Raw genomic sequence first — 72,089 nt, forward strand, 5'->3', positions numbered from 1 at the left:
TTTTTGCTGCGCCATCACACCCTGCACCACACTGCACCACCACAGTTACTTCATCATTCACCATCACAGCAATGCCCTGGAGCTTAGCTCTACCTGTGGAGAGCTGAACCAACTCTGCTGCATGAACAACAGCTCCAGAGGACCTGCTCCGCAGCGGCGGCTCTATATAGCCGCATACCACAGGTGGCGTCACGAACATTAAATGCAAAAACTATAAAATCCCCTTTTATTGACCGCCCTGGGTCACGGACCGGGTCACTGCTACTGTGACATCTCCCCTAGCAACGACCGGCCCGGCTACCGAGTACCCCATGACCTAGGGGGCGCGTCACATGCACACATACAATATGCAGACATGCACACACATACAATATGCAGACATGCACACACATACATTCCGCAGACTTGCACACACATACAGTACGCAGACATGCGTACGCACACGGTACACAGACATGTATGCACAGTTTGCAGAGATACATACACACAATATGCAGACATTCACACACATACATTCCGCAGACATGCACACACATACGGTATGGAGACATGCGCACACACACAGTACGCAGACATGCACACACATATGGTACGCAGACATGCACACACATATACGCAAACATACGCAGATAGATATTTGAAGACAAATTCAGAAAAACACATATAAACAGACATAAATATATACACTGCCATACACACTGACATACACAACATACATGCACACACACACACACACACAGACACATTAGACTTTTTTTAATATGGTGACTCCGGCAACAAGCCTCGCTCACCTACGCCGGCTTGTGTCACGTCCAGCTCTTCTGGCATGTGGCTGTGGAGTGCACGCTGCTTTATTGCTGTCACTTAAATAGACATGGCCACTCTCAGTGCACTGTGTGGCTGTGTCTGCTAGTAATGACGTGGCCGGATTGGCACTGCACCTTTAATTTTGCTGGTGCATTGCAATGGCTGCGTCATTAGTAGTAGAAAAAGTCGCACAGTGCACTGGGCGCGGCCATCTCTGTTTAAGTGGCAGCAATCAAGCAGCGTCGGCGGCCCTGCACAACTGCTGGGGAGCAGCCTGGGCCCTAATGGCGAGTGGGCCCCTCCCCCTTTGTCCAGGGCCCCGGCACTTGCCCAGGTGCTGACATCGGCCCTGAACACACACACAATGCCCCTCTGCTAAATATACACACAGACACTAACTGTTCCTCGCAAAATATATGTATACATACACACACACACACACACACACACACAGTTCCTCTGCAAAATATGCACATACACACACACACTCAGCCCTCTGGAAAATACACAAAGGCACACACACTGCCCCTCTGAATAAAGCAGCTGCGGCTCTTACTAATTCCCCGCGCTGTGCCTGCTCCTCTGCGGCCCCGGTACAGGCAGCAGTGTGATGAAGTCAGTAGATGGATAACGTCATCACACTGCTGCACGTCGGACCCGGAACTGACCTGCGCTCTTCTGCCCCAGTCCTGGCGCAGCACTGTTCAAATGTATTTGCATCCAGAAGACGCAAATGCATTTGAACATGGGAGCGGAAAGGCACGCGGGTGGTGGTGGCAGCGGGCCTGGCATGCGTGCCCACAGAGAGAGCTCCGAGTGCCACCTCTGGCCCGCATGCCATAGGTTCACCACCGCTGGAATAGGGCATAGTAAATTGAAAGAGGCAATTGATAATGCACTTAATTAATCCGTAAAAGTCGTTCTACCTATCTGTGAAGGTTGACACCCTATAAGTCATAGTAAATGGCAACCCTTGCTCACTGACAGCTGTCCCAAGAAAGCCCTAATAAGGTATATCCTATTATGGTATGGCCATATACAGTGTGATAGTAAGGGAACACATTTAGGGCATACTAAAAATCAATATTTTATCAAGTCGTTTATATGAAGAAAAACTAGGACAGACCAAAGCAGTTTATCACTCAAATAGGGAAGATAAATATTTTCGTATTGACAGTATGTGTCTATTGTACTTAGCCATCCGTACACTGAGCCTCAACGTGTTTCCCCTCCAGGTAAAGCTTCTTCAGGAGACCCATGGAGAATTAAATAGTAGATATCCATTGAGTGCCAAGCTGATTAATATAATGTATTTATTTTATATAGCATCAACATATTCCGCAGCACTTTACAATTCAGACAATTTACAGACATTATCGGCATTGTTCTCATTGGGGCTCACAATCTACATTCCCTATCAGTATTTCTTTGGAGTGTAGGAGGAAACCGGAGAACCTGCAGGAAACCCACGCAAACACGGAGAGAACATACAAACTGTAACATCCCTGGCGCCATCTTACCTATCAATCCAGGCTGCACACTTTGCTCCAGTACCTGCTGTGTCTCCTGTCTGATTGATTAGGGCGGCGGTGTGGCTACTGCCTGATTCTTATAGTTACTGTGTGCGCACTCCTAATGCCTCCCCAGCCTATTGCTGTGAGTCACTGGATACTTAAACCCCCTCCACCCAGTGGGGGGTGCCTGAGCAACACTTTCATTCAGTGTGTTCTGTGCAACTGAGTTGCAAAGTCCTGTCCTGTATCCTGTCTGTTTCCACCACCCTGGGGGCTGTATACCCAGGTCTGTTACCTGTATCTGTGACTTCTTGCCTGTTCCGCCACCCTGGGGGCTGTATACCCAGGCCTGTTACCTGTATCTGTGACTTCTAGTCTGTTTCCGCCACCCTGGGGGATGAGTTCCCAGGCACATTCCCTCATCTCGTTCCTGGTTCAGTTCCTGTCTGAACAGTGTCCTAGCCAGTTACCTGTTTGTCTCTATGTCCGAACCTTCCCTTTTCCTGCAGTGTCTGAACCTGCACGAAACTCCAACTCGTTGTCTCTGTACTTCTGTTTGTCAGTTTTGTGTCCACTCGCTACTTCATTGTAAGCACCTTGTGTGTATCTGTTTCTGCTTGTCCCGTTTCCCTGCCTCCGTATCTACCCCCTGTGTTCTAACTATCTTCCTGTATTTTCCAGTCTGTTCCATGTGAACAGAGCCCTGTCCTGTCTGCCTGCACCTTCTGCTCTGCTCTGCTTGTTCACCGCACCTGCGGTTCCGCTCTGCTCTGCTTGTTCATCACACCTGCAGTTCTGTTCTGCTCTGCTTGTTCACTGCCCCTGCGGTTCCGCTCCGCTCTGCTTGTTCACCACACCTGCAGTTTTGCTCCGCTCTGCATGTTCACCGCACCTGCGGTTTTGCTCCGCTCTGCTTGTTCACCGCACCTGCAGTTTCACTCTGCTGTGTTTGTTCACCGCACCGGCGGTTCTGCACTGCTTGTTCACCGCACTGGCAGTTTCGCTCTGCTCTGCTTGTTCACCGCATTGGCGGTTTTGCTCCGCTCTGCTTGTTCACCGCATCTGCGGTTTCGCTCTGCTCTGCTGTCCACTGCACCTGCGTTTTCGCTCTGCTCTGCCCCACTTGTCCTCCGCGCCTGTGGTTCTGCTCTGCTAGTCCACTGCACCTGCAGCTCCGTTCCTGTGTCCCAGTATTTACTGGTCCCTATCCTGCCTGCGTTCTTACCTGACAGTACCCACCTGTCTGCATGCCAGCCATGCCTGCCAGTGCCCACCTGTCTGCATCCCAGCCGTGCCTCCCAGTGCCCACCTGTCTGCCTACCAGCCGTGCCTGCCAATACCCACCTGTCTTCATACCAGCCGCGCCTGCCAGTACCCACCAGTCTGTATGCCAGCCTAACCTGCCTGTTCCTGCATTCCCCGGTGTGGGTCAACAGCTGTGACCGGGGTCTGACCTGGAGTAGCACTTGGTCCCTCTACTCGGTTCCTCCCTGCTTCACGGAGTTGACTGAGTCGCCATGTGACCTTGATCAGACCGAGTTGATACTTAGTTACGCCCCTCCAGGCACTCCTTGGTTCATGGTCCAGTGGGATCACTAATCAAGCTCACGCCAGTCAGTCTGGGCGCGAGCGTAACACAAACTCCTTGCAGATATTGTTCTTGGTGGAACTTGAACCCAGGAACCCAGTTCTGCAAGGCTGCAGTGCTAACCAAAGCCGATTGTGTGGACTGGACACTCAATGGATATCTACTCTTTCTTTTCTCCATGAGACTCCTGAAGAAGCTTTAACAGGAAGGGAAACACGTGGAACAGTGTGTGGATCGCTAAGCACATGTTACGATAATGGCGTAGCACTTTTGGAATCCAGTGGCCAAAGAAGTACGAGCAGGAACAGCAAGCAGTAATAGATGTTCTTGGAATAACAAGGGGTTATAGGAAAACAATCCAGAGATAAATGAAAGCTGTCTGGGTAAGAACGTTCAGGAGCTTGAGACTGGAACTAGACTAGCAGCAAGACGCAATACTCAAGTAATAAGTAAGAGATCCATGAGGCTTTAAGTAGGCCCAGACAGGAAACAAGGTTCAGAATCTACCATCTTAGTTAAGGGCAATTGTAGAACCCATCAGCAGCCTCCAGTCGTAAGGATTTAAATTGCAGCACAATTATTAAGGTGAACAACAGCAGCCACTAGTGGTCAAACTATAGGAGGACAGCATGAATCCTGATAGTACAATAGATACATACTGTCAGTATGAAAGAATTTATCTTCGCTATTTGAGTGATATTGTAGCAGAAGACAGAAAAACATCAGAAGAACTCTTGCAGGATGTGCTATTAGTGAGAAAAGGCTGCTATTTTCTGGTCAGGCAAAATCAAGTGGGACCAAGCTGTGCTAGAAGATTTGAAGGGGGAGAAAATCCAGATACCAGACCTGATCAGGTGATCCACAGGAAGGTTTTCCTGGATATACAAGCCATGTGCGCCAAACCGCAGACAGATTTGGCACCAAGCTGAAGAGCAGAGCAGACGTGCTTTAAAGGTGCCACAGAGCCCAGCATGACAAGCCTCAGATGGAGTGCCAGACCGTGCCTGAAAAGGTCTGGACCTGTCACAGAAATGCCCTTAGTTCTGCGCATGTTGGCCAGAGCCTGGACCCACGCTCTTCACTGATTAAGTTCCCAGGATCCGACGTCGCCTGTCAGGAGCCAATGTCTAGACCTCCTTTCCCCAAGCCTGAGAGACTACCGTCGATGGACAAGCCAAGAAAAGCAGAGAGAAGACTGCGATAGTAGAGGTGCGCCAGCAGTAGCGGAGGAACAGCGCAAGTGAGCAGGGCCGTCACTTCCAACTTTGACTTATGGTACCATTGGGATTAGGACTTTAGGTTGGGAAGATGAGCGGTTTGTGCATGGGAGGCTCAATGGGACCCGATTGACTATATCCAGAAGAAACTTGCGGCCTAGCGGGAAGAACCGGTGACCCCCACTAGGGCCATATAGATAGAAAGAAGACTTACGTGGTGACTCCCACGACCGGGTGCACCACATTACAAAAAATAACTTTACTGTTACTTACTGAAAGATTTCTTTTGTTAATTCAAGTTACTGTTGATTTCTATTGTTACTACTAAACCCTTTTAAAATAATTGTTATACATATTAAGTGGTTATATCAATCCCTGACTGTTCCCGCCTCTTGGTCTCTATGCGTTGCATTCCGGCACCTGTGTTACATTATACTCCTTTGATTTGTCCTCATTTTTTTTCTTATAAAAATCTTGATCGAATGTTGATTTTTAGTCTGCCCTAAATGCCTTCCTTTGTATCACATTGCACATACAATAATTGGATATACCTTTTCATGGATTTCTAGTTTTTTGTGTTGTATTGTCCTAGGGGCCAATATTGCATATCTAATAATGATTTACTGTTTTTATGGGGATGTGATATATTAGAATTGAAATGATGATCCTCTTGACACCATAATTTATGCTGAATGAAAAAATAATAACAACACTAATAACTAACAAAAATATACATTTGTTATTTGTTACCATAACTGATTGATCAGTAAAACAAAGTTAACAAAATTTTGCCAGAAAGTGAACGTCATAAAATAAAACCTCAGGATTACAGTGGAATTACTGTTTTTTCTTCTTGTTGTTTTTATTTAAATTCCATCTCACTTTCTCCCATTTTTCAGTATTTAACATGAAAAGAGTCATTCAAATCTACATTTTTTATAGTGCTATGCTGATTATGCTGATGGGAAAAGAAAAAAGTTATAATTCTTGGAAGATGGAAAGAATAAAAGAAGAGAAAAAAATATGTGACAAAATTCAAAAGCATATAAGGATTTACATACAACTGGATTATTTGTTAAACTTCTGTAGCGCATTTCCTAAATCCTCTTGTTCTCTGCTCAGGTCATTAGGATGGTCACTTAAGACTTTTTCTAATCTGGATGGGATTGATCTGAAGAAACATTGTTGAAAATCCGGTCCCATAAAAACATAAATGATTGGATTGATGCAACTGTTAAGACAAGCCAGGCTGGTAATAATATTATTTACAATGACAAATGGAATAATATCTTTAACATAAATGGCTGTTATTGGCCAGATGTAATATGGAAACCAGCAGATAAAGAAACACAATATAACAGCGGTGATGATCCTGGAGGATCTCTGAGATCTCTGGGATCTCTTATTTTTTCTAAGTTTGTAAAAAATGGTGACATAACTGGTGAAGATGATGAAAAACGGGATCACACACATTATAACTAACCTGATCAGCTGAATAGTTTCTTTCATCTCACGGAATTCAGGATGTGTATAAGTGATCTCTAGACACCATTCACTTCGATCATCCAAATAGAATGCATATAAGAAGAACACTAAACCAGTTACAATTAAGCTCAATCCCCAAATGATCGCTGCAGTGATTCTCACCAGTTTAGGAGTTCTATGAACTTTTGCCCAAAATGGCCACATGACGGATACCCAGCGGTCAATACTCATGGCCGTCAGGAGAAGAACACTGGAGGTCATGTTTAGATAAAACAAGAAAATGTTACAAAAGCAGAATGAAATATATACATAAAATGAGGAAAGTTCAGTCCACTGTACAATTCGCAGAGGCAGAGACGCACAGCACAGGAAGTCCGCGATGGCCAGGTGGAGGAACCACACGGCACTGATTGTATTCTTCATCCTGAATCCGGAAATCCAGATGACTAATCCATTACCAATAATTCCGAGAACCAAAATGCTGCTCAATAAAGTAATCATCATCTTCTGTAAAATGTTCATATAATGATGAAACATTGTGTCATGTTCATCAGGTGACCTGAGAAGATGCCATTGGATAAACATTAGGCAAATATATTTGTAGTTCCATAAATTTCTGTTTTGTATGCAACTGGGATACATGGAAGACAGGGGCTGACATCAAATTGTACAGAGTACAATTAAAACTTATCTCTCTCACCCACAAAGCTCTCCACAGTTTTGCACCACCATACATCTCCTCCCTCATCTCCGTCCACTACCCTACTCATGCTCTTCATTCTGCAACTGATCTAAGACTAACATCCTCCATATTCCGAACCTCCCACTTCCCTCTCCAAGACTTCTCTTGTGCTGCACCAGTTTTCTGGAATGCAATACCGTGGACAATCTGACAATCTGATTGAAATCTAACCCCCACATTTTTAAGAGTCCTTTAGACAGGACTATCACATCACACACTAATCTAACTCTTTCCTGTTCTTTCTTTCTAAATTTTCCTCAGACTCTGGTCCCTTCTACTCACCTGTCTCCACATCCTCCATGCACCCAATAGCTATTGGTAACTGTACCCAGACAGCTCCTGCCTGATAGCTGGATCTTGAAGCTTATTTGAAATGCTCCATTTATTATAATAATGGCTGAACCATACAGTCATGGCTGAAAGTGTTGGCATCCTTGAAATTGTTGCAGAAAATGAAGTATTTTTCCCAGAAAATTATTGCAATTACACATGTTTTGTTATACACATGTTTATTTCCTTTGTGTGTATTGGAACAACACAAAAAAAAGAGAAAAAAAGGCGATTAGACATAATTTCACAGAAAGCCCCAAAATGGGCCGGACAAAATTGTTGCCACCTTTCCAAAATTGTCGCTAAACAACTTTGTTTCAAGCATGTGATGCTCATTCAAATCCACCTGTGGCAAGTAACATGTGTGGGCAGCATGAAAATCACACCTGAAACCAGATAAAAAAGGAAGAGGTTGACTCAATCTTTGCATTGTGTGTCTGTGTGTGCCACACTAAGCATGGAGAACAGAAAGAGAAGATGAGAACTGTCTGAGGGCTTGAGAACCAAAATTGTTGAACAATATCAACAATCTCAAGGTTATAAGTCCATCTCCAGAGATCTGGATGTTCCTTTGTCCATGGTGTGCAACATAATCAAGAAGTTTACACCCCATGGCACTGTAGCTAATCTTCTTGGATGTGGACGGCAGAGAAAAATTGATGAAAGGTTGAAATGCAGGATAGTCTGGATGGTGGATAAGCATGAAAACAAAAAGGAAAATAGGGGTAAGGAGAGTCAGCTCACCGGTAAATTAGTGTTCCTTAGAAGGTCATCGCATGGAACCACCCTGGTACGGATCGAGCACAAGCACAGCAGGAAAAGAAGAAGATTTATTATTAAGATTATATTTATTGTTAATAAAAATTCATTTCTCTTTATTGAGTAAAATTTAAACGATAATCCAGTGGATACAGTCAAAAGCAACTACCATGCACCCTCCATGGCAATCCAGATCTTTGGACGCTTTTTTCTTGTTGAAATTTTCAGTGGAGGCATATATCCGGAAAATGGGAATGTTCATCTGAGGAATGAATGCTTGATGAACCAGTTGATAAGTTCAAGCTAGCATTAGAAAAGCTGACTCTCCTTCCCTGTTTATTTTTGTAAAACCTATTAGAGTTTCCAGTTTTTAGAATGGACTTATTGGATCTATATGTATTCTATGTATAAACTCTATCCATTTTATAGTCCATGGTATCCCTTTCAAATTTCGATTTTTTAATCTCTGAAATATGATCCTTTAGTTTTTGAAGATTTTTTGTCATTTTATCATTCAGTTTATCGAAATTCTCTGAGTTGATGTGATATTTCAAAGAGATCTGGATCTTATTAATGCCTTTTTTTTATTGCAGACATTTCTTGCAGTGCATATCTCACTATCAATGCCATCAGCTTAAGGGAACAAGTGGTGAGTATTTGGTTCCATTCACATTGGAAGAACTCTGCGTATATCGCAGTCCTCTTGGAACTATCTCTTTTGAGATATATGATTGCAGAGAAGTGGAATCCCACCACAACTTTACTTCTTTTATTATCTTTTTTTCTAATTCTTTCATAAGGGATTCTAGGTTGTCCTTCATGGGTGCAATGGTAGTGCTGGTCATAGGAACATGTCTCTCATTAAAAATAGAGGCAAATTTTTCTAGCCTCTTTGTATCCAAGTTTAAATCCAAAAAGCTAGTAGGAAGATCTGTATCCCTTTTCATATCGAAATATTCAAATATGTTTAAATAAAATTGCTACAGTGCAACCAGGAGCACGACAAAAAACCCAATGACACATGAAAACAAAAAGGAAAATAGGGGTAAGTAGCCTCAATCAAGTCCCAAAGATATTCAAGCTGTCCTTCAGACTCAAGGTGCATAAGTGTCAGTGCAAACTATCATTCATTTTTTTATTAAATTAAATGTTATAGCAGGGGACCCAGGAGGACCTTACTGGTGACACAGAGACATAAAAATGCTAGACTGCAATATGCCAAAATGTATGTGAGGAAGCCAAAACCCTTCTGGGAAAGTGACCTGTGGACTGATGAGGCCAAGATAGAGGTTTTGGTAAATCACATCATTCTACTGTTTACTGAAAACGGAATGATGCATACAAAGAAACAAACACAATACCTACACTCAAATATGGTGGAGGTTCAAAGATATTTAGGGGTTGTTTTTCTGCCTCTGGCACTGGGGGCTTGATTGTGTGCAATGCTGTAGTATCAGCGTCTCTGCCCTCTGACAGGCAGAGACGCCGTCCCTCTTACCGCCACGCTCCCGGCCCGGCGTCTTCCAGCTCTCCTGCTGCTGCTGGCATGCGCAGCTTCCTGGGCACTGTGCTTAGGGCACGCTCGCGCGCTCCCTCCCTCTTAAAGGGGCAGTGCGCGCCATCCTAAGGAGTCCCCGGCCAATGGCCGGACGACCTCTCATATAAAAGGCACCTCCTCCAAACTGGAGGTGCCCGTGCAAGGTTGTAGCTTTGTGTCCTAAACTCTGCTTCAGCCTTCAGGTCAAGCTGCTAGCCTGAATACCAGTCCAGTCCGCCTGCCTGAATACCAGTCCAGTCCGCCAGCCTGACTACCTGTCCCATCCGCCAGCCTAACTACCAGTCCAGTCCACCAGCCTGATTACCAGTCCTGTCCGCCAGCCTGACTACCTGTCTCCGCCTGCCAAGTGTACCCTCCTGCCCGATGGTCTGACTACGATCCTAACCCGCCAGTCTGTCTATGGGCCTGGCTTGCCTGCCTACCCGGAGACCGTACCAGTTACCTGCCGTGCCTATCTGTCAGCCTACCTGGAGGATCCTACCAGTTACCTGCCATGCCTATCAGTCAGCCTATCTGGAGGCTCCTGTCAGTTACCTGCCGTGCCTACCCAGAGGCTCCTGCCAGTTACCTGTGTGAGTCACCTGCTCTCATACAAAGACAGACCCAGAGAAGCACCTTGTCCCTCTGCTCGGTCCTTCCCTGGTTCACGGAGTCGATTGAGCCGCCGTGTGACCTTGGTCAGTCTGAGTTGATACCTAGTTACGCCACTCTGGTCCCTCCTTGCACCGCAGCACAGAGGTACCACCACCTGGATCTGCAACAGTTTGCATGGGTCATGGAACCCGGTGGCCCCCAGGCTCCTTTGCTTGCTGACCTGAACCAGGAGGTTTCTCGTCAGAGATCCCAACAGGAAACCATCCTGACCTACCTGCAGTCTGCCAACTCTCGCCTGGACACGCTGCCTGTCCCAGCTGTGCCGGCCTCGTGCTGAGCGACACCTGCTCCGGCATCGCTGCTGCCTACCAATACCACGGCATCCAGCATAGGACCATGGCTTTCTGCGCCTCCTCATTTTGGAGGTGACCCCGTCTTATGTCGGGGTTTTCTGAACCAGTGCACGCTGCACTTTGAACTTCTGGCACATCAGTTTCTCTCCGACCGGGCCAAGGTGGCGTTCATCATGTCTCACCTCACCGGGGAAGCATTGGCATGGCTAAACCCTCTATGGGAGAGAGGGGATTCCCTCGTGTCCGATCTTCTTGCTCTCCTCACTACTTTCCAGAGGGTTTTCGATGAGCCTGGACAAAGGATTTCTACTGCCTCCTCATTTCTCTGTCTCTGCCAAGGGAGTCTCACCATGTGCCAGTATGCCATACAGTTCCATACCCTCACTTCTGAGCTTGCCTGGGACAATGAGGCCCTGGTGTCCACCTTCTGGGAGGGTCTTTCCGGTCAGATTAAGGATGACTAAGGATTAATTAGCCGGCCGGGACATTCCTACCACCCTGGATGACCTGGTGTCACTAGCTACCGGATTGACATCCGTTTTCTAGAACGTGCTAAGGAGACTACCCTGGAGAGAAGATTTCCTCGTCTTGCTCCTGTTTTCCATAAACCTGCTTCCCAACCAGCAACTCCCTGGGCACTCTCACCTGAACCTATGCAGATCAACCAGACCAAGATGGTCAAATCTCGCCAAGATACACGCTGAGCCGAGGGGAGCTGTTTCTACTGTGGTAGTAAGGAGCACCTGATCCATTCCTGCCCAGTGAAGCCGGGAAACTCCAGTGTCTAGGACCGCACGGAGAAGTCATCCTAGGCTAGAGTAAATCCTCTCCATTCTTGACTTTACCTGTCTCTATCTCCTGTGGAGAGAACCGCTTCTTTGAAACCGCACATCTGGATTCCGGAGCCACTGGGAATCTCATTTCCCAGTCCCTTGTAGAGAAGTATCAGATTCCTACCAAAGCTCTGGCTGAAACATTGGCAGTCACTTCCGTGGATGGAAGACTCCTTCCAGTGACCATCTTGCTCGTCACAGAGCCCGTAACCCTGCAGGAGAGGTTCTCCTTCCATGTGCTTTCCGGACTCTCTCACTCCCTTTTGCTAGGTCTACCCTGGCTACAGAGAGATGAACCCATTCTGAATTGGCAATCCGGTAAGGTGCTCCTTTGGGGGCAGGATTGCCACGAGACCTGCCTGGTCCCAGTCTGCCCGGTTCGACCTCTGTCTACTCCGGCTAATTTACCAGGTCTACCGGCACCTTACTGGTCCTATGCAGATGTCTTCGATATGAAGGAAGCAGAGACACTGCCACCTCTTAGGCCATATGATTGCCCTATCGACCTGGTACCCGGTGCCACTCCACCCCGTGGGCGTATTTACCCGTTGTCGTTGGCCGAGATCCGGGCCATGTCTGAGTACATCGAAGAAAATCTGGCTAGAAGATTCATCCGAAAATCTACCTCCCCGGCTGGAGCCGGAATTTTCTTCGTAAAAAAGATTCACTATGCCCCTGTATTGATTATAGAGGACTCAACCAGATTACTTTCAAAAACAAATACCCCCTGCAGCTCATCTCTGAGCTGTTCGACTGCCTTAAAGGCACGAAGATCTTCTCCAAGCTTGATCTTCGTGGGGCGTTTAACTTGGTCAGGATCCGGCAAGGAGACGAGTGGAAGACTGCATTCAATACCCGGGACGGCCACTATGAATACCGTGTGATGCCCTTCGGTCTCTGTAATGCACCAGCCGTCTTCAAAGAATTAGTTAACAACATCTTCTGTGACCTCTTAGAGTCTTGCGCGGTGGTGTACCTGGACGACATCTTGGTCTTCTCTCCGGATCTTCCCACACACCGGAAGGATGTTCGTCAGGTCCTGCTTAGGCTCAGGCAGAATCGCCTATATGCAAAATTTGAGAAATGCCTCTTCGAGCAGACCTCTCTTCTGTTACTGGGCTATATTATCTCTAAGACTGGTCTACGGATGGACCCCGAGAAGGTCTCTGCCGTCTTAAAGTGGCCCCGTCCGGAGGGTTTGAAGGCGATTCAACGATTCCTGGGCTTCGCCAACTATTACCGTCTCTTCATCCCACATTTCTCTTACCGGATTTCTCCCACCTCTGCGCTCACCAGAAAGGGAGCAAATCCTGAGGAATGGCCGTCCGAAGTGGAGAAGGCCTTCCTCTCCTTAAAACAAGCCTTCTCTTCGGCCCCAGTGCTGCACCATACGGATAGCAACAAACAGTTCTTTCTGGAGGTTGATGCTCCTCTTCTGGAGCCGGAGCGGTACTCACCCAGAAATCTCCGTCCGGGAGAATGTTGACCTGTGGCTTCTTCTCCAAGCTCTTCTCCTCATCCGAGCGCAACTACTCCATAGGAGACCAAGAACTGCTAGCCATCAAATTGGCGCTGGTGGGGTGGCGTTACCTGCTTGAAGGGGCTCTGCACCCGGTGGTCATCTATGCTGACCACAAAAACCTGGCATAGCTACAGAATGCCCAAAGACTCAATCTGCATCAGGCCTGGTGGTCTTTGTTCTTCGCCCGCTTCAACTTTACCCTACATTACTGCCCGGCGGACAAGAACGTTAAAGCCGACGCCTTGTCCCTATCCTTCCTGTCTTCTGATCAAGAGGAGGAGCCTATGCATATCATCGATCCCTCCAAAGTGATGAATGTGGCCCCCTTGGACCTGTCTCATCTCCCACCCGGGAAGACGTTTGTAGCGGTTCCGGATTGTAAGAAGGTACTTCACTGGGGTCATTCATCTAAACTAGCCGGCCATGCTGTCCAGAAGAAGACCTTCCTGCTCATTACCCGGAATTACTGGTGGCCTACCCTTCGTAAGGATGTGGTAGACTTCGTCACGCCCTGTTCGTCCTGTGCCCGCAACAAGGTTCCCAGACATCTTCCAGCCGGCTGCCTCGTGCCTCTTCCTGTACCTGCTGCCCCGTGGCAACACATTGCTATGGACTTTATTACTGATCTCCCTGTTTCTGCCAGTTGTACGATCATTTGGGTGGTCACTGACAGCTTTTCTAAAATGGCCCACTTCATCCCTCTGCCTGGTCTCACGTCTGCATCTCTGCTGGCTAAGGATTTCATCCATCACATCTTTCGTCTCCACGGCCTACCCCTCCACATTGTGTCTGATCGCGGGGTCCAGTTCACTTTGTGTTTCTGGAGAGCAACGTGTAAACGTCTGGATGTCATCCTTGATTTCTCCTCAACTTACCATCCGCAGTCCAATGGCTAAGTGGAACATATCAACCAGATCCTTACCAGCTTCCTCCGGCACTTCGTAAACGCTCACCACACCGATTGGGTAGAGCTCCTACCATGGGCCTAGTTCTCCCAAAAAAACCATGAGAGCGAATCTTCTTCCAAGTCCCCGTTCTTTGTGGTCTACGGTCAACATCCCCGGATTCCGTTTCCCGTCTCCGCTTCAATGGACAACCCTGCCGCGGAGTCTCTGGTCAGCGAATTTTCCACCATTTGGGAAGACACTAGGTCCGCACTTCTTCAATCCTCCAAGCGGATGAAGAAACATGCTGAAAAGAGACGTCTGGATCCGCCTCAATTCCATCCGGGGGACAAGGTTTGGCTCTCCTCCAGACATGTTCGCCTCTAAATACCCTCCTATAAGTTGGGTCCACGGTTCATTGGCCTATTCGAAGTCGTCAAGCAAATCATCCCAGTAGCCTACAAGTTAAAACTCCCGGCCACATTACGGATTCCCAAATAGTGTTGAGACTCCCCCGTAGTGTTCGTCGAACACTGTCGAACACCGTTAAAACCAATGGCAGGCAAACAAAAACACTTAGAAACACATAGAAAACACCTTCAAAGGTGTCCAAAAGCTGACAAACTGCTCAGAAGACACAACTAACACATGGAAAAGTGACAAGTACATATAGTCATGCGAAAAGAAAAGAGGTGGAGGAGTAAAAGGAGGGGGAGACACAGATATAGGCATGTCATGCCCTTCTAAAACCAAAAAAGTGCGAAGCCGACACGGCCAGTCCGTTCCTGCCCGTGCGACCTCCGTGTTGCCGGGTTTGTGCCAGAGCTGCGGTGGACCCTGACGGCCAGCCCCCCACTCCCAATACTGGTGCCTGTCCGCTGGTGGGTCGAGCGAGCCCCCCTGCGGTGGAGGCAGGTCTAAGCTTTTTAATTTAAATTGTCTCTCTAATTTGAATGAATACACTTTAAACCCTTTTACAAAGATCTATTGGAGGGCAAGTCTCATGCCAGCAGCCGCGTAATTCCAGCTCCAGCAGCGTCCACTAAAGCTGCTGCAGTTAAAAAGATTTTATAAGGATTGAGCTCGGCAGTCCACTGCAAGGCGTCCTACTGCCAGTTCCAGCCCCTATGCCTTGGGGTGCCTCCCCGATGCTCTTCACTGAGTGTCCCGGGGGCCCGAACCATTTCCTTTGAAAAAATTAAGTGTCCAAACTACAGGTGGTGTAGCTTGCTTAACAGTTGGATAATCCGCTAACTAGCAGACACTGCTACTAGGCACAAAGTATTTCCTGGGCTAGATGCAGTTAAAAATTTGTAATTAGATACTCTCGTTGGATGCTGAGAAAGCACTCCATAGAGTCTCCTGGCACGCCATATATTATTCCCTTAAGAAGCTTGGGGTAGGGGTCTAGGGGCCTTTTTTATAGGCAAAATCACGGCCCTTTATCGCAATACGTCACCTAGGCTGAAGATAAATGGAACATTTTCATCACCTTTCATAATCAACAATGGGACAAGGCAGGGATGTCCTCTGTCCCCTCTCTTATACATCCTAGTGACAGAGTACCTGCTCTCATCAATTCGCCATAACCCCAATATTAGGTGGATTGAGGTGGGAGGCACCGAGTACAAGTGCTCTGCATTTGCTGATGATGTCCTAGTATATATCACTCAATCACATATATCCATCCCTGCTGTTATGGCTGAAATAGATCACTTTGTTACATGGTCACATTTTAAAATCAATGCAGCAAAGTCTGAGGCCCTCGATGTCTCCCTCCCCAAATCCATACAGGATTCCATCCAGTCCAACTTTCCCTTTGCCTGGCCCTCACAGGGTATCAAATACTTAGGAATTCCTATTCATAGAGACCTCTCCCATCTATGTTATCTTAATTGTGGGCCCTTTATTGAAGAACTCCATACAGACCACGGTTGGCAAGTTAGAACTGTAAGATTCACTACGTGAACCACTGGTGTTTTGTGGAAAAGCACATGTACACTGTGTTCCAAATTATTATGCAAAAAGAGTTTAGGAGTGATAAGGTAAGAATTTTTTTGTTTTCAGTTAAACTCAATGATGGTGATGTGTGTCAGGGCTCTTTATATCACTGTAAGCAATTGCAGACACCTGTGCTAATTAGTTTGGCAGGTGTGTCCAATGAAAGGCAAGACTACTTAAGAAAGCTGTCCCACATTATTAAGCAGCCTGCATTTTCTGCCAAAATGGGAAAGAAAAAGGATGTATCGGCTGCTGAGAAGCAACAAATTGTGGAGTGTTTAGGTCAAGGCATGACTACAATCAACATTGCCAAGACACTTCATCCTGATCATCGCACAATCAAGAAGTATGTAGCTGATTCACAGTACACACGTGTGCGTGCTGATAAGGGAAAATTGAGGACTCTTTCCTACAGGCAATTACGTCAGGTTAAAAGAGCAGCGGCAAAAAAGCCTTGTCATAGAATCAGACAAGTTTTTGAAGCTGCTGGTGCCTCCAACGTCCCCCGAACAACAAGATGCAGAGTCCTTCAGAGGTTTGCAGCTGTGCGTAAGCCATCCTGTCGACCTCCTCTATCCGCTGCACACAAGCAGAAACGGCTCCAGTGGGCCAAACAATACATGAAGACTGACTTCAAAACTGTTTTGTTCACCGATGAGTGCCGTGCAACGCTCGATGGTCCAGATGGATGGAGTGGAGGATGGCTGGTTGTTGGACACCCTACGCAAACACGGCTACGGCGCCAACAAGGAGGAGGTGGAGTAATGTTTTGGGCTGGAATCATGGGGAGAGAGATTGTCGGCCCCTTTAGGATCCCTGAAGGGGTAAAGATGAACTCCATAATGTATGTGGAGTTTCTCAAACAGCACTTCCTGCCATGGTTCAAGAAGAAGAACCATGTATTCCGCAGCAAGATCATTTTCATGCATGATAATGCACCATCTCATGCTGCACATAACACATCTGCATCTCTGGCTGATATGGTCATGAAAGGGGACAAACTTATGGTGTGACCCCCATGCTTCCCTGACCTCAACCCCATTCAGAACCTCTGGAGCATCATCAAAAGGAGTGTCTATGATGGCGGGAGTCAGTTCACATCTAAGCAACAGCTCTGGGAGGGTATTCTGTCATCATGCAAAACAATTGAAGCAGAAACCATCCAAAACCTGACAAATTCAATGGACGAGAGAGTTGAGAAGCTCCTTTCGAACAAGGGGTCCTATGTGCAAATGTAGCATCACATAGAAAAAAGTTTTGAGTTGAAAACTGTTTGACTTCAGTTTCTAATAACCTGCTAATGCTTATAATTTCAAAAATGACCATTGTTTGTTCTTTATTATAATGAAAAGGTTGATCGAAGAGTGTGGGGGATCTAAGAGTGTGGCAACCCAGTAGTCAGGTTTACTTCAAATTCTGACATTCTGAGGGTCATGTTGCAGGTAGTGCAGCAAGAAGGCACTCATGTGTCTTGCGTATCTAGGAGCCCCAAAATTATTTTCCGGGGTAGATGCAGCTAAAAATTATTATTAATTTGAAAACTGGTGGAGCTTAGTATAGATGACCTAATAGAATCAGTACTGCAAACGGCTACAAAGCCCAAATTATCTTCCAGCCAAGATACAGATAAACATGATTAGTAATTTTAAATCTGGTGGAGTTTAGTATAGATGGCCTAATAGAATCAGTACTGCACACTGCTACAAGGCCCAAATTATTTTCCAGCCAAGATACAGATAAACATGATTAGTAATTTGAAAGCTTAAAACGGTTGGTGAGGTGATTTTAACAAATCATCAAGCTTTTACTCTCCCCAGGATGACACAGGGGTAGAAAAGTCATTTCGGATCCATGATTTGTTCATCTTTATGAACGTGAGTCTGTCTACATTATCAGTGGAGAGCCGCGTGCGCTTATCTGTCAGCACACCACCAGCAGCGCTGAACACACGTTCAGGCAGAACGCTGGCTGTGGGGCATGACAAGATCTCCAAGGCGTTAGTGGCGAGCTCCAGCCATTTATCCAGATTGGAAGCCCAAAAAGAGCAAGGGTCCAGTGACACAGTCATGGCTTCAATGTTTGCTTGGAGATACTCCTGTACCATCGTCTCTAGGCGTTGACTATGTGTCAGACTTCTTGTCTCCTGTGGCCTTGCAAAGGATGGGCTAAAAAAGTGTTGAAATGATTCCGCAAAATTAATGATACCTGCAGATACTGTGTTTCTGTTATGTTTTGAGAGCTGAACACTCGACGGTCCCACGGTTGGCAAGTTGGAACTGTGAGATTCACTACGTGCACCACTAGTGTTTTGGGGAAAAGCACATGTAAGATTCTGCAACAGTCTCTGCTGATGCTCCTGCATGCGTGCATCACTTTCTATGGCAGGAATAATTTCTGCAAATTTACTTTTGTACCGGGGATCTAACAGTGTGGTTACCCAGTAGTCAGGATTATTTCTAATTCTCACAATTCGAGGGTCATGTTGCAGGTAGTGCAGCAAGAAGGCACTCATGTTTCTTGCGCATCCAGGAGCACCAAGTCCCTGTTGTGTTTGTGGCGAGGTAATAATCATGCTTCCTTCCTCTGCCCTCTCCCCCCAATCTCGCACAACAGATATGTGATCAAGGTCTCCCTCATCTGATGAGTCTTCCATCAGTTCGTCCTCCACTTCTTCCTGGGCTCCTGCACCTTCCTCACTAGTTTGGCTGCTACCATGCGCCCTGGTAAAACCATCTCCCCCACCCTCACATGCCTGCCGCCTTGGTGCTGCCGACCGTCTGGACCTTGCAGACGTTAGCCCTTCCGCATACAACTCCTCCTCCTCTACTTCCTCCACCTCCTCTTGTGCCACCACCTGACTCCGAATTCTGTTTAACATGTGCTCCAGCATGTAAATCACCGGAATAGTCATGCTGATAATGGCATCGTCAGCACTAAACATCTTCGTCGCCATTTCAAAACTGTGCAGAAGGGTGCATAGGGCCCTGATCTGAGACCACTCCTCCAGCGTGATTTGCCCCACCTCTGCATCTCGTTGGCCCAGGATATACGTCACAACGTATTGCACCAGGGCTTGTCGGTGCTGCCACAGTCGCTGAAACATGTGCAGAGTTGAATTCTACCGGGGAGGCACATTGCATTTTAGCCGGTGAAGTGGCAGGCCGAACGACTTCTGTAGAGATGTAAGTCACTGAGCTGCGGGATGCGAACGGCGGAAGTGAGCACACAGCGACCGTGCCCTCTGCAGAAGGCCATCTAGTCCGGGATAGTGGGCTAAAAATTGCTGGACAACCAGGTTCAACACGTGAGCCATACAAGGCACGTGTGTGACATTGCCCCGGCGAAGGGCCGCACCCAGGTTTGCAGCATTGTCGCACACGGCCTTCCCTGGTTGCAGGTCCAGTGGAGACAACCATTCATAAAACTGGTTCTCCAGAGCTGACCACAACTCCTCAGCTGTGTGACTCACATTTCCCAGACATTTCAAAGTAAAAACCGCCTGATGACGTTGAGCCCTGCTGCCAGCATAGTATGGAGGTGTGCAGGATCCCTTCTGCGCAGTTAGAAAGCTTGTGGCATGACCAGACAGGCTTTGGGTGCAGGTGGAGGACCGAGAGGAGGTTGAGGAGGCAGAAGCAGTGAAGGAGCTTTGAGATAAAGAGGATTGACGCACAACTTGTGGGGACGGCAAGACTTGGACAGCAGCCCCTTGTCCTGCTGTCACCATAGTTACCCGGTGCCCTGTCAGCGACATATAACGCCCCTGTCCATGCCTCTACGTCCAAGTGTCTGTGGTGAAATGCACCCTGTCACACACAGAGTTTCTCAAAGAAGCGGTGATGTTGTGTGCGACATGCTGGTGGAGTGCAGGCACACCTTTCTTTGAGAAGTAGTGCCGACTGGGCATCTGGTACTGGGGCACTGTGACGGACATAAGGTCTCGAAAATCCTCTGTGTCCACCAGGTGGAAAGGAAGCATTTCTGTAGCCAAGAGCTTGCAGATGGAGAAATTCAACCTCTTAGCTTTCTCATGGCTAGGAGGAAATGGTCTTTTACTTGTCCACATCTGAGGGACCGAGGGCTGGCTGTTGTGCTTAGACGGGGTTGATAAGGGTGTCCCTGGCAAACTGCCGGTCTGTGAGGAAGAAGCAGGCGGACATGTTAGGTTGCCTTGATCCAAAGGTGGTGCTATCGATGTCGGACAGCGCTGAACACCAGCTGGTGTTTCCACCTCCAAAGAAAATGATGACCTGCCAATCACGCTGGCTTTTGCGGGTAAAGAGGTGGCAGGTCTGCATCCCAAAACAGGTGTGACTGCTGTCCCCCCAGTCACAGAGGATGAAGAGGCCGTGGATGCACAAGATGTGGAAGACGGTGGTTGGCCCGGCCGGCTACGCCGCATTGTAGCACAGTGGAGCTTCCAACTACAACTTATGCTTCTTATCCATGTGCCTGTTCATGCATGAAGTACTCAAACTATGTATTTTTTGGCCTCTACTTAGCTTTTGCTGACAAATGTTACAGATAACACGAGTTGGGTCATCTTTATCGATCTGAAAAAATGCCCAGGCTATGCAAGGCTTAGTACCCATGCGACCTGAAGAGCCACCACGACTTGTGGTCAGATGTAGAGTTGTGTTTGATAATTCAGCTGTTGACGTGCTTCCAGTACTACGTCTCTGTCCAGGAAGGCGCAACCTGACCTCGTCATCACTAGCATCCTCCTCCACCTCCTCTTCCGACCTCATCTCTTGGCTGACTGTGGGTTGACAGTAAGTGGGATCTCCAACCTCGTCATCATCACCCTGTGTGTTATCACACCCGTCGTCCTCAGAGCCAACCTCTTCCTGCCTTGACAAAAAACTAAATTTGTCGCTCCAATCAGGTATTTGAGTCTCATCATCGTCTTCCTCATTGTCTCCACCAACAGGAGTTACAGTTTGGGAACGAGGGTCTACATTATGGTCAGAACCTCCTGCGTCTGGTCCTGGATCCGACTCATAAAGATTCTGGGCATCAGTGCAGATCATTTCCTCGTCTGGATTCACAGAAGCTCTGGAGCCGACCTCTGATTCCCAGGCTATAGTATGAGTAAACAGCTCTGCAGACTCAACCATCTGTTCTACCCCATACTAAGATGGGCAGCTGGAGACTTGGGAGCTGTGAGGAAGCAAGTGCGATTGGGGTGACACCTCTGAGGACTGGAGTATTTGTGATGTTGAATTTGATGTGGAGAAGAGCCCACTTAAAGGAGCACTTGATATCTGTTGAAGCACCTGCTGTTTTTGAGCCTCATCTGGAATTTGTAGCGATTGGCATGGCCGTAAGAAAGGGATTTTATCACATTGTCCGCTAAAAGAAGTAGACATCTTAGTTTTGCTGGAAGATGGTCTTTCTTCTGCATATGTTACTGTTGCTTTAACACCTACCCCATGGACACAACCTTTTTTTCCTTCTCAACACGCCTATTCCCCTTTCCACCAGCAGCAGGCCTTTTTCCACTCATTTTGGTGGTTAACTAATTCACAACTCTGGAGTTGTTTGCACAAAAAACAATGGATGGGAACCGAGCAGAGCTGAGTGGCCAAACTGTGGTATTAGCCCAAAAGTATTGGCTGGGTTAGATGCAGATAAAAATTATTTTGAATTTGCAACCTGCTGGAGGTTAGTATAGATGAAATAATAGAACAAGTCCCACACACTGCTAGAAGCCGAAATAGCTTTTCAGAGCTAGATGCAGAAAAAAATTATATTGAATTTGCAACCTGATGGAGGTTAGTATAGATGGACTAATAGAACAAGTCAAACACACTGCTAGAAGCCGAAATAGTTTTTCAGAGCTAGATGCAGAAAAAAATTATATTGAATTTGCAACCTGTTGGAGGTTAGTATAGATAGACTAATAGAACAAGTCCCACACACTGCTACAAGCCGAAATATTTTTTCAGAGCTAGATGCAGAAAAAAATTAGATTGAATTTGCAACCTGGTGCAGATTAGTATAGATGGACTAATAGAACAAATCCCACACACTGCTACAAGCCGCAATATTTTTTCAGAGCTAGATACAGAAAAAAATTAAATTGAATTTGCAACCTGGTGGAGGTTAGTATAGATGGACTAATAGTACAAGTCCCACACACTGCTACAAGCCGAAGCCCAAATATTTTTTCAGAGCTAGATGCAGATAAAAATTATTTGGAATTTGCAACCTGATGGAGGTTAGTATAGATGGACTAATAGAACAAGTCCCACACACTGCTAGAAGCCGAAATAATTTTTCAGAGCTAGATGCAGAATAAAATGATATTGAATTTGCAACCTGATGGAGGTTAGTATAGATGGACTAATAGAATGATGCTATGCCCAAAAGGTTTTACTTCACTAGGTGCAGTAAAAACATTTGTATTCTATGCACAGGTGGTGTAGCTTGCAACACAGATAGGCTACTTCACTGACTAACACACTCTGCAAGAGGACAAAAAGGATTTGCTTTGCTAGATTTAGCCAAATGCTGTGAAAAAAACTTGCACAGCACTGGCACAGACTTGCCTTGCAAAAAGTGATAGGAACTGATGTAACCTAGCCCTGAAAAGGACTGCAATTACAATTAGTCTTTACTCCCAACCTATCTATTTAAGAGCACAGACCTGCCTCATAAAAGTCGTAGGAAATTATGTAACCTAGTCCTTAAAAGGACTGCAATCACAACTATTCCCTACTCCCAAGCTATCTGTAGATTTGTGCGAAAATTGGCTTGAAATTAACAAAATATAGCACACAGCAACAGCGGTGCCGTCTAACACGCAGCTGCAGCAGTGAGAAAATGGTGGCGACGGGGAAAATGGCTGGGTCTTATAGGGCAAGGACATGTGACATACACTGCCAATGACACATGCCCTTGCTTGTGTGAAAAAAAGCAGTTCGCTCCGTGTGTGCGCTGTTGATAGGCTGACAGATTGCACCTCCACACTGTAAATGCGGGAAAGAGAAAAAAAAATGGAGATCTTCATTATTTCTGCAGAGATCCATCCCCTGCCCCTCCACCCGCCCCGCTGTACACTCAAACTGCGTATTAACATTAATTTTCAGCATTACTGAGAAAAAATCCAGTTATGATTTTGGTGCACGAACAGTTATCGAACATAACCTCAAACAGCCGAATTTTTTTCAAATCGTTCGTGTTCGCCGAACGGCTCTAACACCGCCCACAACAGCTCGAATTTGAGATTGGCGAACAGTTCGAGTCGAACATCGCTCATCTCTATTCCCAACTGCTTCCACGTATCTCTCCTCAAACCATTTGTGCTTAATTCTTTTTCCGATAATCCAGGTTCCTTCCCAGCTCTGGTCTCCGCTGAGGACGTCTATGAGGTAGAGAACATTCTGGCCACCAAGAGGGTAAGAGGAAAAACCTTTTTTCTGGTGGATTGGAAGGGGTTTGGCCCAGAGGAGAGAACTTGGAAACCCAGGGAGAAAATCCACGCCCCACTTCTTAAAAAAATTCTTTCTGACCTAAAAAAGAGGGGGCATAAAGGATGGAGTACTGTAGTATTGGCATCTCTGCCCCCTGACAGGCAGAGACGCCATCCCTCTTACCACCGCGCTCCCGGCCCGGTGTCTTTCGGCTCTCCTGCTGCTGCTGCCGGTGCGCAGCTGCTTCCCGGGCACTGTGCTTTGGGCGCGCGCTCCCTCCCTCTTAAAGGGGCCACGCGCACCGTCCTAATGAGTCCCTGGCCAATGGCCTGAGGACCTTTCATATAAAAGGCACCTCCTCCAAAATGGAGGTGCCCGTGCAAGGTTGTAGCTTTGTGTCCTAAACTCTGCTTCAGCCCTCAGGTCCCGCTGCTAGCCTGACTACCAGTCCAATCCACCAGCCTGACTACCAGTCCAGTCCACCAGCCAGACTACCAGTCCAGTCCGCCAGCCTGACTACCTGTCAAGTCCGCCAGCCTGACTACCAGTCCAGTCCGCCAGCCTGACTACCAGTCCAGTCTACAGCCTGACTGCCAGTCCAGTCCGCCAGCCTGATTACCATTCCTGTCCGTCAGCCTGACTACCTGTCTCCGCCTGCCAAGTGTACCCTCCTGCCCGACGATCTGCCTACGGTCCTAACCTGCCAGTCTGTCTATGGGCCTGGCTTGCCTGCCTACCCGGAGAACGTACCAGTTACCTGCTGTGCCGATCTGTCAGCCTACCTGGAGGCTCCTAACAGTTACCTGCCATGCCTATCGGTCAGCCTACCTGGAGGCTCCTGTCAGTTACCTGCCGTGTCTACCCAGAGGCTCCTGCCAGTTACCCGTGGGAGTCACCTGCTCTCATACAAGGACAGGCCCAGAGTAGCACCTGGTCCCTCTGCTTGGTCCTTCCCTGGTTCACAGAGTCGATTGAGCCGTGTGCGACCTTGGTCAGTCTGAGTTGATACCTAGTTACGCCCCTCTGGTCCCTCCTTGCACCGCAGCACAGAGGTTCCACCACCCGGATCCGTAACAAACGCATTATGAAATCTGAAGATTACCAAAGAATTTTGGGTTGCAATAGTATCCAGTGTCAGAAAGCTGGGTTTGCGTCCTGAGTCATGGGTCTTCAAGCAGGACAATGGCCTCAAATATACTTCAAGAAGCCCCCAGAAATGCATGGAAACAAAGTAGTGGAGAGTACTGAAGTGGCCAGAAATCAGTCTGGATCTAAAGCCCATTGCACACTTGTGGAGAAATCTAAAAATTGCTGTGGGGAGAAAGCGCCTTCAAATATGAGAGACCAGGAGCAGTTTGCAAAAGAAGAGTGCTCCAAAATTCCAGTTGAGAGGTGTAAGAAGCTTGTTGATTGATATGGGCATCAATTGATTACAGTTATTTATTTCACAGAGTGGCAAACAAATATTAACCGAGGGTTCCAACAATTTTTTCCTGCCCGTTTTTGGGGTATTGTGTGAAATTACATCCAATTTACTCTTTTTTTCTCTGTTTTTTTGTCTTGTTCCAATACACACAAAGGAAATAAACATGCGTATAACATGTAAAAACATGGGGAATTGCAATAATTTTCTGGAATAATTTTAAGGTGCCAAGACTTTCAGCCATGACTGTACATAACAAGCACTTTTTACCTATTGTTTCTGCCCTATTTCCTTGTAGATTGTAAACTTGCCAGCAGGATCCTCACTCTTCCTGTAACTGCTGAACTAGGTATTATTTTGTAATGTCTTTATTGCCTGTGCATGTCTCCACTTAATTGTAAAGTTCTGTGGAATATGTTGGCGCTATAAAATTATTATCATTTTCATTAAAGTGTGGTGCTAGATGTCACACCATCATATTCCCTCCATTCTAGAACAGGAGGTCACAGGATTCATTGTTCCTTTCCACCTAATTTGCCCCGAAAAACCGGAAGAACCTTTTGAAATGCCTGTTAGAAAATGTGGGAAGTGTTATAAGACTAATCTGCAACACATAAGACAATATATCAATGAGAAAAGAGTGATATCTAAGAGCTCATACCTACAGATGTCTCCATTGCTAACTTTTCCAAAAATGTAAGAATTCTAAAATAAAAATGTAAAAAAATATTGCAACATGTCAGCAAAACCAAAAACAGGCTGTAAACACCTGGATGCCAGACACAGAGACATATAGCAAAAACATCTCCCAACAGAGCATTGTGAAACCATCCCCAGGCACTTCTGCTTTTAGTCGCTTCTCTCCAGTAGCTAAAACACTAAGTTCAGAAATGTAATTATCCTCTATTAACCCCTAGTAGTATATTTTCTTTAGTAAAACAGTCCCTTTAAAGAGGTTGTCCACTACTATAGCCAATGCTCCAATGTATTTAAACCGTAGAAATATATATTTTTTGTAAATAACTTCTGTTGTGATTGTCGCCTATGAGCGGCGCTATTGCTGACCGCTCACCAGGCATCACGTGACCCGGCTACAGCCAGCTCTGACATCAGCTAATGTCACATCAAGTTCTGGCTGCAGCCGGGCGTGACCCAGTGACGCGCTCCCCGGTGAATGATGGTCTGTGGGCGGGGTTTTACTGCGCGTCATGGCCCAGCATCCACAGCGTGCCTTCCTAATGAATGCAGAGGAAATCAGAATAAACCTTTCCCGTTTTAGGTCAATTATGATTACCATAATTTTTATTATTTGCCAAATGCCAGAATAATGAGAGAGAGACAATGTTTTAAGGCATTTTTATTACTAACTGCAAAGTCAAAAGTTTACATACACTAAGATTACTATGCCTTTAAACAATTCTGGACTGCCCATATGATGATGTCATGTGTTTGGAATCTTCAAATAGTTTTTTTGGCAACATCTGAGTTAATTAGAGATGGCTGTGGATGTATTTTAATGCACACCTGAAACACACTGCTTCTTTGTGTAGCATCATGGGAAAGTCTAAAGAAATTAACCAAGATATCAGGAAGAGAATTGTGGACTTGCACAAGCCTGGCTCATCCTTGGGTACAATTTCTCGATACCTGAAGGGACCTCATTCATCAACATGATTTGGTCCGATATGTGCATATCAACCCAAGGACAAAAGCAAACGACCTTGTGAAGATGATGGCGGAAGCTGGTAAGATTGTTTCAATAACCACAGTGAAACGAGTACTGTATCAATATAAGCTAAAAGGCCACTCTGCCAGGAAGAAGCCATTACTCCAAAAGAAGCATAAAAAAGCCAGATTAATGTTTGCAAATGCACACATGAACAAAGACCTTAATTTTTGGAGACAAGTCCTGTGGTCTGATGAAACTAAAATGGAACTTTTTGGGCATAATGACCATCGTTACATTTGGAGGATAAAGGGAGAAGCTTGGAAGCCTAAGAACACCATCCCAACTGTGGCAGCATCATGTTGTGGGGTTGTTTTGCTTCAGGAGGGACTGGTGCACTTCACAAAATAGATGGCATCATGAGAAAAGATTATGTGGCAGTACTGAAGCAACATCTCAAGACATCAACCAGGAAGTTAAAGCTTGAGCGGAAATGGGCCTTCCAAATGAACAATGACCTGAAGCATACTGCCAAAATGATAACAAAGTCAATGTTTTAGAGTGGCCATCACAAAGCCCTGATCTCATTCCTACTGAAAATTTATGGGCAAAGCTGAAAAGCCAAATGCGAGCAAGGCGACCTGCAAACCTGAATAAGTTACACCAGTTTTGTCAGGACGAATGGGCCCAAATTCCGACCAACTATTGGGAGAAGCTTGTGGAAGGATATCCCAAATGTTTGACCTAAGTTATTCAGTTTAAGGGCAATGGTACCAAATACTAATGAAATGTATGTAAACTTTTGACTTTGCAGTAGGCAATAAAAAATTTTCTCTCTCTCATTATTCTGTCATTTGGCAAATATTAAAAATTATGGTTATCCTAATTGATCTAAACAGGAAAGGTTTATTCTGATTTCATGTCAGATATTGAGAAAAACATGCAGATGTGTCTTTTTATATAGTGAATGTAAACTTCTGGTTTCAACTGTATTTACAAAAAACTTATTTCCACCATTTAATACATTGGGGCATTCTCTATAGTAGTGGACAACCTCTTTAAATAAGAACATCATAAGCACCTTTTAGTAAGAATATGTCCAAATGTGACAATTGTTCGACAAAAACAAACAACTAACAAAAAAAACAAAATAAAATCAATTTTGTGGCTCTGTGACTTCCCAATAAATGAATGCTGTAAGAAGGTCTTTATCTCTTGTCACATCTGTGTCATGTTGCTCTACTGGAGTCACAATGCAGAGCGGAATCCTCTGTATCACAGACACCACTGACGACTGATGGATGACACTGATGTGTAGAGGAGTTTGATGAGTTAACCAGAGTTTCCATAATTTTTACAGGAATAATAATGCTGAATGTAGAACTGATTTATCCAAATGAATATTGATGTAATCGGGGTGGAGGCTCGAATGTAAATATGAATGGAGTCTGCATTGATATCTCATGAAAAATAAAGAATTAGAGATATAAACTTACCAGTCCCAAGTAATATTATATGTGGTCACATTATCATCAGTAGTGTCCATTCTGAGTTTTTTTATAAAAGAAAAAAAAACATATTAATAGTAAATAATAATAATAAAGATTGTTCTATCTATCTATCTATCAATATACAGTGGGGAAAGTAAGTATTTCATACACTACCGATTTTGCAAGTTTTCCCACTTACAATGTCTGGAGAGGTCTGTAATTTTTATCGTGGTACGCTTTAACTGTGAGAGACAGAATCTAAAAATAAAAAACAGAAAATCACATTGTATGATTTTTAAATAATTAAATTGCATTTTATTGCTTGAAATAAGTATTTGATCACCTACCAACCAGCAAGAATTCTGGCTCTCACAGACCTGTTAGTTTTTCTTTAAGAAGCCCTATTACTCTGTATTCATTACCTATATTAATTGCACCTGCTTGAACTCATTACCTGTATAAAAGACACCTATCCACACACTCAATCAATCACACTCCAACCTTTCCACCATCACCAAAGAGCTGTCTAAGGACACCAGGGACAAAATTGTGAACATTCACAAGGCTGGAATGGGCTACAGGACAATAGGCAAACAGCTTGATGTGAAGGCAACAACTGTTGGCTCAATTATTAAAAAATAGAAGAAACACAAGATGATTGTTAATCTTCATCGGTCTGGGGCCCCATGCAACATCTCACCTCGTTGGGTAAGGTTGATTCTGAGAAAGGTCAATAATCAGCCCAGAACTGCACAGGAGGACCTGAAGCGAGCTGAGACCACAGTCTCAATCATTACCGTTAGTAACACACTACGCCGTTGTGGATGAAAATCCCGCAGGGCACATAAGGTAACTCTGCTCACTCCAGCACATGTCCAGGCCCATTTAAAGTTTGCCAATGACCATCTGGATGATCCAGAGGAGGCATGGGAAAAAGTCATGTGGCCAGATGAGACCAAAATAGAACTTTTTGATGTCAACTCCACTCGTCATGTTCGGAGGAACAAAAAGGATGAGTGCAACCCCAAGAGTGCAACCCCATCCAAACTGTAAAGCTTTCCGCACCACAATGGCATATGGCTAGGGCTAGGGATGGGAGGAGATGAGCACTAGTCGATCTCCACTAAATTGTATAAAAAACAAGGGTAGACAAACAGGGGTGGATTGCTAAGCCTTAGACGACTCCAAATGTGCACACGGCCTCAAGCTCCAGAGAGGACGAAGTACTGTTCTTGCTAAAGCTTCACAAGTAGCACCTCCGTCTCAGACACACCAGGTTATTACACACCCAGGCCAGGGAGCTAGTTAACCAGAGGGAGGTAGCTGCTAGATCCTAGAGACAGCCTCTCATCTAAGAAGATGTCTGTAATGCCAAACGTACAGATCTCCTGCAACCAACTGCATGGCGACAGTCTGTCACCTCTGATACACCCGTGACACTCAGTCTTTGAAATCTATGAAGCAGCAAAAAGAAGTGACCTGACCATTGCTCAGTTGGCTGTGAAGTCTCCACTATTTTATACAGCTGTGGCCAAAAGTTTTGAGACTGACACAAATTTTGTTTTTCACAATTTGCTGCTTCAATGTTTTTAGCTTTTTTAGTCGGTTGTTTCTCTAGGTACTAAAGTACAATTATAAACATTTCAAAAGTTTTTCTTCTTTTATTGACAAACACATCAAGTATATGCAAAGATTCAATATTTATAGTTTGACCCTTATTTTTCAAGAGTTCTGTCTTGGATATCTGTTTCTGGGAAAAATCCTGACTTATGATCTGACGTGTCACAAACAAGCCGTGAGGCAGGGAGGCCAAGGAGTCCAAGGTCAAAGCCAAAAGAGTATGTCAGAGACAAAGGGATAAAGCAAATAGTCAAGAGCAAGTCTTACGTCAGGCACCAAGAGTCAGAGAACGTCAAGGCAAAGGGGCAGTCCGAGCGAACAAATATCAGAATCAATGAATACTGAGCAAAAAGCGCACACACACCACCATGCAAAAGGTATGAATGGCAATAGTCCAAGCATAGCCAGATAAATAGCCAGGCAATCACCCAACCGAATTGGGCTGCAGGGAAATCCAATACACAAAACTGACACCTCAACACACCTCTGCATACTATAGTTTGGCGAGCTGTCACTCACAATGCTGACAGCCTGGCATGCCCCTGTAATTCATAGGATGGCTGAGCAGTCACTCACTGCATCCCTAGGACACAGTGAGTGGTGGGATCATGACAGATGACCCATTTTGTATAAACAGTGCTTGGACCTAATCACAATTTCTTTGTTTTTGTTTGTTATCCTGATTTTGAGGATTAACCACTGGTTCTTAATAGTATTGAGATCTGGGGAGTTTCCTGGCTATAGACTCAAAATGTCAATGTTTTGTTCATCAAGCCATAGAACTCATGGTTGCTCTCTGGACTTCAGTGGACTGGGGCAAGGTTATTTTCTGTGATGAAGCTCTTTCAGACTGCTTGGGACATCTGGAAGGATGAATATCTGGAGAAGAGGGGGTGAGCATTCTAATAAGTCTTGTGTAGTGATGGGCGAGCACTAAAATGCTCAGGTGCGCGATGCTCGGGTTGAGCAAATTGGAATTCTCGGGTGCCCGACCCGAGCAATGAGCCCAATGTAAGTCTATAGGAAACTCGAGAATTCTTCAGGCAGCTCCCCCTGGCGATCTGCAGAGGGCCTAAAAATTGCCCAAATCGATGGGAACAGTGCTCAAATGACATGGGAACAGCATGGGGAAGACTCCTGGAAGCATTTCTGACTCCCAGGTCACTGCTGTCAACAATGTTGTTAGAGGTTTTACGCCACTTTTACGGACTCACAATAAAACATCCAAAAACAAAACCAAATTGGATTTTTCTGGGAAATATGTTAAGGAACATCCTTTCCAGGGTAATGACTTGTATATAAGGCTAAATAAATAACCAAAAGCAAAAATGCTCCCCCACACCGTGGGCTATGTTCACACATTGCGTTTTTGATGCGTTTTTGAACTTTTGTATTGCTTTCAACCGTGACAAATGCATTCACCAGGAAATGTAATTTTAACATTTTACAACCTTATCTGGCCATGTGGTGTGTGACACATCATCAGACACATCCTGATACATTTAAGATGATGGGACTCTGACAGTCACAAAGACTATTTTTATAGGGCCATCAGGCAGCCCTTACTATTCTTAAAGGGCCAGCAGTTGGCCCTCACTATTGTTAGAGAGCCATCAGCCGCCACTCCATTGCCCCTTGGAAGAGACGGAGAGGTCGGAGAGCCTCCTAAAAACAATGTTCGCATTATTAGGAAGTGGGTCTCCAATAGTGTTTGCCTATGCAGTGAATGCAAAAGCTGCCAAAAATTTGGAGGCACTCAAATGCCTCTTGGAAAAGACATAGAGGTCGCAGAGCCTCCTAAAACAATGTTCTCACTATTAGGAAGTGGGTCTCCCATAGTGTTTGCCTATGCAGTGAATTCAAAAGCTGCCAAAAATTTGGAGGAACTCCAATGCCCCTAGCAAGACACGTAGAGGAGGTGATATGGTAGATATGTTGGTGAATGATATGATGATGGAGGATGAGGAGAAGGAGGAGGACAAGAGCAAATAGACAAAATCAGGAATCGTATACCCATGTCTGGGTTTGAAAACAGAGGTGCATGGGAATAGAATTAGACCTCCCAAAAAAAGACGCTGTTTTTGAGTTTAGGTTATGCTGCTATTATTGGGTGGTGTTGAGAAGTCTGGCCCAATCCAGCCCTTGTTCATTTTTATAAGAGTCAGCCTGTCAGCATTTTCAGTAGACAGGCGGATGCGCCTATGGGTTATAATTCCACCGGTGGCACTAAAAACCCACTCTGATAAAACGCTAGTGGCAGTGCAGGCCAGGACCTCCAAGGCGTAGAGAGCCAGTTCAATCCACGTGTCCAGCTTGGATACCCAATAATTATAAGGCACAGAGTAATCATGGAGGACGTTGGTATTCCTTGGTTGTCCAACGAACTGTGACCTATGCAGCCAGCGTTTACAGATGGAAATTTTTTTAATAGTTCCGCAACAAGGGCCTTCTGGTACTGCCCAATTTTAGTAGACCTGTCTGCCTCGGGACTAAGAGATATAAAGTTCTCCTTGTAGCATGGGTCTAGAAGTGTCACCAAACAGTAATGACTGTCATCCAAAATTTGGACAACAAGAATGTCATGGGAAAGGCAGCGTAGCATAAACTCAGCCATGAATGCCAGACTGCTAACAGGCAAGACTTCCGTTTCCTCACCAAGAGGACGAATGACCATGCTCTCCTCCTCCGCCTCCCTGTCCTCAGGCCATCCACGCTGAACAGACAGTATGACACTTTTGCAGGTTGTACCATCTATAGCGCATGAAACTAGCTCCTCCTACTCTTCCTCATTGTCACCCAATCCACGTTGGGATGAGATGAGGCTGGGCTGTGTGTAATCACCCTGTATGGTTCCTTGCTCCATCTCATCGTGCTCCGCCTGCAATGCATCCTCTTTGATTGTAGGCAGAGAGCGATTCAGAAGACAGAGAAGCAGGATGGTGAAACTAATTATGGCGTCATCACTGCTCACCATCTTGGTGGAGTCCTCAAAGTTTTGGAGGATGGTACATATACCTGACATCCATGCCCACTCCTGAGGTCTTATGTGTGGAGTCTGAACTGAATACTGACTGCCTTGTTGATGCTGGTACTCAATAACTGCCCTCTTCTGCTCACAAATCCTTCCCAACATCTGCAATGTACAATTCCAACACGTGGGAACATCACACAGCAATTGTTGAGCTGAAACAGGGCAAGGGCGACGGAAGCTGTAGCTGACTTTCTAAAATGGGCACTCAGGTGGCATACTTTGACAAGCAGATCCATCAGCTCCGGGTAGGTTTTGAGAAACCGCTGAACCACGAGGTTAAGCACATGAGCCAGGCATGGTACGTGTGTGAGCTCGTCTCACCTCAGAGCTACCACCAGGTTCCAGCAATTGTCACAAACGACTATGCCTGGCTGTAGGTTCTGCGGTGTCAGAAACAGATCTGCCTGCTCTTACAGAGCTGTCCACATCTGCTGAAGATGGATGCTGAAGAGGAGGTGCTGTATCTGTATAATGTGATGTTAACCCTGATTGACCCAGGGCACGCAATCCTCGGCGACGGGAGGACGTGTTCCGTCCCGAGGTCCGACTGGGTGCCGGCTTCCACTATGTTAACCCAATGTGCCATCAGTGAGATGTACTGTCCCTGCCAAAAAACACTTGTCCACGTGTCCGTGGTTAGGTGGACTTTCCCAGTAACTGCGTTGTTGAGGGCATGGCTAATTTTGTGAAAAATGTGCTTGCCTAATGCAGAGACGGCACACCGAGAGAAAAAGTGGCGGCTGGGGACTGAGTACCGAGGGATGGCCGCCGCCATCAGGTTGCGGAAAGCTTCCCTCTCCATGAGCCTAAAAGGCAACATTTCGAGCGCAAGCAGTCGCGAAATGTGTGAATTTAACAATGTGACTTGGGGGTGTTGGCTGCGTATTTGCGCTTGCGTTCCAAGGACTGGGGTAGGGACAACTGAATGCTGCACTGGGACAAGGATGTGGACGTGCTTGCTGATGGTGCTAGTTGAAAATGTGTAACGACAGGAGCAGGGCAGGAGGCGTCTTTGCATGCGCCATGAAAAGAGGATTAGCTTGCATGCACAACAGCTGAAGAAGCAGTGGTGCCACCCCCAGACACTGTTTCTGGACCCTGGGGTTCGGCCCACTTAATCGGGTCCTTTGCTGCCATGTGCCTGATCATGCTGGTGGTGGTCAGGCTGGTAGTTTTGCTACCCCTGCTGATGCTGGCCTGGCAGGTGGTACAAATGGCAGAGTCTTTTAAAAGCAGCCAGACTCGGGAAGACCTAACAGTCGTACTGGCAACTTCCGTCGTGTTGATTTTATGAGGAACGCCTTCTGACTGCGGCCACTACACGGCTTCTTCCTGCCTGTTGTGGTGCTGCGCCTCCCTTCCCCTGTGTGCTGCTGTCCTCACTCTGTATGTCCTCCTGCCAGGTTGGGTCAGTTACTATATCATCCACCACCTCATCTTCCACTTCTGCACCCTGGTCCTCCTTCTGACTTTCTGGCAATTATGTCTCATCATCGTCCACCTCTTGTGACAGTTTTCCACCGTCACCTTCGTGTGACCGTGGCTGCTTAAATATTTGGGCATCGCTACATGAAATCTCCTCTTGCCCTGCTTCAAGTGGACCAGGCGAGAGGCCCGAACCTATAAATGGAAAAGTGTACAGCTCTTTCTAGTGTCCAATTGTGGGATCAGTTGTCTCAGGGCACTCGGCATGGTGGGAGAAAGTAGGATCATGATGAGGAATATGCAGTCCAAACTCATGGCTACTGAGACTTGACAGTGTGGAAGACAGGGTGGGGGTGGTGGCTAAGTGATTGGAAGCATTTACTGCTATCCAACCAATAACCTTTTCACACTGCTCTGTGTTCAATAGTTGTGTTCTGCGGTCCCCTATTAATTGGGACTGGAAGGTCGAGCGACAAGATGTGGGTGTTTGTTGTGGCACAATTTCAGCTAGCCCACGGCCTCGGCCTCTGCATGCACCATCATCAACATCACATCTACTTACTTGTCCCTTGCCACTCACCTTGCCCATTTTAAATGGAGGGCAATATTTTCCACGTTCACTGCAAATGGCTGGATTTGAACCGCAGTGATATGTGATCCGCGTGATGGAAAACCACAGTTTTAAACAGCTGGCCTGTAGGTAACTATTTTTAACAGCGAACTGGTGTCAATAACTTCACTAACGCACTGCAGCAAAATTTCAATGGAGGCCAGAAATGGCTGAGTTTTCAGTGCAGTTATATGTGATCCGTGTGACAGACAAACCACAGTTTAAAAAGCTGGCCTTTGGGTAACTATTTTTAACAGCGACGTCATGTGAATAACTTCACTGACACACTGCAACAAAATTTCAATGTAGGCCAGAAATGGCAGAATTTTCAGCACACTGATATGTGATCCGTGTGACGGACAAACCACAGTTTTAAATAGCTGTCCTGTGGGTAACTACTTTTAACAGTGAAATGGTGTCAATAACTTCGCTAACACACTGCAACAAAATTTCAATGGAGGTTAGAAATGGCAGAATTTTCAGCGCACTTATATGTGATCCGTGTGACGGACAAACCACAGTTTTAAATAGCTGGCCTGTAGGTAACTATTTTTAACAGTGACCTCATGTCAATAATAGTGATGAGCGAGCATACTCGCAAGTACTCGGTACTCGCCGGAGCATCTCAGTACTAGAGATGCTCAGAGCTCGCCGAGTACTTGCAAGATGCTCGGGTCCTCTCCCTGCATGTTTGGCACTCTCCAGAGCACCAATCAACATGCAGGGATTGCCTGCCACTCATTGTAATGCCGCAGCCATGGTGGTTGTGGCATTACAGTGATTGGCTGGCCGCACAGCGTCATCAGGTCTTTATCAGACCCGGCGCCGTTGTGCTCATCACAGTCACTCCGGAATCAGGCAGAGTAGGGAGAGGTGCTGCTGAGCTAGGGAGAGATTTGGTTGTGTTTCAGGTATTGTAGGGAGAAAACATTAAACATATCCATCTTAACAAACAGTCCTTCTGAGGACTAATCCATCTGCAGAGATATCAGGCAGGCAGTGTGTATAGGCAGGCAGTGTATATAGCAGACTGCAGTGCATATTGCACAAGAGGCTCCATTCCAGTTCTGCCTTCTGCTGTTGTTAGATATTTCTAGACAAAGGCCCAGTTCTCAGGGGCCAGGAATACATTTTTTTGCATCTTAATCCCCATAATTTGCTTAAAAAGCAATCCAGAGAACACCGTTTTTCTGCGCCATTTTCTTGTTGGCACTGCAGAATACAGCCAGGTCCTTTCCATATTACAGCGCAAAAATCCAGCTATTTAAAACTGAATTTACTTGGTCACACGGATCACATATACGTTTTCAGAAAATACTGACATTTCTAACCTCCATTAAAAATTTGTTTCAGTGTGTCAGTGAAGCAATTGACACCAGTTTGCTGTTCAAAATAGTTACCTACAGCCAGGTATGTAAAACTGTGGTTTCTCCATCACATGGAAAACAAAAAAGTTTGCTCCAAATTCAGTCATTTGTAGTAAGTGTGGAAGATATTGTCCTCCATTTAAAATGGGCAAGGCACATGGCAAGGGATGGGGAACTGGACGTGATGGTGATGGTGCATGCAGAGGCTGAGGACAAGGCCGTGGGCAAGTTGAAATTGTGCCACAACAAACACCCACATCTTCTTGCCCGACCTTCCTGTCCCAATTCCTAGGGGACCGCAGCATACTACTATTGTACCCAGAGCAGTGTCAAAAGGTTGTTGGTTGAATAGCGGATAATGCTTCCAGTCACTTAGCCACCACCACCACCCTGTCTTCCACACGGTCAAGTCTCAGTAGCCATCAGTCTGGACCGCATATTCCTCACTCTGATCCTCCTTCCTCCCACCATGCCGAGAGCCCGGAGACAAATGATCCCACACTTGGACATTCTGAAGAGCTGTTCACTTTTCCATTTATAGATTCGGGCCTCTCGCCCGGTCCACTTGAAGCGGGGCAAGAGCAGACCGCATGTGGCGATGCCCAAATACTTGAGCAGCCACGGTCACACGAAGGCGATGGTGGGAAAGTGTCACAAGAGGTGGAGGATGATGAGACACAATTGCCAGAAAGTCAGGAGGAGGACCAAGGTGCAGAAGTGGAAGATGAGGTGGTGGATGATATTGTAACTGACCCAATCTGGCAGGAGGACATGCCAAGCGAGGACAGAAGCACAAAGGGGGAGGGAGTTAGAGCACCCCAACAGGCAGGAAGAAGCAGTGTAGTGGCCGCAGACAAAAGGCAGGCAACCTTTCCCCATAACACCAATACGTGGGAAGTTGCCAGTACAACTGTTAGGTCTTCCCAAGTCTGGTTGTTTTTTAAAGACTCTGTCGATAACCACAAAAAGGCTATTTGCACCCCCTGCCAGGCCAGCATCAGCAGGGGTGGCAAAACTAGCAGCCTGACAACCACCAGCATGATGAGGCACATGGCAGCAAAGCACCTGACTTTGTGGACCGAACCCCAGGGTCCAGGAACAGTGTCTGCAGGTGGCACCATTGCTTCTTCCGCTGTAGAGCTTGCAAGCCAATCCCCTGTCCATGGTGTATGCGAAGATGCCTCCTGCCATGCACCTGTCGTTGCACACTATCAAATAGCAGCATCAGGAAGCACGTCCACGTCCTTGTTCCAGCGCAGCCTTCAGTTGTCCATACCCCTGTCCTTGGAACGCAAGCGCAAATACGCAGGCAACGCCCCACAGGCCACACTACTAAATTCTCACATTTCGCAACTGCTTGCGCTCGAAATGTTGTCTTTTAGGCTCGTGGAGATGGAAGCAGTCCGCAACCTGATGGCGGCCGTCCCCCAGGACTCAGTCCCCAGCCACCACTATTTCTCCCGGTGTGCCATCCCCACATTACACAAGCATGTGTCCCAAAACATTAGCCCTGCCCTCAACAACGCAGTCACCAGGAAAGTCCACCTAACCACGGACACGTGGACAAGTGCTTGTGGGCAGGGATGGTACATCTCGCTGACAGCACACAGTGTTAACATAGTGGAAGCCGGGACCCAGTCGGACCTTGGGACGGAACACATCCTCCCGACTCCAAGGATTGCGGGCCCTATGTCAATCAGGTTTTCCCCCATGGTCTGCAGCTCTTGCACCTCATCCTGCTCAGCCTCCTCCTCCTCTTCAGCCTCCATCTCAGAAATGACCACATCAGTCACAAGCTGGAAGCACTGCAGTACTGCCTTGGCCAAGCAGCAACAGGCTGTGCTGAAGCTAATATGCTTAGGTGAAAAACTGCAGAATGCTGAAGAGTTGTGAACAGCTCTGAAAGAGCAGGCAGATCTGTGGCTCACACCGCTGAACCTACAGCCAGGAATGGTCATGTGTGACAATGGCCGGAACCTGGTGGCGGGTCTGAGGCGAGACGAGCTCACACACGTATGATTCCTGGCCCATGTGCTTTACCTCATGGTTCAACGGTTTCTCAAATCCTACCTGGAGCTGCCGGATCTGCTTGTTACAGTACGCCGCCTGTGTGCCCATTTTAGAAAGTCACCTACAGCTGCCAGCGCCCTTGCCCTGTTTCAGCAGCGTCTGCAGCTTCCGGCTCACAGACTGGTGTGTGATATCCCCACGCGTTGGAACTTTACACTGCATATGTTGGGAAGGATTTGTGAGTAGAAGAGGGCAGTTGATGAGTACTAGCATCAACAAGGCCATCGGTATTCAGTTCAGATTCCACACATAACACCTTAGGCGTGGACATGGATGTCAGACATATGTACCATCCTCCAAAACTTTGAGGACTCCACCAAGATGGTGAGCGGCGATGATGCCATAATTAGTGTCACCATCCCGCTTCTCTGTCTTCTGAAATGCTCTCTGCTCACAATCAAAGAGGATGCATTGCAGGCGGAGCACAATGAGATGGAGCAAGGAACCATACAGGGTGATTACACACAGCCCAGCCTCATCTCATCTCAATGTGGATTGGGGGACAATGAGGAAGAGGAGGAGGAGGAAGAACAGGAGCTAGTTTCATGCGCTATAGATGGTACTACCTGCACAGCTGTCATACTGTCTATTCAGCGTGGATGGCCAGAGGACAGAGAGGAGGAGGAGGAGGACGAGAGCATGGTCAGTCATCCTCTTGATGAGGACACGGAGGTCTTGCCTGTTAGTAGTTTGGCACGCATGGCTGAGTTTATGTTACGCTGCCTTTCCCATGACCCTCGTGTTTTCTAAATTTTGGAAGACAGTCAATACTGGTTGGTGACACTTCTAGACCCACGCTACAAGGAGAGCTTGATATCTTTTATTCCTGCGGCGGACAGGACTGCAAACATGGGGCTGTACCAGAAGGCCCTTGTTGCTGAACTATTAAAAAATTCCCATCTGAAAACGCTGGCGGCAGAGGTCACACTTCGTTGGACAACCAAGGAGTACAGACGAGAGAGACACAACTGCAATCCAGCAGAGACAGTGGAACACTGTCAAAGTTCTGGGAGAATTTTCTCAGCCCCTCCCATTGCACAAGCCCTGAGGCGTGGGGTACTTTCACAAGGAGTGCAAAGTTTGGGAAGATGCTGAGGAAGTATCTTGCCAACTGTACCAACGCCCTCCCTGATTCCTCTGTGCCTTATAATTATTGGGCATCCAAGCTGGATGCGTGCAATCAACTGGCTCTCTATGTCTTGGAGGTCCTGGCCTGCCCTGCCGCCAGCGTTTTATCAGAGCGGGGTTTTAGTGCCGCTGGTGGAAATATAACTGACAAGTGCATCTGCATGTCAACTGAAAATGCTGACACGCTGACTCTTATAAAAATGAACAATGACTGGATTGGGCCAGACTTCTCAACACCACCGAATGATAGCAGCGTAACATAAACTCAAATCCAGTGTCTATTCTAGGGAGGTGTATTTCCATGCACCTGTTCACACCTAGACATGGGTATACACTTCCTGATTTTTGCTATTTGATCTTGTCCTCCTTCTTCTCCTCATCCTCCACCACCATATCACCAGGGTGACCGTGATCTGTGATGCAACACCCATATAATTTTTTTAAAGAGTGTTTATGATGCCCGTAAAAAAAATTTTTTATACAGTATTTTCATGTATACCCCCCAGGGGTAAATGTTTGTCAGTCCATACACTCTGTGCTTGGGCATTACAAGTATAGGAGGCCAGCTCCTTTTTATTGGGAACATTTTTTTATGAGGCCCTCCTCCACGTCTCTTCCAAGGTGCCTCCCAATTTTTGGCAGCTCTTGCATTCACTGCATAGGTCAACACTATGGGAGACCCACTTCCTAATAATGGGTAGATTTTTTCATGAGGCCCGCTACATCTCTTCCAAGGGGCATTGGAGTGCCTCCAAATTTCTGGCAACCCTTGCATAAACTGCATAGGCAAACACAATGGAAGACCCACTTCCTAATAATGGGAACATTTTTTTCAGGAGGCCCTTCTCTAAGTCTCTTCAAAGGGGTATTTGGGTGCATTCAAATTTTCAAAGTGGTATTGGGGTGCGTCCAAATTTTCAAAGTGGTTTTGGGGTGCGTCCAAATTATGGGCAGCCCTGTCACTCACTGCATACGCATTATCTGTATAGGAGACCCACTCTTTAGTAATGGGAACAATAAAACATAGCCGGCTGATGGCTCTCTAAGAATAGTGAGGGCCAACTGCTGGCCCTTTAAGAATAGTAAAGGCCGCCTGATGGCCCTATAAAAATAGTCCTTGTGACTTACATAGTCCCTCATTCATAAATGAAACATGATGTGTCTGATGATATCTCACGCACCAATGGCCAGATAAGGTTGTAAAATGTTAAAATGACATTTCCTGGTGAATGCATTTGTCACGTTTGAAAGCAATGCAAATGTTCAAAAATGCATCAAAAACGCTACGTGTGAACATAGCCCAAGGTGTGGAGGAGCATTTTTGTTTTTGGTTATTTATTTTGCTTTATATACAAGTCATTACCCTGGAAAGGATGTTCCTTAACATATTTCCCAGGAAAATCCATTTTGGTTTCGTTTTGGTATGTTTTATTGTGAGTCCGTAAAAGTGGCGTAATACCTCTTACAATGTTGTTGACAGCAGTGACCTGGGAGTCATAAATGCTTCCAGGGGTCTTCCCTATGCTGTCCCCATGTCATTTGAGCACTGTTCCCATCGATTTGGGCAATTTTTAGGCCCTCTGCAGACCACCGGGGGGAGCCACCTGAAAAATGCTCGAGTTTCCCATAGACTTACATTGGGCTCGTTGTGCGGGTCAAGCACCCGAGTATTCCAATGTGCTCGACCCGAGCATAGAGCACCCGAGCATTTTAGTGCTCGCTCATCACTAGTTAATAACTTCACTGATACACTGCAACAAAATTTCATTGGAGGCCAGAAATTACAGAACTTTCAGCGCACTTATAAGTGATCCGTGTGACGGACAAACCACAGTTTTAAATAGCTGGATTTTTAGTGCTGTAATATGGAAAGAGCAAATGGCGCAGAAAAATGATGCTCTCTGGATTGCGTTTTAAGCAAATAATCAGGATTAAGATCCGCAAAAAAAATTATTCCTGGCCCTGATACCTGGAGCTATTTTTAGAAATATCTGTAAAAGCACCAGCAGCATACAGAACTGGAATGGACCTTCTTGCTATGTGCACTGCAGTCTGCCACATACACTGCCTGCCTGCCTATATACACTGCCTGCCTAGAACTGATATCTATGCAGCTGGATTAGTCCTCAGAAGGACTGTTTGTTGAGATGGATATGTGTCTCTAATATAGTTTGGTACACCTACAGTACATTAACTAAGAAACAAGCAAATCTCTCCCTGATGCAGCAGCACCTCTCCCTACACTGTCTGATTCTGGAGTGACTGTGACGAGCATGGCAGTGCCAGGTCTGATATAGACCTGATGACACTGTGTGGCCAGCCAATCACTGTAATGCCACAACCAACATGGCTGCGGCATTACAGTGAGTGGCAGGCAATCCCTGCATGTTCATTGGCTCTGTAAAGTGTGCCAAACATGCAGGGAGGGGACCCGAGCATCTGCCGAGCAACACCAGAAATACTCGGCGAGTGCCGAGCATCTCGAGCAGTGAGATGCTCAGGCAAGCACCAAGCAGTAGCGAGCATACTCGCTCATCACTAGTCTTGTGTCATCCAGCAGTAAGATTTATTGAGACAATTCATGTTTGGGGGTTTCTAATCCATGAAGTGGGCTCACTCAGAATTTTGCTTAAGAACGCTGCCATGAATAAAAAATGGCATCTAAACACCTAAGTGCAACTATTCACAACGATTCAGGAGCAAATTTGTGATGGATAATGCTTTTTTCGGCATGATGACGACCATATCACAAGGCAAAAGTGATAACTAAGTTGTTCTGTTAACAAAACATTTACATTTTAGATCCATAACTAGGAAACTCCCCCCAGATGTTTTTTTAAGAATCTGTGGTCAATCCTAAAAAATCAAGTGGACAGCCAAAAATGCAGAAATTGTGATAAGCTCCAGCACTGATGAGGCAAGAGCAATAACTGCCATGCCAACTAGTGTTGAGCATTCCGATTCTGAAATATCGGATATCGGCCGATATTCGCGGTATCGGAATTCCGATACTTAATTCCGATACTTTTACAATATCGAATACCGGAATCGGAAGTTCCCATAATACCTGCGCTCTGCAGTGTCTCTGAAGGATGACAAGCTGGATGGTAGCGCTCAGCTGCGATCCAGCCTGTCATCAGAATGCCATCCCAACTTGAAAGAATTCTCCTGATTGTTTAAAAACCGGCGGGCGGTAAAAAGCCGCCGGCTTTTAAACAATCACATAGCCCCATACTGCTTCCCCGCAGCCTCCCACCCCGATCCTCCGCTCCCCCCATCCTGATCGTAAGTTAGGACCTGGCGGGGAGCACAGCACCAAGGAGCGGGGAGCGAAGGACCCGGGCGGGGAATCCGGCAATGAAAAGACTTCACCGCCGGCTTTCCCGTTCTGTGCTGCTCTTTCCCGCTGGTTATTTCAAATGAACAGCCGAGGTATCAGCTGATGCTGATCAGCTGTTCATTTGAAGTCGCCACGGTGCCCTCAGAGGGTTCATGTGAGTTCATGCTTGACTGCATTGCATGAACTCACATGAACTTTCCCACGGCCGCACAGGTCAGCCTCACCTCCCAGACCATCAGCCCGTCATGATTAGTGTGTGCGTGGTGTCTGTGCGATGTCTGCGGGTGTGTGCGGTGTCTGTGCGATGTCTGTGAGTGTGTGCGGGTGTGCGCGGTGTCTGTGCGATGTCTGTGGGTGTGTGTGGTGTCTGTGCGATGTCTGTGGGTGTGTGCGCGGTGTCTGTGCGATGTCTGCGAGTGTGTGCGGGTGTGCGCGTGCAGGCAGACATAGGCCGATGTGACACTACTACTCCCATCGGCCTATGTCTGTCCCCCGTCCACTCCTGCCAGCAGGATCAGCTCGATGGGAGCAGTAGTTCCCATCAGCCTGATCCTGCTATTTAAATTGCCCTACTGTGTCCCCAATAAATTTTAAATACATTTCATTGGTGGCCAGTGGTTACCTAAAATAAATTAGTTTATACATTACCTGTCCCCGCCGATCGCCACCTAAAAAAAAGTAAAAAATAAAAAACTACACCTATACTCACCTAGACACCTAATTCCCCGAAGCCATCGATCTCCTGTAATAAAATATAAAATAATAAACCACAACCTTATCCTTACCCCTCTGTAGTACTCCACGAGTGTCCCACGAAGATCTCCAGTTTAGAGCTCTGAACCGCTGCCGCCGCTAGAATGATGGGGCCGTAAAGCAGCCCCGTCATTGCATAAGCGGGTTCGCCGGAGTTCAGGCAGCGCTGCTCCGGTCAGCTCCTTTACGGCCCTGCTGTACCGTGAGAAATTCCTATGGTACAGCAGTGCGGTAAAGGAGGTCTCCGGAGCTGCGCTGACTGAATGCACTCCGGTGACCTCAGTCAGTGGCTCTCACTGCCGGGAGCGGACGTGTTCCCGGCAGCGTGAGCTTACAGCAGCCATGCACAGCTGTCACCATCTCCAGATGTGACAGCTGTGCATGGGAGATCAGCGCAGGAACGTGGACAGGTAACTATTTTTTTTTTAGTAAAGTAAGAATTAAATAAAATGGTGTGTTTTATTTCAAATAAATTATTTTTTTCTGGGTGTAGTGTGTGTTTTCTTTTTAACACTTGTAGGTTAGTAATAGGGGTGTCTTATAGATGCCCATCATTACTAACCTGGGCTTCATGGCAGCTGGCGCTGACATGAACCCCACCACTATTACCCCCTGCCACCGCAAAAGGGCAGCGTGGAAGAGCGAGGCTAAGCGCCAGAATTGGCGCATCCTATGGATGCGCCATTTCTGGGGCGACTGACGGCTGGTGTTTCTAGCCTGGGAGGGGGCCAATATTCATGGCACCCTTCCTGGGCTATTAATATCAGCCCCCAGCTGTCTGCCTAGCCTTTGCTAGCTATTAAAATAGGGGGACCCCACGTCATTTCTTTGGGGGGGTCCCCCATTTTAATAGCTGGTAAAGGCTAGGTATTCAGCTGGGGACTGATATTAGTAGCCTGGGAAGCTCCGTGGGTATTACCCCCTTCCCAGGCTTCAAACATCTGCCCCAGCCGTCTGCTTAACCTCCGCTAGAGACTAAAATTATGGGGGATCCCACGCCAATTTTTTTTTTAATAAATCCTTTATTTTAACACTAAATAACACTTGAGGAGTTAATAAAGATGCAGTCCCTAAATTATTATTTATTTTTTAATTAATTTTTCCCAAAAATGTTGACGTGGGCTTTGCCATATTTTTGTATGCCAGCCAGGTACAGCATCCAGGAGCGGGCTGCCCCCAACTCCCAGCTGCCTAATTGTACCTGGCCGGACACAACAATATAGGGAAGCCCTTTTTTTATTATTATTTCATGAATTTCATGAAATAAGTAAAAAAAAAAATATGTGGGGCTTTGCCCTATTTTTGTGTCCAGCCAGGTAGAACTAAGCAGCTGGGGGCTGGAATCCACAGCGCAGGGAGGCCCAAGCTTTGTGGGCCCCCCCTGCTGCGAACTGCACTCCGTAGCCACCCCAGAAAATGGCGCGTTCATAGAAGCGCCATCTTCTGGCGCTGTATCCAACTCATCCAGGGCCCTGGTGTGGTGGCTCACTGGGTAATAAAGGGGTTTGGGCCAGCTTTGTATTATCCGCATGCCCTAAGCCCGAAATTCATGGGGTCACACCAATATTAGACATGACCGCCATGAATTTCTAGTAAAGTATTTAAAAAAAACGCAACACCCAGAATAAAGTCCTTTAATTGAAATAAACACACAATTCTTTAATGTTCTAAATTAAACCATACTTACCGTCACGCCCATTCCAGCTGAAGCCAATGATCTCCTGTAATAAAAGTAAAATAATAAAGCAACATCATCCTTACCTTTCCATGGTTCCCAGGACAGCTTCAGCTCTGCTACATCGAGATGACAGGCTGGATCGCCGCAGAAAGCTGCCATCCAGCCTGTCATCCCGCAGACATTGAGAAACGCAGGCATGCTTGCGCTCCTCAGTGTCTGGCTGTGACGGCATCCAGATGAGCCGACAATGAACTCAGCTCACCTCATGCACGTCACTGACAGCGTGGGAGAATTCTCCTGCGCATGCGGTGAGCGTGAGAGACTCGGCTCATCTGGATGCCTGACACTGAGGAGCGCAAGCATGCCTGCGCTTCTCAGTGTCCGCGGGATGACAGGCTGGATGGCAGCTTTCTGCTGCGATCCAGCCTGTCATCTCGATGTAGCAGAGCTGGAGCTGACCTGGGAACCATGGAAAGGTAAGGATGATGTTGGTTTTTTATTATTTTTCTTTTATTGCAGGAGATCATTCACTTCAGCTGGAATGGGCGTGATGGTAAGTATGGTTTAATTTACAACAATAAAGAATTGTGTGTTTATTACAATTAAAGGATTTTATTCTGGGTGTTGTGTTTTTTTTAAATACTTTACTAGAAATTCATGGCGGTCATGTCTAATATTGGCGTGACCCCATGAATTTCGGGCTTAGGGCCAGCGGATAATACAAAGCTGGCCCTAACCCCTTTATTATTCAGTGAGCCACCGCACCAGGGCCCTGGACGAGTTGGGTAGAGAGCAAGAAGATGGCGCTTCTCTGAACGCGCCATTTTCAGGGGTGGCTGCGGACTGCAATTTGCAGCGGGAGGGGGGCCCCAGAAAGCTTGGGCCTCCCTGCGCTGCAGATTCCATCCCCCAGCTGCCTAGTTGTACCTGGCTGGACACAAAAATAGCCAGAAGCCCCACGCATTTTTATTTTTTTTAATTATTTCATGAAATTCATGAAATAATAAAGAAAAAAAGGGCTTCCCAATATTGTTGTGTCCAACCAGGTACAAATAGGCAGCTGGTGATTGGGGGCAGCCCGTTCCTGCCTGCTGTACCTGGCTGGACACAAATATAGTGCGAAGCCCCACGTCAATTTTTTTAAATTATTTCAGGAAATTCATGAAATAATTAAAAAAAAATTGATGTGGGGCTTCGCCCTATATTTGTGTCCAGCCAGGTACAGCAGGCAGGAACGGGCTGCCCCCAACCACCAGCTGCCTATTTGTACCTGGTTGGACACAACAATATAGGGAAGCCCTTTTTTTTTTAAATTATTTCATGAAATAATTAAAAAAAAATTGACGTGGGGCTTCGCACTATATTTGTGTCCAGCCAGGTACAGCAGGCAGGAAGGGGCTGCCCCCAACCAACAGCTGCCTATTTGTACCTGGTTGGACACAACAATATAGGGAAGCCCTTTTTTTCTTAATTATTTCATGATTTTCATGAAATAATTAAAAAAAAAAAATACGTGGAGCTTCGCCCTATTTTTGTGTCAAGCCAGGTACAACTAGGCAGCTGGGGGCTGGAATCCGCAGTGCAGGGAGGTCCAAGCTTTCTGGGCCCCACCCGCTGAAAATTGCAGTCCGCAGTTACCCCGGAAAATGGCGCGTTCATAGAAGCGCCATCTTCTGGCGCTGTACCCAACTCATCCAGGGCCCTGGTGTGGTGGCTCACTGGGTAATAAAGGGGTTAGGGCCAGCTTGGCATTATCAGCTGGCCCTAAGCCCGAAATTCATGGGGTCACGCCAATATTAGACATGACCGCCATGAATTTCTAGTAAAGTATTTAAAAATAAAACGTAACACCCAGAATAAAGTCCTTTAATTGAAATAAACACACAATTCTTTATTGTTGTAAATTAAACCATACTTACCATCACGCCCATTCCAGCTGAAGCCAACGATCTCCTGCAATAAAAGAAAAATAATAAACCAACATCATCCTTACCTTTCCATGGTTCCCAGGACAGTTTCAGCTCTGCTACATCGAGATGACAGGCTGGACCGCTGCAGAACGCTGCCATCCAGCTTGTCATCCCGCGGACACTGAGAAGCGCAGGCATGCTTGCGCTCCTCAGTGTCAGGCTGTGATGGCATCCAGATGAGCCGAGTCTCTCACGCTCACCGCATGCGCAGGAGAATTCTCCCACGCTGTCAGTGACGTGCATGAGGTGAGCTGAGTTCATTGTCGGCTCATCTGGATGCCGTCACAGCCAGACACTGAGGAGCGAAAGCATGCCTGCGCTTCTCAGTGTCTGCGGGATGACAGGCTGGATGGCAGCGTTCTGCTGCGGTCCAGCCTGTCATCTCGATGTAGCAGAGCTGGAGCTGTCCTGGGAACCATGGGAAGGTAAGGATGATGTTGCTTTATTATTTTTCTTTTATTGCAGGAGATCGTTGGCTTCAGCTGGAATGGGCGTGATGGTAAGTATGGTTTAATTTAGAACAATAAAGAATTGTGTGGTTATTTCAATTAAAGGATTTTATTCTGGGTGTTTGTGTTTTTTTTTAACTTTGACTATGGGGTTAGTAATGGGGGTGTCTTATAGACACCTCTCCATTACTAACCTGGGCTTGATGTCAGCTGGCATTATAAGCTGACATCAACCCAAACCCTATTACCCCACTGCCACCGCTACAGGGCAGTGGGAAGAGCGAGGCTAAGTGCCAGAATTGGCGCATCCTATGGATGCGCCATTTCTGGGGCGCCTGACGGCTGGTGTTTCTAGCCTGGGAGGGGGCCAATATTCATGGCACCCTTCCTGGGCTATTAATATCAGCCCCCAGCTGTCTGCCTAGCCTTTGCTAGCTATTAAAATAGGGGGGGCCCCACGTCATTTTTTGGGATGGTCCCCCATTTTAATAGCTAGTAAAGGCTAGGTATTCAGCTGGGGGCTGATATTAGTAGCCTGGGAAGCTCCGTGGGTATTACCCCCTTCCCATGCTTCAAACATCTGCCCCAGCCGTCTGCTTAATCTCCGCTAGAGCCTAAAATTACGGGGAACCCCACGCCAATTTTTTTTTTAACAAATCCTTTATTTTATCACTAAATGACAAGTACAGTAATCAACACTATCACTGTACTTCATATGTATGTGACTGACATGTTTCTATCTATCTAATCTATGTGTGATTCTCTATTCTTTCTATTCTAAATTGTCGGGTACAGATGCTGAATTGCCGGCCGGCTTTTTTAAAGAGACGGTGCATGAAAACACTAATATTTTTTTAAATAAATCCTTTACACTAAATGACAAGTACAGTAAGCAACACTGTCACTGTACTTAACATATATGTGACTGACATGTTTCTATCTATCTAATCTATGTGTGATGCTCTATTCTTTCTGTTGTAAATTGTCGGGTGCCGCTGCTGAATTGCCGGCCGGCTTTTTTAAAGAGACGGTGCATGAAAACACTAAGATTTTTTTTAATAAATCCTTTACACTAAATGACAAGAACAGTAAGCAACACTGTCACTGTACTTCATATATATGTGACTGACATGTTTCTATCTATCTAATCTATGTGTGAAGCTCTATTCTTTCTGTTATAAATTGTCGGGTACCGGTGTATGCCGCTGCTGAATTGCCGGCTTTTCATGTTTCACTGTGAGCACTGTTCCCATCGATTTGGGCAACCACCTCCCCCAATACATTCTACATTATTGTTAGTTGTTTTCCTTCATGTAGAATTAACCTACAAGGAAAGAAAGGGTTTATTTTCATTCCGATATTTGTGTCCCATTGACTTGCATTGGTTTCCGGTATCGGAATCGGCGATATCCGATACTTTTTGGGTATCGGCCCGATCCAATCCGATCCGATATTTCCTGATATCGGAAGGTATCGCTCAACACTAATGCCAACCCATTTGCCCCCCATGTGGTACCCATTGGAACCCTTCATGTTCTCCAGCAGAAGAGATATGAATTATAATGTTCTGCAGCAGCTAAGGTGTATTATAAGATTTTGCAGAAGATAAAGTGTGTATTATCATGATCTACAATAGCTGATGTGTTTATTATGAGGTTCTAAAGTAGCTGAGATATGCCTTATGCAATTCTGCAGCAGATGAGGGTATATTAAGATGATCTGCAGCAGCTGAGATGTGTGTTTTGAGGTTCAACAGGATCTGAGGTGCTTATTATGATGTCCTGCAGTAGGTGAGGTGTGTACAATTAGGTTAAGGTGAGGATTATGATGTTCTGCAGCAGCTGAGATGTGTTATTAATTACTGCATCAGCTGAGGTGTACTATGAGGTTCTACAGCAGCTCAGATGTGTTTTATGAGGTTCTGAATGTATTCTAATTAATTTTGAGCTATATCAGAAATGACAGAACATACACTATAAAACCTACAATATTATGGTATAAAAAGTTCTACAGATAACATCTATGAAAAGTAAGGGTTTAACATGATATCTTCAATCACTTACCTTTTAATTTCTCAGACTATTCACTTTTGCAGCAGATACAATTTATCATGTTATAAAAAGAAATGACCTATCAAGAAATGAGCAATGCGACTTTATATAGAAAATGCTTACTATACAAAATCATGTGACCGGGTGCTGAGATTGTGTAACTGATTAGTCAAAGAAACGTTTACAGTTATCTATCTGTGCAGTCACATGCGGATGGGAACAGATATTACAAGAAATGATGCACAGTCATGGCCGAAAATGTTGGCACCCTTGAAATTATTCCGGAGAATTTAGTATTTCTCCCAGAAAATTATTGAAATGACACATGTTTTATTATACACATGTTTATTTCCTTTGTGTGTATTGGATCAACACAGAAAACATGAAAAAAGCCAAATTGGACATAATTTCACAGAAAACTCCAAAAAAGGGCCAGACAAAATTGTTGGCACCTTGCCAAAATTGTGGGTAAACAACTTTATTTGAAGCATGTGATGCTCGTTCACATTCACCTGTGGCAAGTAACAGGTGTGGGCAATATGAAAACCACACCCGAAACCAGATAAAAAGCGTAGAAGTTGACTCAATCTTTGCATTGTGTGTTTGTGTGTGCTACACTAAGAATGGAGAAGAAGAGAACTGTCTGAGGACTTGAGAGCCATAATTGTTACAAAATATCAACAATTTCAAGGTTACAAGTCCATCTCCAGAGATCTAGATGCTCCTTTGTCCACGGTGCGCAGCATAATCAAGAATTTTGTAACCCATTGCATTGTAGCTAATCTCTTGGATGTGGACAGCAGAGAAAAATTGATGGAAGGTTGCAATGCAGGATAGTCTGGATGGTGGATAAGCAGCTCCAATCAAGATCAAAAGAAATTCAAGCTGTCCTGCAGGCGCAAGGTGCATAAGTGTCAGCGCAAACTATCCGTCAACATATGAATGAAATTAAACGCTATGGCAGGAGACCCAGGAGGACCCTACTGCTGACACTAAAACATAAAAAATCTAGATTGTAGATTGACAAAATGTACTCAAGTAAGCCAAAATCCTTCTGGGAAAGCATCTTGTCTACAGGTGAGACCAAGATAGATCTTTTTTGGTAAAGCACATAATTTTACTGTTTACCGAAAACGGAATGAGGCCTACAAAGAAAAGGACACAGTACCTACAGTGAAATATGGTGGAGCTTCAAAGATGTTTTGGGGTTATTTTGATGCCTATGGCACTAGGTGCCTTGACTGTGTACAAGGCATCATAAAATCTGAAGATTACCAAAGCATTTTGGGTCGCAATGTAGTGCCCAGTGTCAGAAAGCTGGGTTTGCATCCTAGGTCATGGGTCTTCCAGCAGGACAATGACCCCAAAGATACTTCAAGAAGCACCCAGAAATGGATGGAAACAAAGTGCTGGAGAGATCTTAAGTGGATGGCAATGTTTCCAGATCTAAATCCCATTGAACACCTGTGGAGACATCTTAAAATTTCTGTTGGGGGAATGCACCCTTCAAATATGAGGGACCCCGAGCAGTTTGCAAAAGAAAATGGAAGACATTACTACATAATAAAGGAGGGGTGGACACACATGTCTTTATAGGATTTAGAAAGCTACAAGGGCCCATTCATCTACTCAACATGCAGGGGGGACAAGGTCCAAATTAGTGGCGTAACTACAGATGGCCTCTAGTCAGGCCACTGGCAGTAAGCGAAATGTAATTAAACTGTTCAGTGCACATAAGTTTACATTTTTCCCTGTTCACATTGCACAAACTGGTGACAAGAACAATAATTGTAATAAGCCTGATTAAAAATCATTTTACTTTATGAACGAGCGTGAGCAGTTGTTGCTTCTTTATCTACTCATAGGGAGCCAGAGTTCATAGTTGATTTGTGTCTTCACATCCTGGCACAAATCAACTAGCATTTTGCTTGTTGAATAAGCTGTTCATCAGCATCACTTGCTCACACAAGAATAGCAAACTGGACAGCAAAGTCAGCAATGCTCACACTGCCCTCTTCCTTCCCTTTGTGATAGTCTTTCTGGTAGATACAAGAAAAATATATATTTTTACTGTGTTAGCCAGTCGATAGAAACATATTAAAATGTAAGAGTCTTTAGTGGTTAATATATTTTCATGGCTAACAGAAAAGATGATAACAAGTAGCAAGCCTGATGAAGAGCCCTGAGTAGTCTCAAAAGCTTGCTGTTTGGTAGCCTTGTGGCATTCACAAGTTGTTGTCCTTTCATCCTTTCATCATCATCATCCTCATCTACTGTTTTCTCTACTCTTACTCCTATTCCTCTGGATGAAGTACTCTAAATGTATGGTCAGGATACATACATCCAATCGTTCGGTTTGTGTGGAAACTCAACTCCAAAATGTCCAATTTCACCACAAGTCACTGTCGTGCAACTTGTATTCTATTGTGTTTTGCAAATTATATAATGCATTAAGCCCTGATGGAGGATACATAGCCACTATGATTTCTTAAAGAGATCCATTCCTGCATTGTACTTTTTTTATGGCAGAGACAGTCGGTTATTCCTTGGAATTGATGTTCTGCTCAAAGATTAACTACACCATTGACAACAGCAATTATGGCCAGGCTTTAAACATATCTTCCTTTGCCCATTTAGTCAATTGTTTTGAGAAGTGGTGATTCACAACCACTAGCGCCTCAGGTAGTGACTGGTGACACTTTTGCTCCAGGCAGCACTTTTCATCTCCTCCACATCCTCCTCAGTGGTCAACACCCCTTCCTTAACAGCATCTCTTCCACATCTTCCTCAATGGTCAACTCCCCATCCATAAAAGCATCTCCTCCACATCCCCCTCAATGGTCAACTCCCCATCCATAACAGCAACAGAGCAGAAAGTTGTATCAAATGTCACATCAGATTCCTCTTTTATACCTTCAAATAAGAGACAATGCCAGCAATATTATGTCTTCTATTAGGGACAACTATGACATCAGTGATGCCATCCTCTCTTAATTATTGTGGGAAAAATGGTCCCAAAGATGCAACATAGGATGGAAGAATAATATCAACTTCCAAACTTATCTTGCCGCCCTTGGACTGTCGGCGTCTTGGTGCTTTCAGTAGCTTTTCATAGACCGTGGTGTATAGGCCTACCTTTTCCATTTCACAATGTTTTATAAATTTCATTAATATTTTCTTGGTGATTTTTATTGGCTGTTATAGGCAAGAAATAGTCACAGTTCACCACTTTTCTTAACCATAAAAGACATTAAAATGTTAAAAAATGTAAATAAATAGATGTATACTTACATTACCAAACCAGTCTAGCTCTCATCCCATTTTCTGATCACCAATGCTCGTGCTGAATTTCTCGCAACTCATTCTGAGCAGGGACTTCTTGTTTTGATTAGGAATGGGAGGGTCATGGTGCATCCCATGATATCATGATGGCATGTCCTTCTGGGCAGTTTAGCATGAGCAGCGTCAATTTGAAGATGCAATATGGGTAAGACAGATAACAGTAAAATGCGGAGGAGCAGAAGAGGTGAGCAGTGAGATGCGGTAGATCTGGAATGGTGAGCAGCAAGGTGCAGAGGAGCTGGACAGGTGAGAGATGGGGTGCAGAGGAGTTGGAGTGGTGAGCAGTGAGATGAGGAAGAGCTGAAGTGGTGAGCGGTAAGGTGCGGAGGAGCTGGAGAGTTGAAAGGTGAGGTGCGGAGGAGCTGTAGTGGTGAGCAGTAAGTAGAGGAGGAACTGGAGAGGTGAGCAGTAAAGTGCGGAGAAGTTGGAGAGGTGAGCGGTGAGGTGCGGAGGAGCTGGAGTCGTGAGCAGTGAATTGCAGAGGAGCTGGAGTGGTGAGGTGCAGAGGAGCTGAAGAGGTGAGGAGTGAATTTCAGAGGAGCTGGAGTGGTGAGCGGTGAGGTGCAGAGGAGCTGAAGAGGTGAGCAGTGAATTGCAGAGGAGCTGGAGTGGTGAGCGGTGAGGTGCAGAGGAGCTGAAGAGTTGAGCAGTGAATTGCAGAGGAGGTGGAGTGTTGAGCAGTGAGGTGCAGAGGAGCTGGAGAGATGAGAGGTGAGGTGCGGAGGAGCTGAAGAGGTGAGCAGTGAATTGCAGAGGAGCTGGAGTGGTGAGCGGTGAGGTGCAGAGGAGCTGAAGAGATGAGCAGTGAATTGCAGAGGAGCTGGAGTGGTGAGTGGTGAGGTGCAGAGGAGCTGAAGAGGTGAGCAGTGAATTGCAGAGGAGGTGGAGTGTTGAGCAGTGAGGTGCAGAGGAGCTGGAGAGATGAGAGGTGAGGTGCGGAGGAGCTGAAGAGGTGAGCAGTGAATTGCAGAGGAGCTGGAGTGGTGAGCGGTGAGGTGCAGAGGAGCTGAAGAGGTGAGCAGTGAATTGCAGAGGAGCTGGAGTGGTGAGTGGTGAGGTGCAGAGGAGCTGAAGAGGTGAGCAGTGAATTGCAGAGGAGGTGGAGTGTTGAGCAGTGAGGTGCAGAGGAGCTGGAGAGATGAGAGGTGAGGTGAGGAGGAGCTGAAGTGGTGAGCAGTAGGGTAAGGAGGAGCTGGAGAGGTGAGAGGTGAGGTATGGAGGAGCTGGAGTGGTGAGCAGTAGGGTGAGGAGGAGCTGGAGAGGTGAGCAGTAAGGTGCGGAGGAGCTGGAGAGGTGAGTGGTAGGGTGTGTATGAGCAGAGCATAATAAGGGACAATAAATTTGAAGAGAATACATTTTCCACAAATTGAATTTCCAAGGAAAATCCAGGTGAACGGGTCAATTCAGATTATGCTTGATCATCTCTGTTAATTATCATACCACAAGGAAACATAATCTAGCCTTAATAATGTATTAAAATGTAACATTTTTACACTGTATGGTTACAAAACTGACTTTAGCATCATTTGATTGTTCTTTTTATTTTGACTAATTTTATTTTTGCATTATAACATTTTTATAATTTTAACTTATTGACAAATTTCATACACCTACTCATGCAGTTTTTTTAAATTTATCAAATACATTTCAGGCTACAGCCATACAAGTTTATATATAGTAGAACATTTTATCATGAGTGCAAAAAAGAATGCAACATACATACGTAATGTCATATTCTCATTGTGTAGGATACGTCCCATCTCAGGACCAACATCTATATTGGAATTTGGGGTACCCCATCTTGTGAATAATTTATAAATGTCTGAGATAATATCACCTTTATAAGAAAAACAACTTTGAAGAATAAGTTTAATAACCAGAGAGACATTACAATGCTGACATTAATAAATGAGAGAGCAGATTTTTATTTTTTGTGCATTTAAAATAGAGTGAAATACGTCGTACATTTGCTCATGCAACTTTTATAAAGCTTACTAAATACTTTCAGATTACAGACAGATAGGATTATTAATAATTAGTAATACATTGTAACATTTCATGGCACAGGGATACATTCTACCTATTGTGTAATATTAATGGGAATGTGTCAAGGACGCTAACTAAACTGCTTATACTGTTATAAAGGGTATTTAGCCTCTATAAACTTCTTACCTGTTTTTTAGCTATTAATTGTCTAGTTGGCATAAAAAAGTATGCCAATAAGGAGCTTCAGTGTGTGGCCAAAGGGCTTAATACACAAGTAAGCTTCCTTCATTTTCATATTGAGGACCTTCATGCTTTGAGTGACAGTGCGCTCTGCAGCCGAGTTCAGCTCTCAATGCTTGCTTCTTTCTCTATTATAGTATCGAGCGGCGGCCACTGAAGACTCAGAAGGTCTTCACCTCCACACGGACACTGCAGCCACACTCCCATAGTGTCATTGCCGGCTCTCATCACTGGCTCCTTTCTGCAGTACAGTACCAACTAGTGGCTGCAGAGAGGAGTATGGTGGATATATCCTATATGTGTTATACAGCCGGCATTTGCCTCTAAAGCAGAGATCATAGTTCTGATCAGTGCTGTTGACTCTTGAAATGTTTCTGTCAATCTTTGATAATGGCATTTAAGGCAGCCAATCCTTTCAAGGCAACATGACCATGTGTTGCGGCTTGTTGTGCCATCGCTGCCATATTGGTACTTCTGTGAGGCCCAGTCACAGAATGAGCTTCATAAGAGGCCGCTGTGACGATACAGCTTAAAATCTTGATCAGCCAGACATTTAGAGTTGTTAATCCAAGAGAAATACACTATTATCTTTCTGTATTTATGTACATGGCTAATAAGAACAGACCAGTATTGGTATAACCCTGATTGTTGTCTCCCCTTTGATTATGGAACAATGAATGCTTTCTAATTATGTTGATTAACGTTTGTGGACCCTGTGGCTTATTGATTCATTAAATTCATTAAATGCTCAAACAATGAGACATGACGCTGCCCTCCATAACCCCTTACCTGTGAATGTGTACTTGCAAAAACAACTGTGACTATTTAAGGGGCATGTGCTTCTGTAGCAGTGAGACTTGGGACAGAGAATCAAGGAGAAGCAAGAGGACACTCAGACTCTCTTCACACCATCATCTTGGAAGTATGGCTTTACCCAAAGAGACACAGATTTGAATTCTACATGATTCTAGTCTAAGGGTATATAGCTCTGACTGGAAAGATACGGATCTGCTTCATTGACCATCAGAGAGCCCATGGATACATTTGGGGAGAACAAGTTGGGACTATGAAGTCACCTGGCCCCATGGATATGTTGTTTGGGGTTGCCAGGAGGGACCCACTGATCGCCTGGAACTCATGGAGACATTCGGAGAAGCTAGATTGGGACCCACTGGTCATCTGGCCCCAAGAAAACTTTCGGAGAGGCCAGGTTGGGACCCTCGGGTCTCCTGGCCTAGTACCTCGATGGACTGCTAACTTCCTAAGCTTGCTGCTTCCTTCTCTCTGTGGGAGCATGCCAGAAGCTGGGGGCCACTGGTTGAGGTTGTTGGCTCTGGAAGTCCCAAAGTCGCAGCTGTTCTATCCCAGGCAGGCGGAGCGGAAGGGTGAGACTGTGTAATGTTTTACCATCTTGGCTATTTCCTGGGACTGTTCTATGTGTTTATTGTCCATTTGTGGTTCAATAGAGTATTGTCCCGTTGTTTTACTCGCACCCTGTGTTGTCTGAGTAGTGTTACGCTCACAGAAGACCACGGGTCTTCACAGTCGTGATTCATCCAGTGTACTGCAAAACTAGGCTATAATCACAGATTTAAGTGAGACTGAAAAATAAAATGATAATGTAAAAAAAGATTTCAAAATGTAAAAGAAATTCATATCACAGCTTTTTCCCCACTTACAAAAATTGTAAAATTAAAACATAAGCATATTCGACATTGCCACATCTGAAGGCCACATCAAGACGATGAGATTTTTTTGTTTCTGAGTGTTAGTTTTTTTCTCCCATTCTTCAAAGAGCCATAACTTTTCATTTTTCATTCACTACAATTTGTTTTTCTGGGGGCTTTTATTTTTTGGCAGAATGAGTTGTAGCTTTGAAAGACACCATTAATTTTAGCATTCAGGGTACTGGAAAAAATCCAATTGGGTAAAATACGTGAAATTCACCCGTTGGTTTTTAAGTTTTATTTTTACAGTGATCCATGTAATATGCTGGATATTTTCTTTGTTTAACACCACAATTGGTCCTCTGAAATCTGCGATTCAACACGCCTAGAGCCTGGGTGAGCTGGTTTCTCTTTTTTATTATCTTTCAAATTTACAACTCATTCCATAAAAAAACTATCCCTCATTATGTTTTGTTGATGGGAAAATAAAATTTTCTGGCACTTGAAATGAGAAGAAGTTGGAAAGAAAGTTAAAAAATGAAAAATGGTCAAGTGTCCAAAGGGTTAAGAGGTTTCACATACAGTAGAAAACAGGAATATATTTTACACATCAGTAGTGTGTGAATTTCCTATATCTTCTCGTTCTCTGCACAGATCATTAGGATGTTCACCTAAGGCTCTTTCTAGCCTGGAGGGGATCGACCTGAAGAAACCTTCTTGAAAATTCTGTCCCATAAATACAGTGTATAAATGATTGGATTAATGCAACTGTTAAGATAAGCCAGGCTTGAAATAATAGTACTCACAGTATAATATTGAAAGATTTTTACATCATAGATGGATGCTAGTGCCCAGAAGTAGTATGGAAACCAGCAGATGAAGAAACACAATATAACAGCAGTGATCATCCTGGAGGATCTCTGAAATCTTTGAGTTCTCTTAATTTTTCTAAGTCTCAAGAAAATGGTGACATAAGTGGTGAAGATGATGAGAAAAGGGATCACAAACATTACTACCAATCTGATAAACAGAATAATCTGATCTAGCTGTTGGTTATTAGGAATTCTGTCATAATTAAATAGACACCATTCAGTGATATCATGTACACGGAATCTATACATGTAAAACATTAAACCAGTTACAATTAAGCTCATCTCCCAAATTATCGCTGCAGTGATTCTCACCAGTTTACAAGTTCTATGAACTTTGGCCCAAAATGGCCACATGACAGATACCCAACGGTCAATACTCATGGCCATCAGGAGAAGAACACTGGCGTTGATGTTTGTATTAAACAGAAAAATGTTTGATATGCAACATGCAAAATGTGAAGGGTTTAAAAAAAATGTAGTCCACTCAGAAATTCGCAGAGGGATAGATGCACAGCAAAAGGAAGTCCGTGATGGCCAAGTTGAGGAACCACATGGCATTGATTGTGTTCTTCATCCTGAATCCGGCAATCCAGATGACTAATCCATTAACAATAATCCCAAATGCAAAAACAATGCTGTATAAGGTAATCGACATCTTCTGAATCATGTACAGATAATTATTATACTCATCGGCTTCAATGAATTCATCACATGACCTGAGGAGACAGGATAGGGTAGACATTAGTGAAAATAAGAATTTATAGCTCATTAAATTTCTGCCTTGTATACAGGGGATAACATGGAGGATGGGGGCTGACATCCACTTGTGATCACAATGTGGAGCTAGAGGTCACACCATCATGTCCCTACATTCTAGAACAGGAGGTCACAGGATTCATTATTCTTTTTGACTTTTTGTTATTTTCCCATAAAAATCCTGAGAACTTTTTGAAATTCCTGTGAGAAAATTTAGGAAGGTTTATAGGACTAATCTGCAATATATTTGACTGAACATCCATGAGTCTAGAGTGATATTTACAGTAGGAGTTTATACCTGCAGATGCCTCCTTTCTTAACTTTCCACAAACTTTACATGTTCTACAATATAAATGTAATAGCATATTACACCATGCCAGCACATCCCTGACATGCTACAATACACATCACAACTAGTGATCAGCGAGCATACTCGCAAGTACTCTGTACTCGCCCGAGCACCTCAGTTCTCGAGATGCTCGGAGCTGTCCGATTACTTCCAAGATGCTCGGGTGGATGGTCGGGTCCCCTCCCTGCTTGTTTGGTGCTCTTTAGAGCGCCAATCAACATGCAGGGATTGTCTGCCACACACTGTAATGCCGCAGCCATGTTGGTTGTGGCATTACAGTGATTGGCTGGTCGCACAGCATCATCAGGTTTATATCAGACCGGGCTCCGCCATGCTCATCACAGTCTACTCCGCAATCAGGCAGTGTAGGCAGAGGTGCTGCTGAGCTAGGGAGAGATTTGGTTGTTTATTAGTTAATGTAGGTATTCTACAAGATTCTCTACATATCCATTTCAACTAACAGTCCTTCTGAGGACTAATTCAGATGCAGAGATATCAGTGCTAGGCAGGCAGGGTATATAGCAGACTGCAGTGCATATAGCAAGAGGGTCCATTCCAGTTCTGTCTGCTGCTTTTACAGATATTTGTAGAAATAGCCCCAGGTATCAGAGGCCAAGAATATTTTTTTTTTATGTTAATCCTGATTATTTACTTAAAAAGCAATCCAGAGAGCACTGTTTTTCTGCGTCATTTGCTTGTTGGCACTGCAGAATACAGCCATGTCCTTTCCATAGTACAGCGCTAAAAATCCAGCTAATTAAAACTGTGGTTTGTCCGTCACACAGATCACATATAATTGCGCTGAAAATTCTGCCATTTCTGGCCTCCATTGAAATTTTGTTGCAATGTGTCAGCGAACTTATTGACACAAGGTCACTGTTCAAAATAGTTACCTACAGGCCAGCTATTTAAAACTGTGGTTTGTCCATCACACGGATCACATATAATTGCGCTGAAAATTTTGCCATTTCTGGCCTCCAACTTCTGTGTGTCAGCGAAGTTGTTGACACCAGTTTGCTGTTAAAAATAGTTACCTACAGGCCAGCTATTTAAAACTGTGGTTTGTCCTTCACACAGATCACATATAATTGAGTTGAAAATTCTGCCATTTCTTTCCTCCATTGAAATTTTTTTGCAGTGTGTCAGCAAACTTATTGACACGAGGTCGGCGCTGTTAAAAATAGTTACCTACAGGCCAGCTATTTAAAACTGTGGTTTGTCCGTCACAGAGATCAAATATAATTGCGCTGAAAATTCTGCCATTTGTGGCCTCCATTAAAATTTTGTTCCAGTGTGTCACACTCCAAAGAACTGTTTACTTTTCCATTTATAGATTCAGGCCTCTCGCCTGGTCCACTTGAAGCTGGGCAAGAGGAAATCGCCTATAGCGATGCCCAAATATTTGAGCAGCCACGGTCATATGAAGGTGACGGTAGGAAAGTGTCACAAAAAGTGGACGATGATGAGACACAATTGCCAGAAAGTCAGAAGGAGGACCAGGGTGCAGAAGTGGAAGATAAGTTGGTGGAAGATATAGTAACTGACCCAATTGGACAGGAGGACAGCAGCACACAGGAGGAGGGAGGCGTAGCACCCCAACAGGCAGTAAGAAGCAGTGTGGTGGCTGCAGACAGAAGGCAGGCAACCGTTCCCTGTAACACCAACTTGACGGAAGTTGCAGAACAACTCTTAGGTCTTCCCAAGTCTGGTTGTTTTTTAAAGACTCTGCTGATAACCCCAAACAAGCCATTTGCACCACCTACCAGGAAAGCATCAGCGGGGTTAGCAAAACTGCCAGCCTGACCACCACCAGCATGATCAGGCACATGGCATCAAAGCATCCGACTTTGTGGGCCGAACCCCAGGGTCCAGGAACAGTGTCTGCAGGTGAGACCACCACTTCTTCAGCTGTTGTGAGTGCAAGCCAATCCCCTGTCCATAGTGCATGAGAAAATGCCTCCTGCCCTGTACCTGTCGTTGCACACTATCAACTAGCACCATCACCAAGTATGTCCTTGTCCCAGCGCAGCGTTCAGTTGTCCATACCCCAGTCCTTGGAACGCAAACAGAAATATGCAGCCAATGCCCCACAGGCCACACTACTAAATTTCCCCCATTCGCGATTGCTTGCGCTCGAAATGTTGCCTTTTAGGCTCATGGAGACCTAAGCTTTCTGCAATCTGATGACGGTGGCCGTCCCTCGGTACTCAGTCCCCAGCTGTCACTATTTCATCCGGTGTGCCATCCCCGTATTACACGAGCACGTATCCCACAACATTAGCTGTACCCTCAACAATGCAGTTACTGGGAAAGTCCACTTAAGCACGGACACGTGGACAAGTGCTTGTGGGCAGGGATGGTACATCTCGCTGACGGCACACTGAGTTAACATAGAGGAAGCCGGGACCCATTCGGACCTTGGGACGGAACACGTACTTCCAATGCTAAGGAATGCTGGCCCTAGGTCAATCAGGGTTGCCCCCACAGTCTACAGCTCCTGCACCTCAACCTCCTCAGCCTCCTTCTCCTCTTCAGCCTCCATCTAGAAATGACCACTTTAGTCACAAGCTGGAAGCACTGAAGCACTGCCTCAGCCAAGCGACAGCAGGCTGTGCTGAAGCTAATATGCTTAGGTGACAAACCGCACAATGCTGAAGAGTTGTGGACAGCTCTGAAAGAGCAGGCAGATCTTTGTCTCACACCACTGAACCTACAGCCAGGCATGGTCATATGTGACAATGGCCGCAACCTGATGGCGGCTCTGAGGCAAGGCGAGCTCACACATGTACCATGCCTGACCCATGTGCTTAACCTCGTGGTTCAGCGAATTATCAAAACCTACCCGGAGCTGCCGGATCTGCTTGTCAAAGTACGCTGCCTGTGCGCCCATTTTAGAAAGTCAGCTACAGCTTCCGCCGCCCTTGCTGTGCTTCAGCAGCATTTTCAGCTTCCAACTGGTGTTTGATGTCCCCACGCGTTGGAACTCTACACTGCATATGTTGGGAAAGATTTGTGTGCAGAAGAGGGCAGTTGTTGCCTACCAGCATCAACAAGGCCATCAGTATTCAGTTCAGACTCCACACATAAGAACTCAGGAGTGGACATGGATGTCAGACTTATGTACCATATGTACTTTGAGGGCTCCACCGAGATGGTGAGTGGCGATGACGCCATAATTAGCATCACCATCCCGCTTCTCTGTCTTCTGAAATGCTCTCTGCTCACAATCAAAGGGGATGCATTGCGGAGCATGATGAGATGGAGCTAGGAACCATACAGGGTGATTACACTCAGCCCAGCCTCCTCTCATCCTAACTTGGATTTGGTGACAATCAGGAAGAGGAGGAGGAAGAGGAAGAACAGGAGCTAGTTTCATGCACTATAGACGGTACTACCTGCACAACTCTCATACCGTCTGTTCAGCGTGGATGGCTTGAGGACAGGGGTGAGGAGGAGGAGGAGAGCATGGTATTCGTCCTCTTGGTGAGGACACAGAAGTCTTGCCTGTTAGCAGTCTGGCACGCATGGCTGAGTTTATGTTACACTGCCTTTCCCGTGACCCTCGCGTTCTCAAAATTTTGAGGAGCAGTCATTACTGGTTGGTGACATTTCTAGACCCATGCTACAAGGAGAACTTTCTATCTTTTATTCCTGAGGCGGACAGGTCTACAAAAATGGGGCAGTACCAAAAGGCCCTTGTTGCAGAACTATTAAAAAATTCCCATCTGAAAACGCTGGTGGCAGAAGTCACAGTTCGTTGGACAACCAAGAAGTACAGGCGAGAGACACACAACTCCAATCCAACAGAGGAAGGGGAACACTGTCAAAGTTCTGGGAGAGCTTTCTCAGCCCCTCCCATCGCACAGACCATGAGGCACCGGGTACTCTCACAAGGAGTTCAAAGTTTGGGGAGATGCTGAGGGAGTACCTTGCCGACCATACCAACATCCTCCGTGATTCCTCTGTGCCTTATAATTATTGGGTATCCAAGCTGGATACGTGGAATGAACTGGCTCTCTATGCCTTGGAGGTCCCGGCCTGCCCTGCTGCTAGCGTTTTATCAGAGCGGGCTTTTAGTGCCACTGGTGGAATTATAACTAATAAGTGAATCGGGCTGTCAACTAAAAATGCTGACAGGCTGACACTTATAAAAATGAACAAGGGCTGGATTGGGCCAGACTTCTCAACACCACCGAATGATAGCAGCGTAACATAAACTCCAATCCAGTGTCTTTTTTTGAGAGGTGTATTCCCATGCACCTTTTCACACCCACACATGGGTATACGCTTCCTGATTTTGGCTATTTGCTCTTGTCCTCCTCTTTCTCCTCATCCTCCACCACCATATCACCAGGGTGACCGTGGTCCGTGATGCAATACCCACATAATTTTTTTAAAGGGTGTTTATGATGCCCGTAAAAAATTGTTTTTATACAGTATGTTCATGTGTACCCCTAGGGGTAAATGTTTGTCAGCCCATACACTTTCTAAGAGGAACATTTTTTTTTATGAGGCCCTCCATGTCTTTTCCAAGGGGCATTGGAGTGCCTTCCAATTTTTGGCAGCCCTTGCATTACCAACATATATCAATATAGGAGAAGAGTGTTTTTCCAGCTCACCATTAGATGTATTCCTGTGGCTTTGGGTGTGAACTCAAGGACATTGCTCGGATAAAGCGACTGTGGTAATCAAATAAAGAGTATCCAGCAACAGACACCCAAATCAGAATCTTTGATATGCGTTAAAACTTCATGTTTATTTAAATTCCTTTAAAATCATGCTGTTAAAATTGTAAATTCAGGGGATTACGCTTTTCGAACAAAAATGATCTTAACCATAACCATGTCTGTGATCAGTGCAAAAGCAGAGTTAAAAAAAAAAGGAAGGAAAAAAAAATGAGTTGAGCAATTAGTCATGTAAATGAGACAAGTATGCTAGTAAACCAAACACAAAGCATTCAAGAAAAATACATATGCATAATGTCATAGGTGTAAAAGCATTAATTCAATAATAATACATGATATCCGTTCTCTTATGTTGGAAGGTGAAAAAAATGTTGAATGGATTGTTGTTAATTAGTGTTGAGCGAGCATGCTCAATACTGCTCGGTACTCGCCCGAGCATCACGCTACTCGGGATGTTCGGCGAGCACCGAGCATTTCCGGGTTACTCGGGCGGGAGCTCAGGTCTCCGCCCTGCATGTTTGGCGCTCTTTACAGAGCCAATGAACATGCAGGGATTGCCAGCCAGTCACTGTAATGCCGCAGCCATGTTGTTTGTGGGCTTTACAGTGATTGGCTGGCCGCACAGCGTCACCTCGAGTATTTAAAACCGGGCGCCGCCATCTTGGACACAGTCGCTCTGGACCAGACAGTGTAGGGACAGCGCTGCTGATTTAGGGAGAGATATATCCTGCGAAATAGTTAGTGTAGGGTCTGTAAAGGCTTCCAGATCAAGCAAACAGTCCTTCTCAGGACTAATATCCATCCCAGATCTCAGGCAGGCAGGCAGGCAGGCTGTATAGGAGACGCGGTGGTTATACCAGCAAAGGTTGCATTACAGTCCTGTGTTCTCCTGTTGCTGAAATTGCTGGACTTAGCTCCAGGTCTCGGGGGCCAGGAAAAATCCTTTTTTTTTCATTTAAATCCTCTTTTTTTTTTCCCTTCTTTACACTGTACAAATACCCGTCTTATTAACCTTTTGGTGTGTCCCCCCCAAAAAAAAAAAAAGTGTGTCTCTGATTTTTCAGACACAAATATATCTGTTGAAAATAGTCTGGTGTAGGCTAGAGAAATAGAAGTGTGGTTTTACAGTTCCATGGGCCATTTGCATCTAATTTAAACAGTTTGAGTGTGTCGCTCACTGTTCAGCCGCAAATATATATATACTTAAAAAAATCTGGTATACACCAGTAAATTATAACTGTGGTTTTGCTGTTCCACAATAAAAAATCTCAGTTATCCTGCTTTTGGTCTTTTTTGCCGTAAAAAAAAACCTAATAGTGTCTCCCTGATATTTCAGACACAAATATATCTGTTGAAAATAGTCTGGTGTAGGCCCAAGAAATAGAAGTGTGATTTTGCAGTTCCACGGGTCAAATCTCTGTATTATCCTGCTTTTGCCATTTTTTGCAGTAAAGAAAAACAGTAGTAGTATTTCCTGATTGTTCAGACACATATATATCTGTTGAAAATAGTCTGGTATACACCAGTAAATTATAACTGTGGTTTTGCTGTTCCACGGTAAAAAAATCTCTATTATCCTGCTTTTGACATTTTTTGCCGTAAAAAAAAAACTAATAGTGTCTCCCTGATGTTTCAGACACAAATATATCTGTTGAAAATAGTCTGGTGTAGGCCCGAGAAATAGAAGTGTGGTTTTGCTTTTCTACAGGTCAAATCTCTGTATTATCCAGCTTTTGCCATTTTTTGTCATAAAGAAAAACAGTAGTAGTGTCTCCTGATTGTTCAGATACAAATATATCTGTTGAAAATAGTCTGGTATACACCAGTAAATTATAACTGTGGTTTTGCTGTTCCACGGTAAAAAATCTCTATTTTCCTGCTTTTGGCATTTTTTGCTGTAAAAAAAAAACTAATAGTGTCTCCCTGATTTTTCAGACACAAATATATCTGTTGAAAATAGTCTGGTGTAGGCCCGAGAAATAGAAGTGTGGTTTTGCAGTTCCACGGGTCAAATCTCTGCATTATCCTGCTTTTGCCATATTTTGCCGTAAAGAAAAACAGTAGAAGTGTCTCCTGATTGTTCAGATACAAATATATCTGTTGAAAATAGTCTGGTATACACCAGTAAATTATAACTGTGGTTTTGAAGTTCCACGGTTCAAACCTCTGTATTATCCACTTTTGGGCCATTTGTATCTAAAAAAAAACAGTTTGAGTGTGTCGCTCACTGTTCAGCCGCAAATATATATATTTAAAAAAGTCTGGTATACACCAGTAAATTATAACTGTGGTTTTGCTGTTCCACGGTAAAAAATCTCTATTATCCTGCTTTTGGCATTTTTTGCCGTAAAAAAAAAATAATAGTGTCTCCTGATTGTTCAGACACAAATATATCTGTTGAAAATAGTCTGGTGTAGGCCCGAGAAATACAAGTGTGGTTTTACAGTTCCACGGTTCAATCCTCTGTATTATCCACTTTTGGGCCATTTGTATCTAAAAAAAAACAGTTTGAGTGTGTCGCTCACTGTTCAGCCGCAAATATATATATTTAAAAAAGTCTGGTATACACCAGTAAATTATAACTGTGGTTTTGCTGTTCCACGGTAAAAAATCTCTATTATCCTGCTTTTGGCATTTTTTGCCGTAAAAAAAAAATAATAGTGTCTCCTGATTGTTCAGACACAAATACAGTGCCTACAAGTAGTATTCAACCCCCTGCAGATTTAGCTGGTTGACACATGCGGAATTAACTTGGCATTGTGACATTTGTACTGTAGATCAGCCTGGAAGTGGGAAATGCACTGCAGCAAATTTTGTTTTTGTTTTTGTTTTTTGTTTTTTTTTAAAACGTAAAAAGTTAATTCAGAGTGTCATTTATTATTCAACCCCTCAAACCACAAGAATTCTGTTTGGTCCCCCTAAAGTATTAAGAAGTAGTTCAGGCACCAAGAATAATGAGCTTCACATGTGTGGATTAAAGATCTCTTTTGCCAGCCTTTTCTGACTATTTAAGACCCTCCCCAAACTAGTGAACAGCACTCAGACATGGTCAACATGGGAAAGACAAAGGAGCATTCCAAGGCCATCAGAGACAAGATCGTGGAGGGTCACAAGGCTGGCAAGGGGTACAAAACCCTTTCCAAGGAGTTGGGCCTACCTGTCTCCACTGTTGGGAGCATCATCCGTAAGTGGAAGGCTTATGGAACTACTGTTAGCCTTCCACGGCCAGGACAGCCTTTGAAAGTGTCCTCCCGTGCCGAGGCCAGGCTTGTCCGAAGAGTCAAGGCTAACCCAAGGACAACAAGGAAGGAGCTCCGGGAAGATCTCATGGCAGTGGAGACATTGGTTTCAGTCAATACCATAAGTAACGTACTCCACCGCAATGGTCTCCGTTCCAGACGAGCCCGTAAGGTACCTTTACTTTCAATGCGTCATGTCAAGGCTCGTCTACAGTTTGCTCATGATCACTTGGAGGACTCTGAGACAGACTGGTTCAAGGTTCTATGGTCTGATGAGACCAAGATCGAGATCTTTGGTGCCAACCACACACGTGACGTTTGGAGACTGGATGGCACTGCATACGACCCCAAGAATACCATCCCTACAGTCAAGCATGGTGGTGGCAGCATCATGCTGTGGGGCTGTTTCTCTGCCAAGGGGCCTGGCCATCTGGTCAGCATCCATGGGAAGATGGATAGCACGGCCTACCTGGAGATTTTGGCCAAGAACCTCCGCTTCTCCATCAAGGATCTTAAGATGGGTCGTAATTTCATCTTCCAACAAGACAACGACCCAAAGCACACAGCCAAGAAAACCAAGGCCTGGTTCAATAGGGAAAAAGTCAAGGTGTTGGAGTGGCCTAGTCAGTCTCCTGACCTTAACCCAATTGAAAACTTGTGGAAGGAGCTCAAGAATAAAGTCCACATGAGACACCCAAAGAACCTAGATAACTTGGAGAAGATCTGCATGGAGGAGTGGGCCAAGATAACTCCACAGACCTGTGCCGGCCTGATCAGGTCTTATAAGACGATTATTAGCTGTAATTGCAAACAAGGGTTATTCCACAAAATATTAAACATAGGGGTTGTATAATAATTGACCCACACTTTTATGTTTAAAATTTAATAAAATTCAACTGAGCAACATAACTTTTTGGTTTGTAAGGTTTATGCTTCTGTTCATAAAACCTACTTTCGTTTGCAGTTTGAAGGCTCTAACTTATTTGCATCTTATCAAACCAGCTAAATCTGCAGGGGGTTGAATACTACTTGTAGGCACTGTATATCTGTTGAAAATAGTCTGGTGTAGGCCCGAGAAATACAAGTGTGGTTTTACAGTTCCACGGGTCAAATCTCTGTATTATCCTGCTTTTTTGCATTTTTTGCTGTAAAGAAAAACAGTAGTGTCTCCTGATTGTTCAGACGCAAATATATCTGTTGAAAATAGTCTGGTGTAGGCCCGAGAAATACAAGTGTGGTTTTACAGTTCCACGGGTCAAATCTCTGTATTATCCTGCTTTTTTGCTGTAAAGAAAAACAGTAGTGTCTCCTGATTGTTCAGACGCAAATATATCTGTTGAAAATAGTCTGGTGTAGGCCCGAGAAATACAAGTGTGGTTTTGCAGTTCCACGAGTCAAATCTCTGTATTATCCTGCTTTTTTGCATTTTTTGCTGTAAAGAAAAACAGTAGTGTCTCCTGATTGTTCAGACACAAAATATATCTGTTGAAAACAGTCTGGTGTAGGCCCGAGAAATAAAAGTGTGGTTTTGCAGTTCCACGGGTCAAATCTTTTTGGGCCATTTTTACCTAAAAAAAAACAGTTTGAGTGTGTCGCTCACTGATCAGCCGCAAATATATCTATTTAAAATTTTCTGGTATACCCCAGTAAACAATAACTGTGGTTTTGCCATTCCACGGTAAAAAATCTCTATTATTCAGCTTTTGGTATTTTTTCCGTAAAGAAAAACAGTAATAGTTTCTCCCTGATTGTTCAGATTGTTTAAAAGAGTTGTGTGTAGGCCATAGAAATAGAACTGTGGTTTTCCTCTTCCATGGTTGTAATCTACTTTTTATTACCCTTTTTCCATTGATAGTGCGAGTGTAAGCTATTTTACTTCCTTTACAATGGGCAAGGCGCGTGGCAAGGGACGTGGAACTGGTGAAAATGTGCCACAACCAACAGCCACATCTTCTCGCTCCCACTTCTTGACCGAATTACTAGGGAAGCACAGAACAACACCAGTAGTGTTGAGCCACCCCCGTAGTGTTCGAGTTCGGTTCGGTTCGTCGAACACCCTTGTGTTGCCGAACTGTTTGTCGAACTGTTCGTCGAACAGCTTCGAACACCGGTAAAACCAATGGCAGGCAAACAAAAACACATAGAAACACATAGAAAACACCTTCAAAGGTGTCCAAAAGCTGACAAACTGCTCAGAAGACATAACTAACACATGGAAAAGTGACAAGTACATATAGTCATGCGAAAAGAAAAGAGGTGGAGGAGTAAAAGGAGGGGGAGACACAGATATAGGCATGTCATGCCCTTCTAAAATCCAAAAAGTGAGAAGCCGACTAGTGTTGAGCCACCCCCGTAGTGTTCGAGTTCGGTTCGGTTCGTCGAACACCCGTGTGTTCGCCGAACTGTTCGTCGAACTGTTCGTCGAACACCTTCAAACACCGTTAAAACCAATGGCAGGCAAACAAAAACACATAGAAACACATAGAAAACACCTTCAAAGGTGTCCAAAAGCTGACAAACTGCTCAGAAGACATAACTAACACATGGAAAAGTGACAAGTACATATAGTCATGCGAAAATAAAAGAGGTGGAGGAGTAAAAGGAGGGGGAGACACAGATATAGGCATGTCATGCCCTTCTAAAATCCAAAAAGTGAGAAGCCGACACGGCCAGTCCGCTCCTGCCCGTGCCACCTCCGTGTCGCCGGGTTTGTGCCAGAGCCGCGGTGAACCCTGATGGCCAGCCCCCCTCTCCCAATACTGGTGCCTGTCCGCTGGTGGGTCGAGTGAGCCCCCCTGTGGTGGAGGCAGCTCTAAGCTTTTTAATTTAAATTGTCTCTCTAATTTGAATGAATACACTTTAAATCCATTTACAAGGATCTATTGGAGAGCAAGTCTCATGCCAGCAGCCGCGTAATTCCAGCTCCAGTAGCGTCCACTAAAGCTGCTGCAGTTAAAAAGCTTTTATAAGGATCGAGCTCGGCTGTCCACCGCAAGGCATCCTAGTGCCAGTCCCAGCCCCTTTGCCTTGGGGTGCCTCCTGATGCTCTTCACTGAGTATCCCGTGGTCCCGAAGCATTTCCTTTGAAAAAATGAAGTGTCCAAACTACAGGTGGTGTAGCTTGCTTAACAGCCGGGATAATCCGCTGACTAGCAGACCCTGCTACTAGGCACAAAGTATTTCCTGGGCTAGATGCAGTTAAAAATTTGTAATTAGATACTCTCGTTGGATGCTGAGAAAGCATTCCATAGAGTCTCCTGGCACGTCATATATGATTCTCTTAAAAAGCTTGGGGTATGGGTCTAGGGGACCCTTTTATAGCCAAAATCACGGCCCTGTATCGCAATACGTCACCTAGGCTGAAGATAAATGGAACTGTAGCACCCTGAGGGCTCGGTTGCTACAGAGGTATTGCACCTCACCCAGAGGTGTGATATCTCACTCTCAGGTAAGGATGTAGTGTGGATCAGGACCCGACACCTGCATGCATTACACCACATTGCCGTGGGGCAGGGCGACCAATATGCCCCTGAGATGGGCACGACAGTCCCTGTCCCTGGCTGGAGTGGGGGGAGGGAACACTGAGGAAGGGGAACCCTGTAGTGCAGGAGGAGGGAGGAAGCAGTTCCTGGGTGCATTGAGAAGGGAGTATAAAAGGTGGGCACCATCTTAGTTCAGTGCAGAGAAGTCTGAGCAGAAGTGGCAGGGAGCAGGGGCTCTGCATGAGCTCTGCTCCGGAGGCGGGCCTAGTAACAGAGGCCCAGGCCTGGAAGAGGGAGAAGGAAGGAAGAGGAGCGGAGAAGGCTCCAGGAACGAGGAACGAAGGGATCTCAGGGGTGCGGACGGGCGAGTCGCCACCGCACGCCAGAATCCACCTGCGTGGAGGGGTCAGGTCAAAGGGGGAGACCGGTCCCCGAAACTAGTGGAGGCAGGAAACGACCCTCAGCTAGAAACAGGAGGCTGTGACATTTTATGTGGCGCAGCCCCTCGCTACACCCGCTAGGAAGGCACCACATAGGGTCAGGGAAACTGGCGCCAAGTTTACCAAGAGGAGGCCCGAGGCAGCCGGACAGAAGGGTTGGTAAGAAAGGCCAGACAAAGGACACACAAAGGGGGTCCTGTGAAGCGCTCCAAAGTTATCTGGGAGTTGTCTGAGCCCCTCACCTGGTGAGCACAGTACGACGTGGGCAGCCGTTACCTGCAGACGTGGTCTGGATAATAAGAACTGTGAGTAAAGGCCCTGGACTGCATCACTGACTCCGTGTCATTACTGCTGCTGCCCTGCACCATCACCCCCATCCTCCGCATACACTGCCCTGAGGCTATACTCCTCCCGTGGGGAGTTATGCTACGCTCTGCTGCACCCACAACACCAGCCTCAGCGGTCTGCCCTGGAGCGGCGGTTCACTCTGACCGCAATCCACGGGTGGCGTAGTCGGACATTTAAACATCAAAACCACATAAATAGTTCCGCCACTGGTTTGACCGCCCTGAGCCACGGAACCGGGTTGCCGCCACGGAGACTACAACCACCAGCATCCACCAAAAAGGGTCCGGCTCCGGGTGTCCCAAGGCCCAGGGGGCGCGTCAGAACATTTTCATCACCTTTCACAATCACCAATGGGACAAGGCAGGGATGTTCTCTGTCCCCTCTCTTATACATCCTAGTGACGGAGCACCTGCTCTCATCAATTCGCCATAACCCCAATATTAGGTGGATTGAGGTGGGAGGCACCGAGTACAAGTGCTCTCTATTTGCTGATGATGTCCTAGTATATATCACTCAATCACATATATCCATCCATGCTGTTATGGCTGAAATAGATCACTTTGTTACATGGTCAAATTTTAAAATCAATGCAGCGAAGTCTGAGGCCCTCGATGTCTCCCTCCCCAAACCCATATAGGATTCCATCCAGTCCAACTTTCCCTTTACCTGGCCCTCACAGGGTATCAAATACTTAGGAATTCCTATTCATAGAGACCTCTCCCATCTATGTTATCTTAATTTTGGGCCCTTTATTGAACAACTCCATACAGACCACGGTTGGCAAGTTAGAACTGTAAGATTCAATACGTGAACCACTGGTGTTTTGTGGAAAAGCACATGTACACTGTGTTCCAAATTATTATGCAAAAAGTGTTTAGGAGTGATAAGGGAAGAATTTGTTTGTTTGTCAGTTAAACTCATTGATGGTGATGTGTGTCAGGGCTCTTTATATCACTGTAAGCAATTGCAGACACCTGTGCTAATTAGTTTCTCAGGTGTGTCCAATGAAA

General features: G+C 45.4%; 1 protein-coding gene and 1 pseudogene across 3 annotated transcripts; both read right to left on the bottom strand.

The window, feature by feature from the left end:
- Positions 1-5,972: 5,972 nt before the first annotated feature.
- LOC141173019 (N-formyl peptide receptor 2-like) lies at positions 5,973-49,764 on the bottom strand. Of its 3 annotated transcripts, XM_073657646.1 has the most exons (5): positions 49,686-49,764; positions 28,381-28,439; positions 28,188-28,238; positions 25,687-25,730; positions 5,973-7,170 (listed from the first exon to the last, which is right to left on the bottom strand). In XM_073657646.1, exon 5 carries the CDS (start codon positions 7,146-7,148, stop codon positions 6,195-6,197), a length of 954 nt encoding a protein of 317 aa, XP_073513747.1. In that variant the 5' UTR covers positions 7,149-7,170; positions 25,687-25,730; positions 28,188-28,238; positions 28,381-28,439; positions 49,686-49,764; the 3' UTR covers positions 5,973-6,194. The 3 variants fall into 3 exon arrangements, with proteins under 3 accessions (XP_073513747.1, XP_073513746.1, XP_073513748.1); XM_073657645.1 differs by lacking the exon at positions 25,687-25,730; XM_073657647.1 differs by lacking the exons at positions 25,687-25,730; positions 28,188-28,238; positions 28,381-28,439; positions 49,686-49,764 and adding an exon at positions 8,428-8,471.
- A 7,747-nt stretch (positions 49,765-57,511) lies between these two features.
- On the bottom strand, positions 57,512-58,447 carry LOC141173020 (formyl peptide receptor 2-like; annotated as a pseudogene).
- Between the last annotated feature and the right edge of the window lie 13,642 nt (positions 58,448-72,089).

This window comes from Phyllobates terribilis, unplaced genomic scaffold, assembly GCF_046119375.1.
Source record: "Phyllobates terribilis strain yellow unplaced genomic scaffold, ASM4611937v1 Scaffold_12__6_contigs__length_324123572, whole genome shotgun sequence".
NCBI lineage: Eukaryota > Metazoa > Chordata > Amphibia > Anura > Dendrobatidae > Phyllobates > Phyllobates terribilis.

Coding starts and splice junctions, on each gene's coding strand:
- LOC141173019 (XM_073657645.1), bottom strand. CDS start 28,237: ATGGACACTACTGATGATAATGTGACCACATATAATATTACTTGGGAC. Junction 7,171..28,187: donor TATAATATTACTTGGGACTG/GTAAGTTTATAT, acceptor GCATCTTCTCAG/GTCACCTGATGAACATGACA.